We start from the raw sequence: 72,089 nt of genomic DNA on the forward strand, positions 1-72,089 counted from the left end.
CTCCATGCATTCGAAACCAGTATACTTTACCAATGTTCTGGAAAGAACATAACACTTACTCCAAGTGTAAGTATACTTCATCGCTGATTATCACATCAGTGTAAATCCAAAACACTGATGAACAGGGACCAAATCTTTTGAATCATATAATCACAATCACATTCCACTGTATTGACAATACTGTAATTGTGAATAACTATATGTTCTGGATTTAACTGATTTTGTGCATATATCAAGTATATATATTAAACCATAAACATGTAACATACATGTAATCATAAATCACTTCAAAATTCTAAATTGATAACTAATCAGATTGTAATGGGTTTTATTTAGGGCACAAAACCCAACAGCACTAGCCCGACTCGCGAGCAGCAACATAAATGATAAGGCTAATCTAATACCCATCCAATTTGTTGAAAAACCTAGTATCACTAGCACGGAGGAGATTGAAAAGATTAACACATCTCCAAGCTGGATGACGCCAATAGCAGCCTACCTCAACACTAGGGAACTCCCAAATAACAGGAACGAAGCTCGAAAAATAAGGAGAAAGGCTGTATGGTACATCATCGTAGATAGAGTCATGTATAGAAGAGGATTCTTCATGCCATTACTCAGGTGTGTTACACAAGAAGAAGCTGCACGACTTTTGTCTAAAGTACATGATGGATTATGCGGCAACGACACAGATGGGCAGAGTTTATCCAAGAAAATTCTAAGGCAAGGTTATTTTTGGCCGACCGTGATTGAAGATTCCAAGGCCTATGTTAAGAAATGTGATAAGTGCCAAAGATTTTCAAAGATACCTCGTGCACCGCCCAACGAACTAACCCAAATGTAAAGTCCTTGGCCTTTCTCCATTTTGGGAATCAACCTGATCGAACAATTACCCAAAGGCAAGGGTGGAGTACAGTACACAGTGGTTGTATTTGATTATTTCACTAAATGGACAGAAGTTGAGCCATTGGCGACCATCACATCCAAGAAAGTGCAAGACTTCGTGGTGAAAAATACAATTTATCGGTTCGGAATACCATACAAGATAGTCTCGGACAATGGCAAACAATTTGACAGTCAATCCTTCACTAATTTCTGTGTGAACCATGAGATCATAAAAAGTTTCTTCGCAGTGGTACATCCCCAAGCAAACGATCAAGTCAAAGCAGTCAACAAGACACTCAAAGATACTCTAAAGAAATGGCTTGAAGATGCTAAAGGAAACTGGGCGAAGAACTCCCTGAAGTATTATGGCCGTACCGCACAATTGAGAAAATAGCGACCAGGCACACTCCATTTGCCATGGCATATGGTTATGGAGCTATGTTGCTCGTAGAACTTGAACCTCTGTCCCACAGAAGATTGACATATGACCAAGAGGTTAATTATACACTCCTCGCAGAATCACTTGATGAAATCGAGGAAAAGGGAACTGCAGCAAACCTGAAATTGGTAGCCCATCAACAAAAGATAGCTCGGTACTTTAACAAGCAAGTGAAAGCACGGAAATTCTTTGTGGGAGATATGGTCCTCAAAAGGGTATTCTTGAACACCAAAGATAGCACGTCAGGTGTGCTCGGACCGAACTGGGAAGGACCATATCATGTGATTGAAGTTCTGGAATCAAGAGCATACAAATTGGGTAAGTACGACGAAAAAATGCAACTCGTTCTAGTACCAAGGTATTGGAACGAGGAACACTTAAGAAAATACTACCAGTGACAGTACTAGGTCGGACGACCATCTTAAGTACGAAACAAAAGAACATTTACTTTTAAGTGAATGGCCTTTTGGGTGAACCACGCCCAAAGGTTCAGATAAAATGACAAAGAACTCAGGTCGGGTGACCACTTATGAAAGTACAATTTTTATTTTTTGCAATTTGTTTTGTCATTAAGCTAAAGATTGGACTAGATCAATATAATAGCTTCTATGTAAGTTACTACGGTAACAAGTGTGTTCCCGACCAATAAATGAATAAAGATGTTTATTTAAATTCAAATTGAGTCAACTTTATTATCAAGTTATAAATTTACCATTAAATGCGTACAAAAGGTATGCTCGTATCCATAGACCCGAACAGACAAAAAGAATACTTGTGAAAAAGTCTGCTCGGTCACTTGGGGAGCACCTATACCTGTACAAATCATTTGGTAAAAACAAATAACAAGCACAAAAACAAAACAAAAACGAACATAGTTGCACAATGATCATAACAAGAAATAAAATTCATTAAGGATAACAAAGCATTTAAACCTAGGATTAAAAGCTGCCTGGTCAGGCAATTGTTCGAAAAATGAAAGATATATTCCAAGTTTAAAGACCGCTTGGCCGGTCTCTTTGTCTCAAAAGAAGGTCTAGGGGCTGAACAGACATATTAAAAAAAATATATACAAAGAGAAGGCAAACAAACAGCGGGAGTCCCAGGCTCTTGGTAAGGATCAACTGGGTCTGAAGGAGCCGGAGGATCATCGATCTAGGTGGAAGGAGCATCAATGTTCTGATCGGTAGGAAAAGTGGAAGTGGTCGCCTCAGGGTTCTCATTGGTTGCCTGAGCCATGCAGTAATCAAGATACATGTCTTTAGAAGTGCCGAGGTAGTCAAAATTCCCTTTGGGATTGGCCTTCCAAAAGTGATTAAAAATCTCGAGACCGGCTGTCTCTAAGGTATCCACATCCCTCTCAAGCTTATCCACCTTGGACTTTTGGCTCTCAACCTCCTTCTTAAGTCCTCCGACCTCTGCCTCAAGTTCCTCCTCCCTTGTCTTCTTGTCCTTGGCCTCATCCTCCAACCTGGGAAGAAGAGTCTGGAGACTCTCTCTCTCTCTCTCTCTCTCTCTCTCTCTCTCTCATCTTTAAGACTGGTAATTTCTTGAGATAAAGAAACATTGTCTGCCTCAAGCTGCACGGTCGATGGCATATCCTGCAGCTCCTTGGTCAGCTCGGCAACCTTGGTCTTAGCAGCAAGGAGTTTCTTATTTGCCTCTCCAAGTTCCTTCCTCACGACCTCGAGCTGGGCCCGCGCATCCTCAACGTCTTTCTTGGCAAAGTCCACGTCCCTTCGCATCGTGTTAGAAGTGGCAAGGTTCTTGACAGCAGTCGATTTGGCTCGAGAGTAGGCGTAGGCCATCTTCACACTAGCCTATATGGAGAATGCATTAAATTCTGAACTACCCACAGAAGAATGAAAGAAAAGTGATAGACGGAACTTACTCGAGAAATTTCCTTCAGAACTACTCCCAAGACCAGCTCCGGGGATAATTCACTGTCCGCCCTAGTCAGTTGTTCACTCACTTCAGGGAGCGACCGAGCCACGTAGTGCTGAAACATGTCTTTGCCTCTCCTGGCCTCTGCGCACAACACCAAAGTTGGGGCAGGGGCCCTAACCTGTTTGGATCCGCCCTTGACTTGCTCAGATCCAGTCTTAGGTTGCTCCGATCCGTCCGAACTCCCCCTTAGGAATTTTTGGACTTAGAGACCTTCAGGGTTGAAGGGTCCACAACAGGTTGCTCCTCAGAGAGATCAATGACCTCGTCAACCGACATCTTCTCCTTGGACAGACTCTCACTACCTCTAAACTTTTTGGCCAGAGGAGACTAACCCGAGCAATCCCCTATTCTCTTATTCAGAGCCTGAATCATCTTTTGAGACATTTCTGCATGGACAAAACAATACAGTCAGAAGAAGATATGAAAAACGAGAAGACATAAAAAATAGGAATAATAAATACTTGCTGAAGTACTCTGCACACTGGCGGGAGCATTCTCCCGAACGATTACAGATGGAGCGTCATCATCCGAAGAGTCTTCCTGCTCCTCCAGGATAGCTTTTCCTTTTCCTTCGAGAGGGATTGATGACCGAGCAGGCACACTAGGCTCCCTAATCTGGATAGTATGTTCTATGGGCACTTTCTCGGTCGGGAGAGTTTTCGTCTTCTTGCACGGCCTCTCATGCTCTGAATATTCTTGAGCCTCCTTCTCCTGCTTAGAATATTCTTAAACATACTGTTTGGCTTCGAAACCACCATTCAACTTAGCCTCACGCTTTAGTTGAATGAGCTCCTTCTCCTGCTTGACGCCCTCAGCTTGGCCTAACCTGGATTTCCTCTTGTTCTCCTTCACGAACTTGGGTATAACAAAGGTGGTAGTAATCTGTAACCCTGGGTGTGAACTGGGTCATACAAAGGTGGTAGTAATCTGTAACCCTGGGTGTGAACTGGGTCATACAAAGGTGGTAGTAATCTGTAACCCTTTTGAAGTACGGGTGCAAAGGTAGCATCGCCCCTTGTTTTGTGTGGGCACCCGACAAGGCATAGTACCCTTCCTTCGGACTAGTTGCCCAGTGATTGGGAGTAGGAAGAAAGCACTCAAGTCTGCCCAAATACCCAACCTTCTCCAAATTTTTTAGGTGGTCCTCAGTTACGATGGACGGAGGACACACCCATCTAGCCCTCATGGCACCCTGCCTCTTATGAGGGACCGCCTCGGCATACTCTTGGGTGACATAGTCTTCCCCCTCAACCAAGACATCACCAAGTTCAGACACCGGCTGTAAAGACCGCATATGATTAGTACCTTGAATTATTAAATAATTAGGGTTTATGAATGAGATTAAATTAAAATTTATGAAATGCATATTTTGGAAATATATTTAGCATCATATATGTTATTATGCTATTTAATGTAAATTATCCAATTTCTGTGTTTGTGTTCGGAAGCTGTGGAAAGCGACGTTGGGCCTTTAGAGAGTCATATATTGTATTTCTAGAATATTAGTGGGGTGTTATAGTTAAATGTTAGAGGCGTTAGAATTTTCTTGGTTTGTTATTTGACCAATTTACCCTTGGGAGTTTATAGTTAATTTATTTAGCTTGAAAGGCAAGGAGGTCTTTTGGCAAATACTTATTTTGTCTTATTTGGGGGTTATTTTAAGGCTGAGCTTAAGATTATTATTTGAAAGAAAAAAAAGAAAAGAAAAGAAAATTGGACATTTCTTAAGTTAGAAGGAAATCAAGAGAAAAGGTTCATCTCTTCTTTTCTCTCTCTCTTTCTCTTTCGATTCTCTTGGGCAGCAGCTGGGAGTTGGGATTTTGAGTTTGAATCAAGGGATAGTAGTGATTCTTGGGAGCTTTAATCCAAGGTAACTCTTCCTTCTTAATTTTCTTAAGTTTAGGTTAGGTTTTACATGTGAATTTAGGTTCTAGGTTGCTGTGTGATTTGAAATGGTTTAATTTGGTATTCTGGAAATGGTTTGGGGTTGTTTAAGCTTATTTGAATTAAATCTATAGGTTGAATGAGGTTTGAGCAAAGTTAGAGTTTAAGAACTCAAACCTAGCTCTCTAATGGTGATTTGAGAATTTGTGTGGATTGTTGAGTTTTATTGCTTGGGATTGGTTTAGTATAATGTTTACAGGTATTCTGGAAGTTTTGAGAAGATTTGGGATTGATATGAATTAAGAGGAAGAATTTTTGGGTTCCCAGCTAAGAACCGGAATTCCGGTTCCTGGGCCGGTCGACCGGTTGGTGCCAGGAACCGGACTTCCGGTTGGCAACCAGTCTGCCGGTTGAGGCTTTTTCCCGAGCCCTAGTTTTTCCCGTTTTTAAGTAATTTAGGGTATTGGCATCCTATTTATCGATAGGGTTAAGCATAGTTTGTATTTTAAATCCCCGATAAGTGTTTAGCGTGTCTTTCATCAAATTTTGAACGTTATGGTTTAGGGCCCTGTAAAGCGTCGAGCTGCGTTTCCACTCAGGCTGACCGGCACACTTGAGAACGGAACGAGTTAAGATAGCGTAAGAATATATATATATATATATATATGAATGTATATGCTTGTTTTGGTTGTTTGTACTACTAGCACTAATATGAATGGATTATTAGAGTGTTAGTATAGTGTTGCATATTAATGTATTTACGGTGTTACCAACACGAGTACCCGAGGTACGTCGTGTTCGTGGTACAACACTTAGTAATTCTCGGGAGTACAGTTAGGGCTCTACCAACACATAATTGGTACTTTAGTGCATTTGGTACAGTAGTCGTACTACCCTTAAGAACGTTCTTAACCATTTGGTGAGCTTGATTATTGAGCTCAGGGCGGTTTAATCATAAAGCCGGCATCGCATTATTTTTATATATTTCTTGCATATCTTATTGAGTCTGTTGACTCATCAGTTTGCTACCCTGTGTAGGTAAAGGAAAAGGAAAGCTGGAGGAACAGTGAGATAGAGCTCAGCAGTGATTGTACATATCGCGGCAGTGCAGCCTGGAGGGTTTCGGTCTTTTATTATTTTGGAGTCTGTATTTTGAGGTTGCATGCTAGCAAGTTTTTTTAAAAAAATTATATGTATACATTAGTATTTCTTTTTGCAAAATTGTATTTTGATACTCGGGATCCCGACCCATATGGTTATAAAGATATAATATATTAAAGTTATCTTTCGTGTTTAGTAATTATAAAATACGAGCGTTACAGTTTGGTATCAGAGCCACCAGGTTGTCCACTGAAGACCGTCAAGATATGTACAATCAAGGCCAGTGTCGAGCTCAACCCACGGTTCCGTAAGCTTTATTTCTTTTTGCAAATTGTTTTAAGATATGTTGTATATATGATTGAATAAGATGTTATAAACCCTAATTGCGGTCTTAAAAATATTTTGACCACTGTCTGACCTACGTGCCTTGTGGGTTCGCAGGCTAAGTCCTAATTAATGGACGACCAGCGAAACGTTAGAAGGCAGGGTGAGTTGGTTGAGACCGGAGGTGGTCAGGGTCGTAGAAATCCCCAAAACCCCCATGGGCGCGGTAGAGGCCGCGGTCGTGTTTCGAGAGGTGGACAGGAGAATCCACCTCAGGCCCCGGTTGATTGGGAGCAAAGGTTTTCTGAGATGCAAACTAGAATTGAGCAACAAGAAGAAGAGATCCGACGACTCAGGCAACGGGATGCTCCTGTTGAGTTTCCCCGCAACCGCCTGGTGCGGTTCCTACAGTCCCTGCGGTGCCAGCTGAGCAATATGTTGCTGGTAACCGTATGGAGCCTTTATATGAGAGATTCAGGAAGCAGGCCCCTCCCGTGTTTCTGGGAGGCCCTGATGTTTTAAAAGTTGAACAGTGGTTGACCGTTAGTGAAAGAATATTGAATTTTATGGGAGTGGTCGGAAATGACAGAGTGGCATGTGCCACGTTTCAATTTCAAGAGGATGCTCTGATTTGGTGGGAGATGGTATCCCTCACCAGGGATGTTGCCAGAATGACCTGGGAGGAATTTCGGGATTTATTCAATGCCAAATATTATAACGAAGCGGTCCGCAGTGCAAAGCGGAAGGAATTTGTTGAGTTGGTACAAGGAGAGGGAATGTCTGTAACTGAATACACAACCAGGTTTGATCGCCTGGCTAAGCTACCCTCTGGAATTGTACCAACAGACTTTAGCAAGAAGGAAAAGTATTTGGCTGGACTGAAGGAGCAGTTAAGTTTCTGCAAGAACCCGAGAGCCTCCTAGTGTTGGTGGGATCACTACTATCCCTATTTCTGGTCTTGGAAAAGAAAGTGGAGATTCCACTGTTGGAAATTATTTTACCAGGATCTTAGATCTACTCACAAGTATGTTTATTAACATCCTAAATAAGAACTTTCTAAAACGATAAATTAAACACATATAAAGTTTAAGAAACCTTACATTGGGTGCAGCGGAATAATATGACTCCTTCCGTTCAGATATCTAGCCCTTGATTCCTTTCTGTAGCAGAGCATTATCAATATCTAAACCTGGATCTCTTTCTCTGAATCTTTGATGCTGAATCTCCTTTGCTGATGATCTTTCTTCACGATCTTCCTCACTATGATTGAGGTATTGCTTGATGTGTGTAGGCACTACTCTAATCACTAAGGATTTCGAAATTCAAAGGAAGAAGAAAGAAGAAGTGGTAGCTAAAGATAGGGAGAGAGAAAGGCTCAGTTTTTCTGAATCAGAAGAAGTCAGAAGAAAAGTGTAATTTTCCTGAAGCCTTCACTATCTATTTATAGCATTCCACTAGGGTTAGAGTTGAATTATATGGCATTAAAATAATGAAAAAATCAATTTAAAATAGCTACATAGGTGGCCGGCCATACACCTAGTGGGTTGGGCCTTGTTTTTGCAATTTTGCAATTTTAACACCTTTTGTATCTGATTTTCTCAAAAATGCCAATTTCCTAATTCAACCATTTAAATGCCAATTCTAACTATTTAATAACTATAAATAATTATTAAATAATATTGTCATTTATCATATTTATTAATTGAACCATACAAAGTATCATAATTAACAAATATGCCCCTAAAACTCTTTCTTTACAATTTCGCCCTTACTTAGTGAAAAATTCACAAATAGACATAGTCTAATTTGAGAATTATAATTGATTAATCAAAACCAATTACATGAGTCTTACAAGCAATATTATCTCAACTAGTGGGGGGACCATGGGTCTATATAACCGAGCTTCCAATAAGTAGATCAAGAATTTAGCACTAAAATTCACTAACTTATTAATTCTTCGTTGAATCCACGCATAGAACTTAGAATTGCACTCTCAGTATATAGAATGCTCTATATGTTCCACCATATAGACACATCATTAGTTATCCATTGTTATAATCCTAATTTGATCAATGATCCTCTATATGAATGATCTACACTGTAAAGGGATTAGATTACCGTTACACCCTACAATGTATTTATTCCTTAAAACACTTGACCCCGTATAAATGATATTTCAGCTTATGTGAAATGAGTACTCCACCATTTATGTTCGTTTGGTCAAGCTCGAAGGAGATCATCCTTTGCTTACTATTCGCCAGATAGAAGCTATAGATTCCATGTTTATGATAGCGCTCCCACTCAATTGCACTACCGTGTTCCCAAAGAGTACGTTTCACCCTGACCTAAAAGTAGGCTTAACTAACAATTCAAGGAACACGAATAGCCTTTCAAGATTGAGCCTAATCATAACAGGATTAAGATCATTTGATCTAGGATCAACTAGGCGATATTGACTTGAATAGATTTTACAGTAAGTTTAATTAATTCTAAGTCAAAGTTCAATATCGGTCCCTTCCGATGCATACTCCATGCATCCAACCTGAGCTTTACTTTAACCAATGCTCTGGAAAGAACATAGCACTTCTCCAAATGCAAGTAAACTCTGTTGTAGATTATCATATCAGTAAAACCCTGTGTCTGATAAATCTAGGAAACTTTATTCACATAGTCATGTTTACTTTCCAATGTGTTGACGGCACAATAAACAGGATCAAGTATGTGAAAAGGGTTTTAGATGAATTTATACATTATGTACATATAATCATGAAATAAATCATGTGAACCATGCAACATTAAATGTTATTTCTGATCTATATTAATAATTAAATCTAATTATATTGAAATGAGTTTTATTTAGGGCATAAAACCCAACAAACTCCCACTTGCACTAATATAAAACAAAAAGTGCATTTCAAATAATCTCAACACCTTGATATACAAATCAAGTGTAGTAGTAGTAAACTCCTCGTAATAGAATCTGAAAGGTTGAATTAACCACAACCTTTTCTCCACTATTACTCTTCCTTTAATCACAAAATCATTGATAATGTGAAATTCCTCTCTATATGTCTACTCTCTTGGGATACTGGATTCTATATCTTTGGCAACTACTTTTGGTTAATCAGGAAATTAACACTAGTAGTTTAAGGCAATTTGGAATGATGCCAAAGATGTATAGAACTTTCCTTAGACTGAATAAGTACCTATCCTGTAACCTTAACATTCAGTCTCTCTCTGGTAGACCTAGAGACTTCAGATAGGTTTTTACACTTCTCCAAAATCACTATTCCACCCCCAGAGTAACCACCATCTTATCAGAAATATTTACTAGCACATAGGCAAATTTCGAAATCTGATATGGTGTAGTCTAAGAGTTTTAAACACACCCTTATAGACTAACATATAGTTCCTCTTCTTAATCTTAAGATTTACTTGATTGTCTTCCAATGTTCTTCTCCTGGATTAATCTAATACCTACTCATTACTCCCACTCAACAGCAGGTGTTTGGTCTAAGGCATACAAAAGCATATCTAAGACCTCTCACTGTTGATATAAGAAATTCTTTCATGGCTTTATCTTTTCTGGAATAGTTAGGACTTTTCCTTAGATAAATAAAATCTATGCCTAAGAAGTTGTGAAGCTTCTATAGATTGCCATTAGAAAGAAAATGCTTCAGCATCTTACTAAAGTAAGTTGCTTGCATTAGAGTAAGTAATTACCAGGTATACCACAAGCCATAGGTTTAGATAAACTCAAACCTATAATACTAGGAACAGGAAGTTTTGTTAAGTCCATAGAATAGACTTATAAAAGAAAATTTTCTTTTATGTCCTTGTAATAGAAAACTTTAGGTTATTCCATGTGAATGGATTAAACCATAGTTCTATTGGCTTTCTTCTTAGTTTCTTATCTTGACAATCCATTACTTGTTTAAACTCACAATGGATTTTAATCACTAGTGTCTCCCAAGTCATAAGAAGGTGAGTTCCTAGAAACTCTCCCACTACGACAAGGTACCGTGAATTATGTCGAAGAAAACTAAATGGTATTGATCTCTTCGGTTGTGACAAGACAACAGAGGCAGCGGGATCATCATATGTTATATAAGATGATAGAACACTTTTGGAATCAAGAAAAATATCTCCATTATTTGCTACTTGTTTTTCAGACTTAGTCATTTTCTTAGAAAAGTAGTATTTGTTTGAACAAACACTTTCTTATCTATTGACAATGGGATGGTCCACCCCTAATCACTTAGAATAGCCAACAAACCATGGTTAATAGTTCTAGCTTTTCTTAAGATTTTGATTAGGTCATCCATGAATCTAGTAATGATTTACATTAAGTATACAACCATTACATCATTCTGAAATCGTATTACCATAGAAGGATTTAGGCAACGACTAGTAACTAATCATCAACATGCAACTCGAAATTTCTGGGGAGGTAAGTTTGGATATAATTCAAAAATCAATTTAATGATCTTTGAACTGCATATATACTAACTATTTCTCCACCCCTATCAGTTCGCAAGATCTTTAACCACTTACCTTAATGGTTTTAACCATTGCTAGAAATTAATGAAATTTTTAAACATTTCAAATTTCTTGCTAAAAGGTATAATCTAGAGTTATTGTTTTAAGAATACAACGAAAAACTCATATCCACCCCTGAATGTACATCCATCTGCGAATGAGATGAACTACTTTCAGTGGATATAGGCATATTAACTCTTTGCAGAGATTGATCTTGTCAAATCCACTATGAACAAGATACAAATGCCATAGATTAAAAGAATGGTAGTGTCTATTGATGACATAGGTTTAGTTACATCAAAGAGTTTTTAGAATACTTCAAGTGGATCCTGGTCACAGAATACCTAACTCATATTCCATACAGTTTTAATCCAATAATAACAGATGGATATTAAACACTTGAGAAAGTGTAACTGTATTGTATTCTGGAATTAGAAATATAAGAAAATTTCTATTTGGAATCTAAAATTAAAGTCAAAGACTTAAATTTATACCAAATATAATGAGTAATTCTATCTTGGACCACCACTATTAATAGAAACTCTAAGTCAATTTGCCCATACAAGTAGGAGATTTCTAAGATTGGGGATTTATATCAATTGGGAATAGAATTTCGGGATTATAATCATATGCGTCATTTAATTTCTTAAGAGAAAATATAATGACACGAAATGATTTATAGACCATTCATCCAATGATATATTATGGAGCTAATTCGAAATGAATAAGCTAAGAGGAATTAGGATAATTTCGTTTATAAATAAGAATCCAACGATGCTTCGATTAGCGAAAGACAAAGTAATCTTATTTATGTAATCTTCTTGTTTCATATTGTAAAAATACTAGTCTAAGGTGTCATCAATTGATGAACAGCTAGATGTCGCATATACAATATTTATCTTTCGAGATCTAACACTATTATGTATGTCTAATGGTGAAAATCCACTAGGGATTTATCTCATTAGATAAACAAACATGTTGGACCAACAATGAAGATTCGAAATTAAACTACAACTTAATAACAGAAAATAACATGGTTCAATATAAATTCATACACAATTCAGAAATTATAAACATATAGCAAGTAGGAATGACTAGTGAAAATACTAAAACATACAATCCTAAATAATTTCCAAGGTTTTTCAACAAACTGATACAGTGTCCCGTTTAGGCGAGAGTCAAAGCATCATCCATTGAATAGAGTTGTCAGCTCATCTAAAATGATAACCATTCTAGCAACCTTTTATTCGATCAAGATTGGAATTCAGCGTTGTCCCGTTTAGGCGAGAGTCAAGGCAATCTATCTTATGAGCTTCCACCATTGTTTCATAATTTGCAAGTCAAGTATGGTCGCCACCATTAGGGTGATCCATACCATACAAAACACTTACAAACTACTTATCATGCGAGGTTAAACGGTACGAAATTGCTAATGAACGTTCCTCCATTAGGGAGGATTACTCACTAAAACAAACACGGTGTAAAACCCACAATGGAGATCGAATGTCTTAATAATAATCAAGCTCATTATTTAAAGTGAGGAGTTGTATTTTCATTGATTCTCTTTATTTATTTTATTTATTTTAAATATATATTTATTTAATTAAAATTTCCAATTTAGAATGAAAAATTCCAAATATAAATTTTAATTTAATATTTATAAATTTTACTTAGATGGTTATGAAAATAACATGAATTATTTCCATCTTAGTAATAATTTCCAATAAATATTTAGAAAAATATTCAATTTAAGCTGTTACAAAATTAATTTAAATTAATTTACAACTCAAATTTTATTTTCTATAAATATATATATTGCATTTCGAAAAATTAAAGTATTTAAGAATACAATTTTCGAAAAATGCATGTTAAAATAAAAAATAAATCCTGGAAAAATTATTCTAATTTAATGTTGGCCCAAAATTAATTAATAAAATTAATTTACAACAAAAAATATAATTTTCCTATTTAATTAAATATATAAGAAAAATTTCAAATATTTAAGTATGATGATGAAAATCAACTTAAATATTAATTTTCTATTTAATTAAATACACTAGAAAAATACTTCAAGCAAAAATATCATCTATCTAGATTTTTCTTTGACTAATTAATTCAATTTCTAATAATATATTTTAATTCAATTTATTTTAAATTAATCAATAAATGAAAAAATCATTGATTTAAGTTGATCCAAGAATTAATTAAAATAAATAATTAATTTACAACTTAATCTATTTTTCAAGATAAAATTCGAAATTCTAGCATTTAAGAAATGCAATTTCGAAAATTGATTAATAAAATAAAAAAAATATTTTGAAAATTATTTAAATTTAGTTGAAAAAATAAATTTCAACTAAAAATAATTTTCTATTTAATTAAATGTCATGAAAAAGAAATATTTAAGTATGATGATAAAAATCAACTTAGATATTTAATTTTCAAATTAATTAAATGTATTAAATTCAAGAAATAAATGATTAAGTGTAGAGAAGGCTTAATTATTAATTTCTAGTTTAATACAAGGAAAAATAAATTGTACCAAAATTAATTATATAAATAATTAATTTCACAATGTATAATATTTTCCTATTTAATATTAGAAATAATAAGTAGTCTAGAAATAACTATCTAGAAAAATATCTTATTTGACTAAGTATCTTTTCCACAAAATTTGAAAAATATCTAATTTAAGTTGTATTAGAAAAAAAAATCTAGAACTTAAATATTTTCAAATTTAAATTTAATTAAATATCAGAAATTAAGTTGTAACCACTTAATTTAAAAATATTTCATTTTAAGTTAATATTTGAAAAGATATTAACTTAAAAAATATCTAAAGAATCTTAATAACCAATGCCTAAAATTCCTCAACTTAATTTTGAAATTTGAAATTCAAAAGATATTCAGATTTAAGTTGGTTAGTTGTAGATAACTAAATATCAACTTAAATAAGAATATTTGATGAAAAATTTAAATTAAGTTCCAGAAAGAATCTAGATAGTTATAATTCTATATTTAATTAAATACAAGAAAATACATATAGTTTAGCTTAGAATAAAAAATTCTTTAAACTATAATTTTCTTAAATTAATTTCAAAATAAATGAAATTAATTATGTTGCTAATCAATTTTATTAGGTTAAACTAGTGTAATTAACCTAGTACAGTTGTTCAAATCAGGCAAATGGGCCTTCACAATTGGGGTGGTTTGTGTGAGGGGGTGCTGGGTTCAGTATGTCGTACCCACTTCTATGGCTCCCAACTCTCACACAAGGCCCAAAAAAGAGGAATTTAACCTTAATAAGAACAACTGTTATTAATTGAATAAGCCCAATAACTAAATGGGCCTAAATAAATTCTATCAAGAACTATGATAATTTATTTTAGCAACAACAACCTATATGCATCTATAATAAAATTAAACACATAGGCTCACACAGGCACACTTTGGATGGGTCCTATCATGTTGCTAGGTCATACACAGATGAAAGAAGATGGTAAATTATACCTGTTACAAATTATTAACTTGACCAAGGGAGCCATCAGATCATTAGATCTGGCAAAAAGTAACCATGGCTATTTGCAATTAAGTAATAATAGGTTTTGAAAACTTACACATAAGCTAAAACACATACTCTTGAAACAAGGTTAGCTGGATAGTTGGATGTAGGATTTATTTAATTTTAAATTAAATTATTAATTTCGAAATAATTAATTAAATAAATAAAATATTTATTTTTCGAAAATTTAAAAAAAATAAAAAAAAATTCGAAAATTTAAAAAAAATTTAAATTTAAAATTAAACCTACAATTTTTGAAAAATTAGGTTTCAACCAACCTAAATATCATTTCAAAAATTTGCTATCTACTTTTAAATTTTAAATGTTATTTTATAAATAAAAATTAAATAAAAAAATTAGAAAAGATAAATAAATATCTTTTCAGATTTTAAATTTAATTTAAATAAATAAAATAACAAAATTTAAAAAGTTAGCAAAATATCTTACATCAATTTAAAATTACATGATTATAAATATCTTATTTTAAATTTGAATAAGGTCAAAATATCTAGAAAGATTTAATTTAAAAAAAAATCTTAAAAGATAAGATATAATTAAAAATATCTTAAAAGATAAGATATCTTAAAAATATCTTAAAAGATTTTATAAATATCTTATAAAATCTGACCTTAAATTTAAAAAAAAAATAAGATATAATCAAATTTAAAAATAAGATAGATTTTTAAGCAAGAGGATAGATACTAATTCTATTCAAATTCAAATTACAATAATATCTTGAATTAATTTAAAAAATATATTAAATTAATTCAAAATGATAATTAGAATTGAATTAGGAATAGTGATAGTATAAATACAAAACTATACCAAAAATCGGAAGTTAATTACATGAAAAAGCATGAAAAATCGAAGAAAAACAAAAAACTTCGAAACTGTACGGACAGATTTGCGATCGCAGGAAAAAATCAGCACAGCCCCGATTTTTTCAAATCTTCAAAAAATCATAACTAATTCAAATAAAATCCAAATTAAGTTCTGTAAAAGGCTAACTTGCTTAATTTTTTCCATACTATCCAATAAAAATAATTCCAGAGATTAAATCGCAATTATTTTTCACGAAAATTTCACAAACATCAATCAATCATCAAATAACACTCAATACAACATGATACCATCCAAAGAACATACAAACTATCGTTTTAAAGTCCAAATTTCTTGCAAGTAAATCAATTACCATGGCTCTGAGGCCAGTTGTTGGAAATTATTTTACCAGGATCTTAGATCTACTCACAAGTATGTTTATTAACATCCTAAATAAGAACTTTCTAAAACGATAAATTAAACACATATAAAGTTTAAGAAACCTTACATTGGGTGCAGCGGAATAATATGACTCCTTCCGTTCAGATATCTAGCCCTTGATTCCTTTCTGTAGCAGAGCATTATCAATATCTAAACCTGGATCTCTTTCTCTGAATCTTTGATGCTGAATCTCCTTTGCTGATGATCTTTCTTCACGATCTTCCTCACTATGATTGAGGTATTGCTTGATGTGTGTGGGCACTACTCTAATCACTAAGGATTTCGAAATTCAAAGGAAGAAGAAAGAAGAAGTGGTAGCTAAAGATAGGGAGAGAGAAAGGCTCAGTTTTTCTGAATCAGAAGAAGTCAGAAGAAAAGTGTAATTTTCCTGAAGCCTTCACTATCTATTTATAGCATTCCACTAGGGTTAGATTTGAATTATATGGCATTAAAATAATGAAAAAATCAATTTAAAATAGCTACATAGGTGGTCGGCCATACACCTAGTGGGTTGGGCCTTGTTTTTGCAATTTTGCAATTTTAACACCTTTTGTATCTGATTTTCTCAAAAATGCCAATTTCCTAATTCAACCATTTAAATGCCAATTCTAACTATTTAATAACTATAAATAATTATTAAATAATATTGTCATTTATCATATTTGTTAATTAAACCATACAAAGTATCATAATTAACAAATATGCCCCTAAAACTCTTTCTTTACAATTTCGCCCTTACTTAGTGAAAAATTCACAAATAGACATAGTCTAATTTGAGAATTATAATTGATTAATCAAAACCAATTACATGAGTCTTACAAGCAATATTATCTCAACTAGTGGGGGGACCATGGGTCTATATAACCGAGCTTCCAATAAGTAGATCAAGAATTTAGCACTAAAATTCACTAACTTATTAATTCTTCGTTGAATCCACGCATAGAACTTACTATGCGCCAGATAGAAGCTATAGATTCCATGTTTATGATAGCGCTCCCACTTAATTGCACTACCGTTTTCCCAAAGAGTACGTTTCACCCTGACCTAAAAGTAGGCTTAACTAACAATTCAAGGAACACGAATAGCCTTTCAAGATTGAGCCTAATCATAACAGGATTAAGATCATTTGATCTAGGATCAACTAGGCGATATTGACTTGAATAGATTTTACGGTAAGTTTAATTAAATCTAAGTCAAAGTTCAATATCGGTCCCTTCCGATGCATACTCCATGCATCCAACCTGAGCTTTACTTTAACCAATGCTCTGGAAAGAACATAGCACTTCTCCAAATGCAAGTAAACTCTGTTGTAGATTATCATATCAGTAAAACCCTGTGTCTGATAAATCTAGGAAACTTTATTCACATAGTCATGTTTACTTTCCAATGTGTTGACGGCACAATAAACAGGATCAAGTATGTGAAAAGGGTTTCAGATGAATTTATACATTATGTACATATAATCATGAAATAAATCATGTGAACCATGCAACATTAAATGTTATTTCTGATCTATATTAATAATTAAATCTGATTATATTGAAATGAGTTTTATTTAGGGCATAAAACCCAACATCCACTTTTGAGCAAAAGAAAAGAACTTTTCCATCTTTGGGAAGTTCAGGACAAAGTAAAAGGTTTCGAGGAAACCAAAACAAAGGAGGACGCCAGACTTACTCGTATCCTGAGTGCCCGCGTTGTAAGAAGCATCACCCCGGGACTTGTAACCGAAGAGCCTGTTTTCAGTGTGGTTCAGTGGGACACCTTAAGAAAGACTGTCCTCAGTTGAAGAAAGAAGAAACGAAGCCTGAAATTAAACCTGCGCCTGCCCCTGCTCGTGTTTTTGCTATAACTCAGGCTAATGCTGCTGCCAGCCCTTCAGTAGTTGCAGGTCAGATTCTAATCAACGGTTTTGCTTATACTGTTTTATTTGATTCGGGTGCTACTCGATCTTATGTGTCATCAAGAGTTCTTGATCAACTTGATAGACCTAGTGATATTCTTGAGATGGGGTTTGGAACCCTATTGCCTAATGGAGAATTAATTATTTCAAGAAAGTGGGTTAGATCAGTGTTAATTAGAATTGAAAATAGAGAATTGAGCGCTGATCTTGTGGAGTTACCATTGGCCGAGTTCGACATTATACTTGGCATGGACTTTTTTGTCTAAATACTCTACTAGTATCGATTGTAAACGGAAAATGGTAACTTTTGAATCGGAGAACGAGGAACCTTTTGTTTTTGTTGGTTCGGTCCAAGGTTCTCGTGTTCCAAGAATCTCAGCATTGAAAGCTAGGGATTTGTTACATAGTGGATGTGTTGGATTCCTAGCAGTGGTAGTGGATTCCAGTAAACCCGTGTTGTTTGGAGCCGAAGAGGTTAAAGTGGTTAAGGAATTCCTGGATGTGTTTCCAGAGGAATTGCCTGGATTACCACCTCAGCGGGAGATAGATTTCATCATTGATTTGATTCCTGGAGCAGAACCTGTTTCGAAAGCACCCTATCGAATGGCACCTGCTGAGTTAAAGGAACTGAAGATTCAACTTCAAAGGATGTTGGATCTAGGGTTCACTCGGCCTAGTGTGTCACCTTGGGGAGCTCCGGTTCTGTTTGTGAAGAAGAAAGATGGAACTCTTCAGATGTGTATTGACTATCGGGAGCTGAATAAGTTAACCATTAAGAATAAATATCCTCTGCCTAGAATTGACGATTTATTTGATCAACTTCAGGGCAAAACAGTATTCTCTAAGATTGACTTGAGGTCTGGATATCATCAGTTGAGAATTCGAGAAGAGGATATTCTGAAGACAGCCTTCCGAACCAGGTATGGTCATTATGAGTTTCTGGTTATGTCCTTCGAATTAACAAATGCACCGGCAGCCTTTATGGATCTCATGAATAGAGTATTCAAGGATTTTCTCGATAATTTTGTAATTGTATTTATCGACGATATTCTTGTATACTCTCGGTCAGAAGCAGAACATGAGCAACATCTTCGAATGGTTCTACAGCGACTTAGAGATCATAAACTCTATGCAAAGTTCAAAAAGTGTGAGTTCTGGTTGTCGCAAGTGTCTTTTCTTGGGCATATTGTTGGAAAAGACGGGATTATGGTTGATCCAGGAAAGATTGAGGCGGTGAAGAATTGGCCTAGACCTAAAACAGTCACTGAAATTCGAAGTTTTCTTGGTTTAGCGGGTTATTATCGACGTTTTGTGGAAGGTTTTTCTAAGATTGCAATGCCGTTATTCGAGTTAACTAGGAAGAACCAGCGATTTATATGATCAGATAAGTGTGAAAAGAGTTTTCAAGAGCTGAAGCAACGGTTGATTTCAGCTCCTGTTCTTGCCCTGCCATCTGATCAAGAGAAGTTTGTGGTGTATTGTGATGCATCAAGGCAGGGTTTAGGCTGTGTGTCAATGCAAGCAGATAAAGTCATAGCCTACGCTTCTCGATAATTGAAAGATTATGAGCACCGTTACCCAACTCACGACCTGGAACTTGCAGCAGTGGTGTTCGCCTTGAAAATTTGGCGACATTACTTATATGGTGAAAGGTGTGAGATATATACTGACCATAAAAGTCTTAAGTACTTTTTCACTCAGAAGGATCTGAATATGAGACAGAGAAGGTGGTTAGAGTTGGTGAAAGACTATGACTGTGAAATCATGTATCATCCTGGAAAGGCAAATGTTGTGGCTGATGCCTTAAGTCGAAAAGGACCTAATCAGATATCCAACATGGTCATAATTTCCCCTCAGTTAGCCTCGGAGATGACTAGGGCAAACATTGAGTTGGTGACTGAGAAATTGTATAATCTATCACTTCAGTCAGACTTGTTGGAAAGAATCAGAGTGGCTCAATTAGAAGATCCTGAATTGGTTAAGATTCGAGAAGATGTTTTAGCGGGCAAAGCTAAAGGTTTTTCAATTTCTGACAGTGGAATGCTATTGTTTAAAGCACGAATGTGTGTCCCTGATATCAATGAACTTAAAAAAGAAATTCTGGAAGAAGCTCATACTACCCCTTACTCATTGCATCCGGGAACCACCAAAATGTATCAAGACTTGAAACCCTATTTTTGGTGGCATAGGATGAAGAGGGATGTGGTGGATTATGTCACTAAGTGCTTAACTTGTGAACAAATTAAAGCTGAGCATCAACGACCGGCAGGATTACTGCAGCCATTAACACTTCCAGAATGGAAGTGGGAAGACATTGCGATGGACTTTGTGGTTGGCTTGCCTAGGACCACAGGAATGTACGACTCAGTTTGGGTTGTAGTGGATCGCTTTACAAAGTCAGCACATTTCTTACCTATTAAGGTAACCTATACAGTGGATCAGTATGCTGATTTGTATGTGAAAGAAATTGTTCGTCTTCATGGGGTACCGAAATCGATCGTTTCAGATAGAGACCCTAAATTTACATCGAAGTTTTGGGTGATTTTACAAAAGGCTATGGGAACTAATTTGAAGTTTAGCACAGCCTTTCATCCTCAAACAGATGGGCAGTCTGAACGAACTATTCAAATACTTGAAGACTTGTTACGAGCTTGTGTCATGGATTTTGGAGGGTCATGGAGTAAGTATTTGCCTCTGATTGAATTCTCCTATAACAACAGTTATCAAAGTACCATAGGAATGGCTCCTTATGAGCTGCTCTATGGCAGAAAGTGTCGTTCCCCAATTCATTGGGACGAAACAGGAGAACGGAAATACTTAGGCCTTGAGTTGGTCCAGAAAACAAATGAGGCAATAGACAAGATTAAAGCTCGAATGCTTGCTTCTCAAAGCAGGCAGAAAAGTTATGCAGACCCCAAGCGACGGGATGTTACTTTCCAACCTGGTGATCATGTCTTTCTACGAGTATCCCCAATGAAAGGGATCACACGTTTTGGAAAGAAAGGCAAGTTGAGCCCTAGGTTTATTGGACCTTTTGAAATTCTGGAAAAAGTTGGACAAGTTGCTTATCGGTTGGCTTTACCTCCATCATTGTCAGCTGTGCATAATGTATTTCATGTTTCCATGCTGAGAAAGTATGTATCTGACCCAATGCACGTTCTGAGTTATGAGATGTTGGAGTTGCAACCTGACCTATCATATGATGAACTACCAGTGCAAATTCTGGATAAGAAGGAAAAGGTCCTTCGAACCAAAACCATATCATTGGTTAAAGTACTCTGTAGGAATAGTAAAGTAGAAGAAGCCACTTGGGAGTTGGAAAATGATATGAAAACTCAGCATCCAGAGTTGTTCAGGTAGATTTCGGGGACGAAATCCTTTTAACGGGGGGATAATTGTAAAGACCGCATATGATTGGTACCTTGAATTATTAAATAATTAGGGTTTATGAATGAGATTAAATTAAAATTTATGAAATGCATATTTTGGAAATATATTTAGTATCATATATGTTATTATGCTATTTAATGTAAATTATCCAATTTCTGTGTTTGTGTTCGGAAGCTGTGGAAAGCGACGTTGGGCCTTTAGAGAGTCATATATTGTATTTCTAGAATATTAGTGGGGTGTTATAGTTAAATGTTAGAGGCGTTAGAATTTTCGGGGTTTGTTATTTGACCAGTTTACCCTTGGGAGTTTATAGTTAATTTATTTAGCTTGAAGGGCAAGGAGGTCTTTTGGCAAATACATATTTTGTCTTATTTGGGGGTTATTTTAAGGCTGAGCTTAAGATTATTATTTGAAAGAAAAAAAAAAAGAAAAGAAAAGAAAAGAAAATTGGACATTTCTTAAGTTAGAAGGAAATCAAGAGAAAAGGTTCATCTCTTCTTTTCTCTCTCTCTTTCTCTTTCGATTCTCTTGGGCAGCAGCTGGGAGTTGGGATTTTGAGTTTGAATCAAGGGATTTTAGTGATTCTTGGGAGCTTTAATCCAAAGTAACTCTTCCTTCTTAATTTTCTTAAGTTTAGGTTAGGTTTTAAATGTGAATTTAGGTTCTAGGTTGCTGTGTGATTTGAAATGGTTTAATTTGGTATTCTAAAAATGGTTTGGGGTTGTTTAAGCTTATTTGAATTAAATCTATAGGTTGAATTGAGGTTTGAGCAAAGTTAGAGTTTAAGAACTCAAACCTAGCTCTCTAATGGTGATTTGAGAATTTGTGTGGATTGTTGAGTTTTATTGCTTGGGATTGGTTTAGTATAATGTTTACAGGTATTCTGGAAGTTTTGAGAAGATATGGGATTGATTTGAATTAAGGTGAAGAATTTTTGGGTTCCCAGCTCAGAACCGGAATTCCGGTTCCTGGGGGCCTGTTACAACCGGTCGACCGGTTGGTGCCAGGAACCGGACTTCCGGTTGGCAACCGGTCTGCCAGTTGAGGCTTTTTCCTGAGCCCTAGTTTTTCCCGTTTTTAAGTAATTTAGGGTATTGGCATCCTATTTATCGATAGGGTTAAGCTTAGTTTGTATTTTAAATCCCCGATAAGTGTTTAGCGTGTCTTTCATCGAATTTTGAACGTTATGGTTTAGGGCCCTGTAAAGCGTCGAGCTGCGTTTCCACTCAGGCTGACCGACACACTTGAGCACGGAACGAGGTAAGATAGCGTAAGAATATATATATATATGTGAATGTATATGCTTGTTTTGGTTGTTTGTACTACTAGCACTAATATGAATGGATTATTAGAGTGTTAGTATAGTGTTGCATATTAATGTGGTTACGGTGTTACCAACACGAGTACCCGAGGTACGTCGTGTTCGTGGTACAACACTTAGTAATTCCCGGGAGTACAGTTAGGGCTCTACCAACACGAGTACAGAATTGGTACTTTAGTGCATTTCGTACAGTAGTCATACTACCCTTAAGAACGTTCTTAACCATTTGGTGAGCTTGATTATTGAGCTCAGGGCAGTTTAATCATAAAGCCGGCATCGCATTATTTTTATACATTTCTTGCATATCTTACTGAGTCTGTTGACTCATCAGTTTGCTACCCTGTGTAGGTAAAGGAAAAGCAAAGCTAGAGGAACAGTGAGATAGAGCTCGGCAGTGATTGCACATATCGCGGCAGTGCAGCCTGGAGGGTTTCGGTCTTTTATTATTTTGGAGTCTGTATTTTGAGGTTGCATGCTAGCAAGTTTTTTTAAAAAAAATTATGTATACATTAGTATTTCTTTTTTGCAAAATTGTATTTTGATACTCGGGATACCGACCCATATGGTTATAAAGATATAATATATTAAAGTTATCTTTCGTGTTTAGTAATTATAAAATACAGGCGTTACACCGGCTCCTCAGACTCATTTTATCCTCCGAAACGCAAAGGCCAAGCCACTCCCTCCTCCTCAGCCTCGGATGGGCTATCAAGACGGTCGCCATCCTGGTCCTCTATCTCTTGGACCTCAACATCCCCCTCATATTCCTCCTACTCTGTAGTGGACAGGTCCTGTTCGATGCATGGCAGCGTGGCATGCAGGGCCATGTGAGGGTCAGTTGCATTAATTCTCTGCACCATCTATTTCGTGCGGGCCATCATCCTCCTCCTAGATAGGTATTTGTGTGTGTGCCATGCAATGGTCACGATAGGAGCAACAATTGGAATACCGAAGGCACCAGAACTCGGACGGCCTACAAGCATAGTGTCACCAACACCGGGCCAGACGATATATGTCCAGTTGGATGGGAGATAACGTCTCCACCCCTTCCTAAGCTCCCAAACAAATCGTCCGTAGCCTTCTTCTGCGATCTGCTCGGAGTAAAAGTGATGTTGCACCTCGGGTTTGGAGTAGGGGAACTTTCACTACTCACCTCCCAATCTTCAAAACTTGAGTTAGAAAGTCCGTCACTCGAAGAGGACGGACTGGCGCAAAGACGAGGTTGGTCCTCGTATAAAAGTTAAAGAAGATTCTGGTCGATATAGTGTTCACCTCCTCAAAACTCACCAGGGTTCATCTACAAAAGACAATACACGAGATGAGTATTTGGCTGGGATATTGAATAGAAACAAGAGAATATACCGACCAAGTCTACTCGACAGATTAAAAAGATGAAAAATGTTGTAAAGGTTAAGTTCGTAACCCAATGTTTGAAAATTTTGAATTAAGGGTTAATCTTCATTGAACCTCAAATGGGCAAAGTGAAGATCGAACATTGTGAGGTTAAAGTCAAAATGTCACAAACCACGAAGTCATATGATCTATTACAGTTAAAATTACAAAGTCTTGAGTCTAGATTTTCTATATTTTTTAAAATAAGTCAAGAACGATTGAATTTTCTACAATGGAAACCCAAAAAATTGAAGATACGAAATTAAAGGAGAGAAAGATAAGAAACTTACTCACTATTCGAAGCTTTGATGTTGTTCGGATGAAGCTAATCAGATCTTTCTGCTAAAATTCAACGACAGAGTTGAGAGAAAAAGCTACTTTTGCTCTGAAATTACTTAGCAAGAAAAATGGTAAAAGTGGTTTATGAGGATTTTCTACCCTATTTATAAGCAAATTAGTAAAATGGTGTAATCAATTAAAAACATAAATGCTTCAATTTCCCCCCGAAAAGTAAATATTGAGAAATTAAAAACAATCAAGTACTAGAGAAGAGTAACCGTCAAAAGTGTGCGAGTGAAAGACGCGTCTCGAGGTACAAATTGATCAGAGCATTAATTAGCCAAAAACTGAAGGGACTCCTAGTCAAAGTCACACTGATCACAAACAGACGCATCCAACACGTGTCACCCATTCAGATGTAAGGTCGACTCGAGTGAAGTCTACACGTAACTTCGGAAGTCCCGTGCAGACTTAAGGGTAAATGTTATCCCATTTTTTGCATTATGACGTGGTAGCACATGCTGGTGACACGTGGATCTCATTCCCCATATCTGGCTGAAAGAGATGTTCCGAACACGGCACAACATACACCTGCGCGAATAATGTCTCCCCAACCAAGCAGTGGACAATCCGAACAGCGCATCAAGACTTAGCAATTTCAAAACTTGCATCGTGAAGCATAAAAGCAATTCCTATAAATCTGGGATCGTATCACAAAGATATGGCAAGCTATCCAAATCCCACAATCAGTGTATTCTAAATATGTAATATATGTTCTTACCAACTATAGACATTGTAAGTAAAAGGGAAATCTTTCCTCAAGCATTTAGCCTTATATAGTGATCCATTCTCACTTGTAAAGGGGTCAAAATAATTACTTTAGAGAAATCTAAGAGAGCATACTCAGAGATTTCATTGTGAGAGCTTCAAGAGAGGAAACACTGTGTTCTTTGTTCTTGAGTTAATACAAATCAACGGGAGTAGGCTATTACCGAACTAAACGGAGCCGAACCTTTTTAAAAACCTTGTGTTCTTTATTATTTATTCGCTTATACTTTACGTTAATCATATTTCTTATCACTTATTATTAGACTCATTGTCGTTAGCTAAAAGCGAGGTCAACATATGCAATACTAAAAAAATTATATAACTTAATTTAGTTATTATATGTATATTTTTTAAAAATAATATGTAGTAAATATATTTTAAAGTTTTATGAGCTAATTTATTATATTTGACTATTTTGCTAATTTTTTTAAAAAATAAACATTTACTAACTTAATTTTTAAATTTATGGTTATTTTACATTTCAGCTCTAATAGCAATCTCAAAGACCACTAAAATGTAAATTGAGACTTATACACAATTCTTAAAATGGTTGTCAACTAAGGTCCTCTAAGAAAAAAAAATGTATACTTGTTGATGAAGGGTAAAAGTCACAACTCACAAGCTCCAATGTTATAATTTCTTGTAATAGAATTTTTATAAATATAAGAATTAAGAATATAGTTTACTTTTTTATAAAATAAATAAATAATATAAAAAAAATATGAGATTAAAAATAATTAAAGTTTAAAATATAGAAAAAAAATAATAAATAAATTTAATAAAATTTGTAATAATAAGTTTTGTCGGAAAAGTTAGTGTCGCCGAAAAAGTCATCATCGCTAAAAAAGTCACCAGAAAAGTCACTAAAAAAGTCACCTGATGTAGATGTCTCAGATATAACTAAAAATAGAACCGGTTTTACAACATAATGAATAAAAATAAATAACTTAAACCGGTTATGATTGAAATATAACCAGTTTTGTAACATAATTAATAAAAATAAATAACACAAAATAACTCAAACAAATTATAACTAAAATAGAACCGGTTCTATAACAGTGTTATAATGAATAAAAATAAATGACACGAAATAACTCAAACCGGTTATAACTAAAATATAATCGGTTATATAACATAATGAATACAAACAAGTAACACGCGATAACTCAAACCGATTACAATTAAAAAACACAAAGAGGAAATCAGTTCTTAAAACACTGAAACATAAATTAAAAACAAAACTAGTTCCACAACAAAATACCTCATAACACATAATATCTCATAAAATCGATTGTAATTTTCTTTTTTGAAAAAAATGAGGATCAATTCCAAAAAATATTGAGGCGTAAATATGAAAAGAATCGGTTCCATAACAAAATAAATAAACACAAAGAATAACACGCAATAACTCAAATATAATATAAAAAAACCAGTTATATTTATCAACTATTTAAAAATTTGAGAAAAAAAACTGGTTCCGTAAAGTAACTAAGATAAACTCACACACAAAAACTAGTTAAATAAAATAACTCAAACAGAAACATCCATTCAAATTGCTCTAACCTACCAAATAATTACACACATACCATATTTACCCCAAGAATACTCATTCATTATGTTATATAACCAGTTCTATTTTAATTATGACCGGTTTGAGTTATTTCATGTTATTATTCATTATAATACTATTATAGAACCGGTTCTATTTTAATTATAACTGGTTTGAGTTATTTATTTTTATTCATTATGTTACATAATTAGTTATATTTCAATTATAACCGGTTTGAGTTATTTTGTGTTATTTGTTTTTAGGCTAATTAGGATTTTTTTTTCCCTGAACTTTGACATGTACCAAATCACACCCCCTGAATTTTTTTGGCCATTAAAAATTCCCCCTGAATTATTGAGATTGTTAGATTTAAGGACTTTTATCTAATTTTAGTAAAAAAATTCTAACATAGATGAAAATTTAGGGAACATGATTTAGTACATATTAAAGTTTGAGGGGTATGATTTGGTAGATATCAAAGTCTGGGGAGCATAGTTTAGTACATAAACAATCACTAAAAATAGTAAAATTGAATGAAATTAGTCAAAAGTCCTGAAATCTAACAATCTCAATAGTTCAGGGGGAATTTTAACAGCCAAAAAAATTCAGGGGACATGACTTGGTACATGTTAAAGTTTGGGGGGAAAAAATCCTAATTATCCTTGTTTTTATTCATTATGTAATAGAAGCGGTTCTATTTTTGTTTATATCTGAGGCATTTACTTCTGGTAATTTTTCTAGTGACTTTTTTCCGGCGACGATGTATTTTCCAGCGACAGTGACTTTTTTGGCGACTTTCCGATGTCACTAACTTTTCCGGTACCAATGACTTTTTCAGCAAAACTTATTATTAGTTTATAAATATGAGATTTCTATATTTTTTTTAATAAAAATATAGTATAAAAAGTCTCATATAAATGTAAAATAAAAAAATTCATAACCCCATAGCATTATTTATTGATATCATAAAAAAGTAAAATCTTATAATTTTCTCATATATTGTGTAATTTCTACTATTGTTTAGAGAAAAAAAGAGAATTTACACAAAATATTAACCTTGTTTTTTTTCCAAACTTTATATTTATATTATGATAATGAATTTTTTTTACATTTTTATTATTTTTTATTTTTTTACTGTTTTTTATTAATTGAAGATTTATAAAGCGTTTTTTTTTCTCTTTCTTTGTTTTTTTTGACATGAACTTGAAGCTTCATTGATAGAAAATGCAGTACAAAGCAAACAAGTCCTTACAAGGAAGGTAAAGAACCATTCCATAATAACTGCCTGTCTAATCCTAAACCCAGTTTAGCTAAATTATGAGCATGAGTATTATCATCTCTTCTAATGAACACAACTTTAGGCCTAGGATTAAAGGACAAAGAGTTGTAAACATCAATTAAAACATCATCACAAACACTATTATTCCAATTACATTTATTAATCTTATCAACCACAACCTTACAATCCAAAAACAGAACATGAACAGGTAGATTAATCATTTTAGTCCAAGCCACTGCAAGAGAAACAGCTTTAGCTTCAGCTATAACTGGAGCAATTAATCCAGCAACTGGTTTCACCAACCCAGCAATCACTTGATCTGTATCATTCTTCACCACCACACTTAAGCTAAAAACCTGCTTCCCAGTGTCAATGGCTGCATCTGTGAATACCTGATACTTGCCTGGAGGACACCAATCCATGACCGAAGGACTCTGATCACCCTGAGAAGAGGGAATAAATCTTTTCAGTCCCGCATCCAAATACTGCAAAAGAAAACTTTGACAGCAAGCAAACATATCCTTTGGATCAAGAGTGAACCGATTAAAGAACTGATTATTCCTTTGATTCCAAATGGTCCACATAAAACACATCAATAAATCTGCAGAACCTTTATCTAAACTTGAGAACACATTAGAAAGAAAATGTATAATATCCAAATGGTTATTTTGTAAATAAAAATGAGCAAAATCAGAAGCCTTCCAAGCTTCCCGAGCTCTAGAGCACTCTAGCAAAGCATGCATAACTGTTTTTGGGGAATTTTTACACAGAGGACAAAAAGGAGAAGGTATGATATGTCGTTGGGAAAGTAAAACAGCAACCGACACTGAATTAGAAACAATTATCCACACAAAATGTTTAACTTTAGGAGGAATGTGTGCATGCCAAATTCTAGCCCAGAAAGATTTCATATCAAGTAAAGAGGAAGTAGAAGGGATATCTCGAGATTCAAGAGCTAAGTGATAAGCAGATTTAACAGAGAAAAGCCCTGAACTCTCCCTCCCCCAATTTGCTCATCTTTACCCTCAAGTCCAAAAAAGGAACATTTAAGATATCATTAATAGTAGGTTCATCAAAGCAAGATCGAAGTCTATCCATATTCCAAGACCCCAAAGGATCAATAAAGTAAGATAGTTTCGACTGCTGATGGTCCAGATCACAAAAGGTCTGCTTATATCTAGAATTAGGAATCCAATGATCTTTTAAGGTGTCAATAGTCTCCCCATTACCCACTTTCCATACCAGACCAGATACCAACAAATCCCTACCCCAAAGGATACTTCTCCAAGAAAAGGAAGGGTTATGACCAACTTTAGCATCAAGAATAGAAGAGTTTGGGAAATACCTAGCCTTAAGAGTTAAGCTCAATAAAGAATCAGCCTTAAGAGTTTTTTTCTCTTTCTTTGTCTTCTTCTTCTTCTTATAGCGAGCTGACTTTTTTTTTTTTCTCTTTTTCTCCTTTTCATTTTTTTTCCTCTTTTCTCTTTTAACTTTTTTTTCTCACACTATTTTTTCTTATATATATATATATATATAATAAGTGTAATTTTCATATCTCTTTTTTTTATTTTTTATTTAAACGCATTTTCACTCTATTTTTTTTTTGTTTTATTATTATATTTTAGAAAATACAAATAGTTATTCCATACATTTTCTTATCACTCAAACTACTTTATACTATTTATTTTTAATTACTCACATTTTATAAAAGAATCTTAATTAATTTTTTTAACATTTACTTTCACACTTTTTCTCACATTTTTTTAACACTCTTTCTCTTTTTCTCTCTCTTATAAAAAAATTAGTAGCATTCCTCCTATATATACCTCTCTCTTACGTGATTAATAAACGTAGTATTTTTTAAGATGTTAAATAATTTGCATATTTCAACGAGGTTGATATCTTGTTATTTTTCTTTTGAATTTATAACTATCTTTTTAAAACTTTATTGTTATTTTATAGTTATTTTTTATTGTTTTTAGGTGTTTTTTTATTGTACAGTTGTTATTTATTCTATGTATATTTTTTTAATAGTGTATATTTTTAGTTTATTTTAGACAATTTTTTTTGTTATATATGTGCGTTTATTTTGTTATTTTATGCTATTTTAAGTAGTTTTTAGAACATTTTTTTGCAAAATATTTATTTTTTAGTTATTTTTTTTATTCATGTGTATTTTTTATGGTATAAATTTTTTTAGTTTATTTTTGATAATTTTTTGTTATTGTATGTGTGTTGCTTTGTCTATGTAGATATATGTATATACGAGTGCACTTTTAATGGAAATTACCATGAATAGGTAATATTAGAACAATTTGAATTTTTACGATTAATTTTTTTATTTAATTAGAATTAATTTTTATTTTTATATTATATGGACTAGATTAATTCATCAACTGAAAAAAAAAATATTTTGTTTATATCAAAAAAAAAAAAAATTGCAATGATACTAATTTTTTTGTTTTCGTTAAAGGGTCAATGATACAAAATTTAATGCAATTAATTTCTTTCTCTCAATAACATGTCCATTATTAGATTACATTTTATTTTTGTTGTTCAAGGAAACTACTAAACAAATTAAGATATAACGTTTCAATATTTGATATATATTTTTTAAAATAAAATAAAGAAAGCATCTTAATAAATAAAGTAAGAGAGAAAAAACTTGTCCTTTTTGGAGTTTTTATTATTATTTTTTGGTTACATTTTTCTGAAACTATTTTTATAATTATAACTTCACTCTCTTTCTCTCTCTTCAAGATGGCTTTGCAAGTCCTCCCATAATTGGCTCTTTTACACATTTTCTCTCGCTTTCTCTCTCACTTTCTCTCTCTACCCGGAAAATTGAGCGTCCTTGTTTTCTCTATCTAGATATGTTTGAGTTTAACACTTTGTGCTGTCTTTAAAGCTTTTACTGAGATCTACTCCTACTAGTACTACTCCTGCCTCTGTAAGGACAACTGAGATAGAGATTGGCAGAGACGAAAATTAAGATTAAAAAGGAAACAACTTTACAAGGTAGGCTAAACATTTTTTATTTTTTATTTTTTATTTTTTTCATTTAATTTTCTTTTCCGAAAACCCTAACTCACGAGTGGGTTCTTCTGTACGGAGGCAATACCCTGTTTCTTGTTTTTCTGGTAGTAATTGATTTGATTGAACTGTCAACATATTTTGGAAGTTGTGCTAATGGGTTTTTTGGGGTTTATACTCTTCTTGAGGTTGCGCCAGATGAGATCCATGGAAGCTGGATTTTTGAGATTTTGTATTCTGGTTTTGGATTACACCCTTTTTTGGGTTTGAGTTTTTTTATCTTCTTATGCAATTTTAAATCTTGGTTATTCTGCTTTTTTTTCTTTGAAACATTTGTCATCTTGTTTTCTGCTATTTGTTGAGTTTGTTTGAAGATCTGATGTGGGATCAGTTTGGTTTAAATTCAATATGCTGCATATTAGATCACTGTTATGATAGATGTGAGGGATATTTGTGCTAGGTTTGCTGTTCAAGTATATTGTTTCATTTCAGCTAGATAAGAATACTTGAAGTTTCCGAAATTCTGCCTGGTTAATTGGCTAAAGGTTTTTTTTGTTAAACTCACGAATTGATGTTCTTGGTGAAGCTCATGAGTAGTCAACATTTTTATAGTTATTGATTGATAACAATACGTTCATCATGCTGCTTCGTTTCCTTATTATTTTTTTTTAATAGACTTTGGCTTTACTTCTATGAAGTTTGACTTTGTGATGTTTCTTCAATATTAAATGGTTTTAAGACCTAACCTGTGTGTCTTTGCCTTATTAAACACTAATTAACTTCTACGTTTTTTTGGTTTACTTTGTTTGTTTTTGGTATGTAACTGATGGAATGTATTGAATCAGGATTGGCAATAAAGCTGGGACAAATCGTGTCCTTTAATTGTGGTTGTTTCTGTGGAATAGATTCAGTAAAAGAGCAGAGTTTCGGCTGTTCTCTGCAATTCAAGTTGTTGACATATAGTAATTATGTTGAGGAGATGAATAAAAAGTCAGTTGGTGCTTCAAAGTTACTGTACAACTGCATTGAAGTGGGATTGATTGAGATTATCAGATTGGTATCTGATGATCACAGCTAGTGTCTACAGTTGTTGTGGTGACTGTTATGAAGAAAATCTAGTAGGTTTGGTCCGAGCAGCTGTGTTGCAACAGCCTGTGTAATCGCTCTGTTTGGTCATTGCTGGTATGCTGGTATGCTTGTTATTTTCTCCAAGGGAAATGGACTAGCACCTTTTTCTTAACTGATTTATTTCAATTGGTCATAATAGTCACTGGTGCTGTGTTCGTTGGAAGCACGTTTAAAAGACTTATGAGACTTAGCTTCTTACTAAGGAGGGTCCTTTTTGAAAGTGCGAGTCAAGTATTATATTGTACGGGTTGTTTTGTGTTGGTTTAAGTGTCAGTAAATATGGAAACTTTTGTTCATCGCTTAGCTCCTTTTGCTGTACCTGCTCTTCTGATTTCTATTGGATATGTTGATCCTGGAAAGTGGGCTGCAACCATTGAAGGTGGCGCTCGTTTTGGGTACGATCTGTTAGCATTGATGCTTGTTTTTAATTTGGCTGCTATTTTATGTCAGTACCTGTCAGCTCGAATTGGTGTGGTTACTGGAAGGGATCTTGCTCAGGTATTGTTTATGTCTACTGAATCTTTATTAAAGATATAACTATCAGGTGTATTAGATTGGGGAGGATAAATTGACCAGCTGATTTTGCTATTATTGTGAAGATTGTACAATAATGGGTTGTCTATTGTGAAGCTTAAGCTTATCTATCTTATTTAGTTTCATTTGTTTAATTGGTCCACTATACAGTGGACTGGTTGAGGAGTCGGTGAGCACTCTCTCTGTATCAACTGGATAAATATGCTTGGACAGTTTTTAACCTTATTATGTCAACAGATATGCAGTGTTGAATACGACAAGTGGACATGCTTATTCTTAGGAGTACAAACAGAGCTGTCTATGATATTGTTGGACCTCACCATGGTAATTATGTCCTTGATAACTAATGTATTGATGATGTGCTCTATCATTGTCTCACTCTCTTTTCACCTTTAAATTATGGTAGAATTCTAATAGCATCTGTAATTTGTAGTACTTATGTAATTACTCATTTACTTTTAATCTTTGATGTATGATTGTTCTACTTTTACTAGGTCTTGGGCATTGCACATGGACTCAATCATCTGTTTGAGTGGGACTTGTTCACTTGTGTCTTTTTGACTGCCATTGATGCTGTTTTATTTCCTCTTTTTTCTACCCTGCTGGTAAGGATATTTATGGTCAGTGCACATTTATGTTATAATAACATTTTTCGCTATTGTCTACAAATTTTTTCTGTTTCCTTCCATTTTCAGGAGAATTGCAAGGTAAAATTCTTGTGCATATATGTAGCAGGCCTCATATTGCTTTCGTCAGCTTTTGGAGTACTTGTCAATCATCCGGAAATGACTCTTTCAATGAGTGTGCCCATAAAATTAAGTGGGGAAAGTGCATTTGCTTTAATGAGTCTTCTTGGAGCAAGTATAATGCCTCACAATTTCTACCTTCATTCTTCTATTGTACAGGTATTTATCTGTGTCGGACACAAGTGGATAATATTCTGCAAAATAAGCTTTGCTATGCACATGTAGATGCCTTTTATGTATGTCAATTGTTGTTAGGGTTGATAACTTCTTGTCGGTGACTCAGTGTCCACGTCTCTTGTACTTCGTGTCGTTATTAGGTTCAGTTTCAGAATCTTTTCAATGAAAGGATGTTTGACCTGATTTTCTCTTTTCTTTTGCATGTGTTATTGTGCATCATAATGTGGAATTTACTTTGGGTGTATAAATTACTAGCTTATGTTTTATTTTCACCCTTGTTTGGGTCTTTATACATGTAAATTTCACCCTTTCTTGGAGCTTTGATTGTTTCTTGCCAATGATGCAATGCATGATATCATCATAGGAGAGGAGTTGTTTTTGAAGGTGGAAGCTATTGGTGGGAAAATTCATAGCCTCTAAAATTTTATGTTGATTATCATGTCAAGTTATACCTGCCTTTCACCTTATTCACACCGTTTCTTTATGTACAGAGCTTTCTATTATTAAAAATGAGTAATGATGTGTACACTCACACAAACTCGACACACTTTCGTGACAATTGACTTTTAACAAGTGGGACCCATTTTAAATGAATACAATTGGTTAATTTTTCTTCACATAAGAATGTGTGAAGTTTGTGTGTACATGTGTGATTCCTTGATCCACAAAAATTTAACCTTGAAAAAATATAAAAAAAATGTGATTGAGTTATGATAATATGTTTTGAATTTGTCTCGACATATTAGATCTGAGTTACAGAAATTTGTTCTTTTTGCCCCACAATTTATGTTGGATACATGAAAATTATTATGCTCACTCGCCTTATTTTCACAGCACCATCAAGGACCGTCAAATGTTTCTAAGGATGCCTTGTGTCACAACCATTTTTTTGCCATCCTATGTATCTTCAGTGGCATTTATGTGGTGAATTATGTGCTGATGAACTCAGCTGCACGTGGTTTCTACAGCTCAGGCCTCGATTTGCTTACCTTCAACGAAGCATTGTCGCTAGTTGAGCAGGTCTGGATTTTTTTCCATCAGGATCTTTTCATGTTAAAACTTGACAATTTTAATGAACTCCTTTAAAAATCTTTCTAACTCAATACAGGTTTTTAAAGGTCCAATAGCACCAATTGCTTTTCTATTGGTTCTGTTTGTATCAAATCAAATCACAGCATTGACTTGGAGCGTGGGTGGTCAAGCTGTGTTGCATGAATTCTTGAAGCTAGAGATTCCGGGCTGGCTGCATTGTGCTACAATCAGAATTGTTGCTGTAATCCCAGCTCTTTATTGTGTTTGGAGCTCAGGGGCTGAAGGGATGTATCAATTGCTTATATTCACTCAGGTTTTAGTAGCTTTGCTGCTTCCATCTTCTGTGATACCCCTATTCAGGATTGCAACATCAAGCCCGATAATGGGGGTCCACAAAATTTCTCAGATGTTTGAGTTTCTATCCCTTGTAACATTTATTGGGATGCTTGGCTTGAAGATTGTTTTTGTCGTGGAAATGGTGTTTGGGAATAGCGATTGGGTAGTTAGTTTGTGGAATGTGGGATGTAGTATGTCAGCTTCCTATGCAGTTCTCCTGTTCATTGCTTGTGCAACATTTTGTTTGATGCTCTGGCTGGCTGCTACACCATTGAAATCTGCTACTGATTTTGGTGCTCCGGTGTTGAACTGGGATTTAATGAAGGTTAAACCTGATTCATTTACAAACAAAGAGGATATTGACATAACCAAGAGCAGATATCATGGAGAGGCACATGTTGAGAAACAAGAGCCCTCACCAGTCTTAGGGAAGGCTTTGGATAGTCGATCTGATAGAACTGGTGAGAGTTTTGATTTTAATTTACCTGAGAATATCATGGAGCCTGATCAGGATATTCAATTGAGCACTGTAGAGGATAATAGTTCTATTAATGCGTATTCTAGCTCTTCAGTGTTCGATATAAAGGAGTCTTCACCAGTAGCAGAGACAGTTGCTGTCTCGACTGTAGTGAGTGAAGTTTCAAATATCACAGTAATTAAGAACAATGAATTAAGATCAGGTACAAAGGACCCTGTTGAAAAGATTGTTGGAGTTGAAGTAGATGTACAAGCTGATAAAGATGATGACGAGGGAGACACTTGGGAGACCGAAGAATTATCCAAAGGGGTTCCTGGGACACCATCTACGCAATCTGAGGGTCCAGGATCATTTAGGAGTCTCAGTGGAAAGAGTGATGATGGGGGAAATGGTGCTGGAAGTCTTTCAAGACTTGCAGGACTGGGTCGTGCTGCAAGGCGTCAGCTAGCCGCAGTACTTGACGAGTTTTGGGGACAACTATATGATTATCATGGGCAAGCAACACAAGAAGCTAGGGCGAAAAAGCTGGATGTGTTATTTGGGATGGATAATACAAAGGCTGCCTCTTCCTCCTTGAATGTGGATACCACTACAAAAGACATTTCTGGATACTTTCCATTGGTTAGAGGATCTGATCCTATAACTAACTCGAGTTTGTATGACTCTCCCAAACAGCAGAGGGTGCAAAGCAATTTAGATTCACAATATGGGGGGGCGCAGAGGGGACAGTTCCCATCAGGGACCAACCACATGCAAATGCTGGATAACTATGTGCAAAATAGCCGTAATGCTCTTGATTCTAGTGAGAGACGATTTTTAAGCGTGCGCAACCTACCATCGTCTGAGAGTTGGGGAGATTATCAACCAGCTACAGTGCATGGTTATCAGTTTGCATCTTATGTCAATCGATTGGGAAAGGAAAGAAGTTCTGATCACTTGAATGGTCAATTGCAGTCACCAGCCTTTAAATCCTCTGCAATTGGTTCTGGAAACCACAGAGATTCATTTTCATTTGCTATGGGGCAGAAATTACAAAATGGGTTAAGTACCAGTCAGGCCTCCAATTTGCAGAATCTACTAGCATCTCGAAATAGTTCACTGCAGACTGAACGCCCATACTATTCTCCTGGACTTACTGGTACTGCTGAGAATGTGGTAAACTCAGCCAATACGAAGAAATATCATAGTTTGCCTGACATTCATCGGGATCTGCATGCCTCTGATAAGATTCCTCAGTGGCAGCAAAGTCTCAGTGGGTTTGGATCATCACTTGGCAGAACGGGTTATGAACAATCCCAGTTTGCAAACACTGGAGTGAGGACAGGAGCTCCTTTAGCATTTGATGAACTGTCTCCATCAAATGTCTACGGGGGTGCTCTGTCATCACCACTAAATACTAGTTATGATACTGGGTCCCTCTGGTCTAGGCAGCCTTTTGAACAATTTGGCGTAGCTGATACCAATCGTATTGTTGATAATGGAGCTGGAAGTAGAATGGGTACTGTAAATCAAGATGCTGCTTCCTTTGCAAATGCAGAGGCTAAGCTTCTTCAGTCTTTCAGACATTGCATTGTAAAGCTTCTGAAACTGGAAGGTTCTGACTGGTTGTTTAGACAGAATGATGGGGTTGATGAGGATCTTATTGTTCGTGTGGCTGCAAGAGAGAAATTTCTTTACGATGCTGAGACCAAAGATACGAATTTTGGGACTCACATGGGTGAGAATCAGTACTCATTTCCTGAGAGGAAATATTCTTCTCTCAAGAACATGGATTCAAGTTATCCCCATTCCACATTATCCTCTGTCCCACATTGTGGGGAAGACTGTGTTTGGAAATCTGATTTGGTAGTAAGCTTTGGGGTCTGGTGCATCCATCGAGTTCTCGATCTCTCCCTTATGGAAAGCCGGCCAGAGCTATGGGGGAAATACACTTATGTACTCAATCGCCTTCAGGTAAATATTGAATCCCGTACTTTATACAATGTAAATTCGCAATACCATGAACTCTACGATTTATTGGTGATAATTTCTCTACCATGAAAGTAGTTATTGTTTTTCACAATACATTTCCAATTCCACAATGAATAGTTAAATATCATTCTTCCGTTTATGCTGAAAGATTTCCTGTTGCATTTCTGACCTATTTATGTACTAGTTTTTATTATCTTTGAAATGTGGATAATGCATTCTTAGCAATCTGAACTTACATTTTTCATCAACAGGGGATCATTGATGTGGCTTTTTCGAAGCCTCGAACGCCAATGACCCCTTGCTTCTGCCTCCACATACCAGCATCAGCACAACAGAGGTTTAGCCCTCCTGTCACGAATGGAATGTTGCCACCAGCTGCAAAACCTGCAAAGGGAAAATGCACCACCGCAGTTGTGCTTCTAGACACAATCAAGGATGTTGAATTTGCAATCTCTTATCGAAAAGGCCGAACAGGGACAGCAGCCGGTGATGTGGCTTTCCCAAGGGGAAAAGAAAATCTGGCATCTGTTCTCAAACGGTACAGACGAAGACTGTCAAACAAAGTGATCTGTGCTCCTGAGGGGTCTGGTTCGCGCAAGATGTCAACTTCTGCTGCACCTTATGTTTCTTAACTTTGAACTGTTCTGTTCACCTCTCGACTGTGGTCAAATATTGAGCTATATGATTTTGGGAAATAGCTCATGTTGGAATCTTCAACTCTGGAATTGAATATAGAGTGGTCGGTCGGTGGTGATTGTATTCGGAATCTTCCTCTCATTATGTATCAAAAGTCAACAACAGCTGCAAAAGTTTTATTTGCATGTAATGTTAATGTATACATAGGATAAGAATCACTGGACATGTAATTTGCAGCAGAATTAAAAGAAATGGGTTAGAAAATGGTGGTGGAAAAAGGAAAGAAGAGAATAGTTGATAATGCCAATTTATTAGTGTTGGTTGCTTATGTGACTGTTCTTTACACTAACATAACGGCATATATAAAAGAAAAGAAAAGAAAACAAAAAAAAAAAAAATACCCAGCTTTGGCTTTCTTGTGTTTCAAGTTTCAACACCTACATTTGTCTCTGTTTTCTTTTGTCCCCAATTTTCTGTAGTTTCACATAATTTTATATATTACCTCGAATAGTTTGACGCCATTGCTTTAAGTGAAGGATTTATATTCAATGTTTGTGTTTTACTTAAAGTTCTCACTTTACGTAAATTGGATAACATAATGTAGTTTTAGCTAACTTGCGAAAGAAAAGAAAAGAAGCATTGGTGGTTGTGTTCACTATTTCAGATTCAGACTATTTTGTATCAACTTCTTTATGCACTGAAATTAAACGAAGGACATGCAAAAAACTGAAATTAGAATACTAGTATTATATATTTCCTTTGGCGGTTATTACCTTGATTTCATTCTTCTTTACATTTTGTCCATTTCAAAACTATTTAGTAATTAAATCAGACATCCATAAGCTTATACATAATAATACTAGGTATAGTGATTTGTATTGATTATTAAGAGGTGATTGCAGAGGGGTTCTTTTTTTATGCATCGTCGTTGCAATTGTACATAGGACCGACCGGTGGGAACTGGGAATGAGTCCTTCAAAATGGCGACCATTAGGCACAGTTTGTTTTAAGTTGTTAGGTGACCTAGGAAAGAGTGAGAAAAGTTTATATGTAGGAGAATCTAAACCTCAACTTTTCAAATGGGTTAACATAACCATTTAATATTCATTAGGACCCAAAATATAAATAAATACATTCCTGCCAAAAATTTAAGGGAAATTATAGTAAATGGCCCCAAATCATAGGAGTATGTTAGTTTATATCCTTATTTCAAAAAAATATAGCAAATGTCCCTAAATCATAAGACTATGTTAATAAATGTCCTCATTTCATTTTTTTTTTTTTTAGAATTAGAAGCAAATTATTTAAATATTATGATATATCTATATTAGTTTTGTTAAAATCTTTTTTATTTTAAAGTTATGTCAATTTTTTTAATTTTTTATGAGTTGTTTTGGGTTGGTATATAGATTTTGTTGTACGGTATATTTCTATTTTTTGTATGATATATTATTATTCTTAGCTGATATTTATTTTTTATTATGATATGTATAATAATGGTGTAATTTTATTAGCATAATAAAAATATTTTAATGTATGTATATAATTTTATTGCCATGCTACATATATTTAATTATTATTTTTATAATTTTTTGATTGTATGATTATTTATTTGAAATAATATTTAATTAGTTTTTATTTTATTATATACAATGGTCATGGTATATATATTTTAATTGTGGTATATAATTTAGTTACTATAGTATACATATATATATTAGTAATCGCTATTTTTTTTATTATTATTTTTTGTATATATGTTTTGGTGTATGGTATATGTATTTTTTGTTATACGGTATATAATTTTTTTTAAATAATATTTAAGTTTTATTTTCTATTGTACTTTTATTGACAGGATATATAATTTTATTAGCATCCTATATATTTTTACTTTTATTTGTTGTTATTATTATATATATTTTTATTGTAAGGTATATATTTTATGTTATATGGTATATAAGTTTTATTGTATAGTATATCATTTTATTTTAGATAATACATGTTTAGTTTTTATTTTAGTATACATAAAGGTGATATATAATTTTGTTAATATGATATATATAATTTTTTTTTAATAATATTATATTATTTTGTTTTATTTTTTATTGTAGGTATATACGTTTTATTGTATGGTATATGATTTTTGTTGTCTATAATATATTATTGGAAAATTCTACAATGCACACCCTTAAAATGGATATATTGATGCACCCCTATCTGTTTTAGCATCTGAAATAATTTTTTAGTCAAATTTTTTCTCATGGTCATGTACATTATAGTTATTTAAGACATCCTGCAAAATTTTAAGAAATTTGAAAAAGTTTAACATGCCGAAAATTATGTTCAAACAGTGTGTTGTACGCGTGACTATTTTATTTTATACGCGTGTAAAATAGACTGTTTGAACATTGTTTTCTATATTGTAAATTATTCCGAATTTTTCAAAATTTTGTAGGACATCTTAAATAGTTATAACGTACATGAATATTAAAAAAAATTAGACTAAAATTTTTTTCTGGATGTCGAAACAAGTTAAGGGTGCACCAGTACATCTCTTTTAAGGGGGTGCATTATATTATTTATTCAATATGATATTTAGTTTCTATTTAAATATATATAAATTTTTTGGTATGTATTCATATTTTAATAGTGGTATATATAATTTTGTTAGCATGATATATATATTTTTTGAGCATTAATTTAGTATTATTATAATTTCTTTGTGGTAGATAATTTTATTACTACGGTATATTAATTTTCTGTACTACGATATATCTAATACTGCTGTATATATTTAAATGATCTAATATATTTATTTATTTTTGTTACAATATTATAATATGCAATACTAAAAAAAAATTATGTAACTTAATTTTGTTATCATATATATTTTTTAAAAAATAATATGTGATAAATCTATTTTTATAATTTTTATTATCTAATTTATTAGATTTGGCTATTTTCTTAATTTTTTTGAAAAGTGGACATTTACTAACTTAGTTACCAAATTGAGGGCCATTTTGCATCTTAATTTAAATCAACCAAGGGTATACTACACATTCACTCACATTCGATTCTCACATGCTAAAACCAAAGAGAAACTTACAAAAATACTGGAATTTGGGTTAACTTTTACAAAAATACTGTCACACGGAATTTTTTTTAAAAATACTGTGTTTTTATAAGTAAATCACAAAGCAGAACAACTCAAAACCACAGTAGAACAACTACAAAACACCAGTAGAACACAAGTGAAAACATAACACAGTATACTGCAGTATGAAACTTATAAAAAAATACAGTAAAAAAGTAAAAAAATACCACCTAACAGTATTTTTGTAAAAAAAATGGCAAAAGTTAGTATACCATGTAAATTTCTTAAACCAAACGCCCCCCTCAGACTCGGAGCAGAGCTCGCTTACAACGGGAGAAGTTGAAAAATACCTTTTTCTTTTTTTATATTCATTAATCAAAAATACCCTCATACTATATTTTATTAAAATATACACATTTTTTTTTGAGTGGGTTGCCCAATATATCCTCACTTTCTACTTAAGTCTAGCATATAATTTACACTAACCTAAGGGATCTAATGGAGACATCATTTATAAAAGTGGCTATATATTAAAGAATATAAAATAAAAATAAAAATTAAAACAAGTAAAATAAAGTGGGTATACAATGTAATTTCCCCAGTTACAACCTTAGCTTTGTAACCAAATCACTATGGACCTTGGGACCCTTTTTCTACATCACAAACTCAACGACACATCTAGTTATGGAATGACTCTAAATTTGAAAAATAAGTTAGTAAATATTCTTTTTTTTAAAAAAAAAACCTTAAAAAAATGGTCAAATATAATAAATTAACTAATAAAAGTTATAAGAATATATTTATTACATATTATTTTTTTTTAAAAAAAATTATATAATAATTAAATTAAATTATATAATTTTTTTAATATTGCATATTATTATATTATAACAAAATTGAATAAATATATTAGATTATTAAATATATACAACAGTATTTGATATATCCTATCACTAAACATTAAGATACCGTAATAATAAAATTATATACCACAAAAAATTATAACAATGCTAAATTAATACTCAATATATACAGTAGAACCTCTATTTAAGAATACTATTCAAGAATAACCTCTAATTTGTTATAAAAAAAAATCAAGTCCCAATTTGGGCCAGTTATAAATAAGAATAACTTCTAAATTGTAATTAGTTATACATTTTCTAAGTCCCGTATTAACAAAGTATACCTCTATATAAGAATAATTACATCTTAATAAAATATATACATGTATTTTGTAAATTTATTTATGTAAAATTAATAATTTTATTTTAAATTATAATACATGTATGAAATTACATTTACTCTAAAATATTTCTATTATGATATAGTATTAATGATTATTTATTGTTATTATTGTTACATTGATAATTTTTAGTTTTTTAATTTTTTTTGCTAGTGTAACTCTATTTAGTTATAACCTTCCAATTAGAATATAATTTACTTGGTCCCAAGTGTATTCTTGGAATGTATATATATAATGCTAACAAAATTATATATACCACTATTAAAAGATGTATACATACAAAAAACATTTATATATAATAAAAAAAAAATTAAATATCATCTTAAATAAATAATATACTATAAAAAATAAAAACCATATACCATACAACAAAATATATATACCTACAATAAAAAATAAAATAAAATAATATCTTTAAAAAAAATTGTATATACCATATTAACAAAATTATATACCACGTTTATATATAATAAAATAAAAACTAAACATGTATGATCTAAAATAAAATAATATAGTATACAATAAAACTTATATACCACATAACAAAAAATATATATATATCTTACAATAGAAATATATATATAATAATAATAAATAAAAATAAAAATATATAGGATGCTAATAAAATTATATCATGTCAACAAAAGTATAATAGAAAATTGAACTTAAATATTATTTAAAAAAATGATATACCGTATAACAAAAAATACATATATTATTGGGGAATTACCCCAAATACTATTTTTTTAACTTTAATTTTTTTTTTAAAATTTACGGTTTGGGTTTCTAAAGTGGTTGCAGCGCTAGTTGCAATAGGGATTTTTATTTTTTGTTGCAATTTAGGTTACAACGCTAGTTGCAATAAGGGTTTCTATGTAAAATTCCGTAAAAATGCAAAAAACAAAAAAAAAAAATGTATTGAAGTGTAAAAATAAAAAAACCCCTATATTATTTACCGAAATATATATACTAACAATAATAATATAAAAAATATATATTACTAATATATAAATGTATACTATACTAACCAAATTATATACCACAATTAAAATATATATACCATGACAACAAAATTATATAACAATATTGTATATAATAATATAGAAATTAATTAAATATTATTTAAAATAAATAATATATCATACCGAAGACCAACTCCATCTTGATTATTTTTTTGAGCATCATCTTGAGGAATTTTTTCATGGGCAGCCACCTTTGATTTCTTCTTTGGAGGAGCTCGCCCACGTTTCGACAATGGAGGAGCAAAATCAGAGTCATCCTCCTCAACAATAGGTCATTTACCCTTGTTCCTATTAGCTAAAGATTTCAACTCCATTTTAAAATTTTTTGTTTGAATAGGGGAAGGAGTTGATGAAGAACGAGTTACAGCCATATTTATATATAGATTAAGAGAAAAATTAAAAAAGGAAAAACGATTATGAGATTCTGTTAATGGGAGTTGAAAAAAAAAATTGAAGAACAAAAACAAGAGGAAAAATAGAGTTGGGATCATGGAGAGGGAAGTATTCAGCTATGGAGGTTACTATTTTAAAAAAAATTGAAAAGAAATGGAAAAAAAAAAGAAAAAAAGAGAGAGAAATGATGGATGGTTGATTGATAGGGGTCATAGGTCAGCACGTGTACCGATGCATGGAATGAGTGTTCATGTGGTAAAATAGTAATAAAATAAGGAAGAAGAGTAAAAACGTTGATATAGCCGTGTAGTGATATTAGTGTGATAAAGATTGCATTTTGTATTTATGATGTAAAAATTTCTAATCTTTAAGTAATTTGCTTCTAATTTTAAACAAAATATGAAAAAAAGTATTAATTTTTTTATGTGGTAAAAGACAATATAAAATAAATAGTCTAAAAGGGTCATTTCTCTACAAATTTTGAAATGAGAACATTTACTAATATAGTCATATAATTTGGAGCTGTTTGCTATAATTTCCGTATGAAAAATTTACACAAAATTTATTTTCAGCAAAATTTTAACATTTTTAAGATCAAATTATTATTATTATTATTATTTTACATCTTTATAATTTGTTTTTTCAATTTTACAAGTTTTATTATTTTTTTAATTACAATTATGTAGTATCTTATAAAAACAACGTGAAAATATCAGAAAAATAATATCAAAACAACATAAAAAATAACATACAAACAACAAGATAATAGCAAAATATTAACTAGATTACAAAAAAAAAAAACATCAATAGTCTCTATCGTTTGTTGATGAGCCCATATTAACCTTATAAATATGATCAATTTATGTATTAATATTCTCAAATTGATTCTTTAAATTATTGATTAGTGTAATTTTAATTTTTTAGGATATTTTAAAGACTAATCATGCATTTAGAGTCATTTGGAGGGATGTTAGCATATTTTGGTGGAAAATAGTGGAAGCAGCGAGCTCGATTTTATAAGGCAGAACTTAATTGTAAATTTTGACAACATTAGAAGCAGAACTGGACTTGGAGCTCAGCATAAAAGTTTTAGATTTTGTTCTTAGCTTTTCGAAACATCTTGAATTGTCTAATTCCGAGTAATATCGAGAGAGTTATGGCCAAAATACTATCAGTCGTCACAGTAGGAAATTTTTGAAAAAAAAGAAGATAAAAAGATAGCGAAAAAAAAGATAGCTTTTCAAGTAGAGTTGCGATTTTTTTTTTATCTTTTTTATAAAGATGAATTATCTTTTCTTTTAGTGAGATATTTCCTAATACTATAAATATAATCCTAATTCTAAGGGGATTCTGTTGACGCGATTTTTCGTCAACGGATCTAAGAAGATCGTAAAACGAGCAAGATGAACACAAACAATAGTTAATCAAAGTAAACCAGTTTGCAAAAGTAAATTCACCAAAAATGAGAAATGCTTAACAGAAAACTGGAAATAACAATAAGACAGAGGATTATATTGGTTCAGTCAGATCACGGTCTGCTTAGTCCACTGTAGCAAGAGTTTCGTAGGTCTCATTTCACGGTGGATCACCCCTTTATATACAAAGCAGGTGTCCAATTAGTTATACAAGGATTGCATTCATTGTCAATCCGGTTTTTACACATTGAATTACAATAACTAAAGTAAACAACGTTAACATCAATAAATGAATAACAGTTGCTAAATTCAGCAACGTATGCACCCTTTTAACATGCGAGTTGACTGTTCATATTCTAATGTTAAACTCGCAGGCCTAACACTTAATTACGTTTAGGATGTCTGCGTTCTTAGATAGTCGCCTTTGTGGACATCGCATGATGAGCTGACAGAACCTAGACATGTGAGTCTATATCGGTTTATCAAGGTTGTAGGGTCATTGGGACCAACTCGCATTATAGAGAGTCGGTCTCTATGTTTATGCAAGTTACATGCGAGTTACTCTCTTGTCTCGCATAATATGAGTTACAATCATGCGATTAGACTTTGGTCGTGCTCGCTATATCTCCCCGACTCTATCTTGAGCGAGGTTTAAAACTTCGAGGAGTCTCTTGCAGACGACTCAGCTTTCATTGGAAAACTGAGTACACGTGTCCTCTAAACAAGAGTATGGTCTCGAGTTTCTAGGTGAGAGAAATCTCACTATAACACTTAATTATGCCTTAAGCTCATAATTCATAATCTCAATATATACATTTATCCAACATGGCACAGTATTTATACAACATATATCACTAGGGTAATAACCCTAGGCTATTAAACCGCTCATGTTAGGGTAATAACCCTAATCCCAATTACTAAACTTTCATGCATATCATTCACAATATAAGCGCCACTGCGCATACTCTACGTGCTAATCACTGTCTTACCTGTTGTCCAGCAAATAGAAAGAGATTCTGAATCCCAAGGTGCTCCTGATCAGGTGCCGGTAATCCTAGTCACACAAATCCGGGATAATTCACACTTAGGGTTAACCCCTGACTTTCAACTCAACAAAATTCAAGCATGGCATTTACAATTCTATTAATCATACAGAGCTTGGAACGGGCTTTCCAACGATATAAAGAACTCCCAAATCGGAGTTCGGAATCAAAAGTTACGAACTTTTGAAAATCAACTCAAAACTGCCCAAAAACACGAGGGCGGGCCGCAGCAAGCCCAGACCATGCAGAACCCAGAAAACCAGCAGCAAACCTTCGAATTTCAGCAAAACAACACATCCAATTCATCCCAATTCACATCCAAACTCACAAAGCAATACCACACATTACCAAGCTCAAAAATAGGGTATTAAAGTTCATACAACATGCATTAATACCCACAATTCCAGCTGCAAACCCAACCAAATAATCACATAATTTCTGACCTAGCAAGTACTTAATGAACTCAACCAAATAAACACGTATAAGCTCACAACAATATCTTGAAATTCACAATTAAAACCACAAGATCAAGCCAAATTCCTCCTATCATGCACATCCAAGATCAACATCCCTTTTCATGTTTATCAACAACTAAAAACCAACAAGAATCTCAATTAAATTCAAAGAAGGAGAGTTACCTCAAGCCTTAAGCAAGAATTAAGCAAAAACACACCAAAATCCAAGTTCAATCTTCAAGCAATTCCTCTAAATCAAGAAATTGAACCAAAGAGGGAAAGAGAGGAAGAGGGTTCAGGTGAGGGCATGAAACAACCAGAATAATACATTGATTTTCTTAATAAAATCCAATTTTCCAAGTATAATAGAAAAAAGGTCAAATGACCAAAATGCCCTTAGGGCCAATTAATCAAGCATACACATCTTCAAGGGCAAAAATGCCATTCCACATTCATTTATTTCCAAATAAATTTTAGATTATCACACATCAAATAAAATGCCAATTAAATCAATCCACTTTGCATTTCGGGCTCGAACCCGGTTCGGCCCGAAATTCCCGGGTGTGACTATACCGCGCCAACCTGTCAGAACACACCTGAAAAGACAACACAAGCATACTATATAATAATATAGTTCTATTAAGCACGTAATTAAATTAATCTCAACAATTTACCCTTCTTGGGTCATAATTACCAAAATGCCCCTGGCTCACCAATGGGGTCTTTAACATGTTAAATTTCACATAATTTCACATATATTGAATTATATAATAATATAATTCCTCAATTAATTTATAATTATCTAATTAGGATTTTGCTAATCCTTTTATTAATTCCGGGTATTACAGATTTCCTTTCCAACTTGTGAAAACAATTTAGCCTTCTACAAATTTAACTTTTACCAAATCGTATCCTTTATTGGCCTGGACATAATTTTCTTATTTCTCCCCACATCATTGGTATACCCAAAATATGTTTCAATTTTATCTGTCCTTCTCATTTCAAGATTAGCCATATACATCAACTGAATATTCGCAGGTATATTAGGAGTGAAAAAAAGAATGGTTTTATTGAAATTGATTACCTGCCTAACACACATAAATATAAGATAAAACCATTATTTAAATTTTGCGTTAAAATGATAGACTAACTATGCAAATAATAATATAATTTTGCATACCTGTCCTGATAAATTCCGAATAAAGGGAAAAAATTCTTTGTATAGGGACCAAAGATCTCTCTAATGCTCTTACAATTATCATGCTATCATCAGTAAAAAAGAGATGTGTAATAGGAGCAAAATTGGCCACATTTAAGCCTAGTATGTCTCTTCGACTCTCAGCTTGTCATAGAAGTGCTAAAAGCCTTCTGCAGAAATCAAAAACACATATGGTGGTGAATCACCCTTTCTTAAACCTCTTGATGGAGTCACTTCTCTATATTTCTGACCAGTAATTTGGAATGAATAATGAACAGAGGTGACACATCTCATTAACTTACATACCTAGGGTTATTTAAAATCTAACTTAAGTAGCATTCTTTCAATGAACACCCACCCAACTAGATTCAGGCAAATTTCACTTATTTCATGATTATATTCAATTAGTTGGTTAAGTATGATTATAACAAATATGAACAAAGAATAAGGCAACTTATGGCAGGTGATCTCATTTTAATTCTTCTCTAAATATACACAATGATATATAAATAGAGATGTGTTGATCATAATTAGGTTCCAAATAAAACAAATATTTTATCCATTTTTGTTGAATTGACTATTAACGACGATTATTTTGGATTGGCAATAGAATCGAAAACAAGAGAATAAGATGACAATCGATCTTTTAAACGTAAAATTGTTAGTAGAATTCCTTAATCTTAAATTAAAAAAATTGGGATATTTTGTAGAAAACTTTTCATAAAATAATTGTAATAGAAAAGTGTTTTTTTTTTTTATTATTTTTTTATTTTTGAAACAAAATTGTATAGAAAAGTTTTATCAATACTTTTGGGCACAACAATATCTTTTGTTTTTTAGAATATTTTAATTATGCTCTCTAAATACTTTTTAGCTGAAATAGAGAGTAAGACTTAAAAAATGAGTTCCAACCATAAAAAAAATAGGGCTCTATTATAAATTATGGATAGAGAATTTTTTTTATTGTTTTTGCTTATTTTTTTTTAATAGTATCTTAATCAAAAATATTATTGTTTTTTTTTTGATCAAGAAGGAACAATCTTCATTAATCACAAACAAATACAATCCAAACAAACCAAAAGCCAGGTAGCAAACCTGCTTTTTATATAAAAATTCTCTCTCTCTCTCTGTCTCTCTCTCTCTCTCTCTCTCTCTCTCTCTCTATGTATCTCTTCTCATGAGCTTTTAGGCTTCTTTGTTTAGCTATTTGTAATCTACAATACACTATTTTCTTAATTTCATGTGTAACTTTTGTTTCTTTACTCGAGTAATTGTTGAAGAGGTAGTTGTTTCTATTGCTCCAAATGCTGTAAATCATGACAGCCATTATCGAAATAAGAATTTGTTGTTTCTTATCTCTACTATTCTACAGCAGCCACTGCTGCCAACACTGGAAACCAGTCGACCATCTCCTAATTCCCAGCCAAACACTCACTTGCTCCACCACCTGCTGTTAGTAAAAAAATAGATGTGAATTGCTCTCAGCTGCTGCATCACACACTGGGCAGCTGGTGCTGTCAAGAGTGATCTGAAATTGCACAATCTTGTCTCGAGTTAGAAGTTGAGAGTTGATAGCTTGCCAAAATATGAATACGTGTTTCTGCATGTTTAGGGAGCTCCAAATACATTTGTTGAACTCAAACTGAGTTTCAGGTAAGCAACTGTTATATAACAGAGAAGATTTAAACCTGTTCACACCAGCCCTTGCCTTCTCAATTGCTTTTTGAGTGAACTTGTAAAGACCGCTTAGTTTAATTTGGAAATTAGCAGATAATCACGTTTAATTATGAAATTATTTATAGCTATTTAAATAATTTATTATACTGTTATTATTGAATTCAGAGATGCATTTCTATGTCCTGTAGTAGTTTTCATAATTTTGCATTCCGGTGCCCGGTATTTTGGAACTCGGTGTTTGGCTCAGTAAAATCACAACTTAGTATGTTAGTAGTTTGGGACGGTTTATTAGACATTGGGAATGTCAGGAATGGCAGGGAATTTGGAATTTCCCAAAAATACCCCTTTAGTGTGATTTATGTGATTTTAGTGTGAAGGGGCAAAATGGTCATTTTGCCCCATTATTAGTTTGTCTTTTTGTGGGTTAATGAATGAGAAATATGTGTTGTATTTGATGATATATTGGCTGAAATAAGTGAGTAGGTGGCATTTCTCTTATTTTTCAAACTTAGACAAAAATAGAAAAAAAAAATTCAAAGGAAGCTCTCTCTCTCTTTCCCTCTCCATTTCGGCCTCTTTGTGCAGCAAGGAAAAGGGGATTTTTTCTTGTGAATCTAGTAATTTTCAGCAAGTATTGTGTAATCCTTGAAGAGGTATTTCTTTGTCTAGTTTTCTTACTTTGTTTTCTTGAAATTTTTGATGAAAAAGATGAGTAATGCATGATGATTTTGATGATGTTGCTGCTGTTAATTGTTGTTGTTGTTTCCATGATTAAAATGTTGATTTAAGTAGGTTTAATTAGGTTGAATTGCATGCTAGTATTTCTTGCTCTAGTTGGATAGAATTCTTGTTAAAAAGCTTGAATTTTCAAAGAAAAATTGAGGTTTTGGTGGCTGTAGTGTTTGCATGAGTTAGGTTTTAGTTTCTGCAGTTGTTATATGCTTGATTATGAGTTTGAATCATGGATTGGATGCATGTTAGTTGTTATTAACCAAGTTTGAGTTTTGGAACTCAAAGCTTGGGCTTTAATGGTGTTTTTCGTTTCTGTGCGTTCTGGGTGAATTTAAAGCTTTAGAAATTTATTTGGGTTATATGGACTAGGTCTGGAAGTTTTGGTATGGTTTGGAGATGATTTGAGCAAAGTGTGAAATTTTGAATTTCTGCCTGCGAGGAACCAGAATTCCGGTTGTACATCCAGAATTCCGGATGGGGTACTGAAATTTCCCAGAACCGGAATTCCGGTTGGGCAACCGGTCTACCGGTTGGGGAAAATTCAAGAACCCTAGTTTTCCTTGATTTTATGTTTTTTGGGGTATTGCCATGCTTTTTATCGATAAGGAAACTTTTAGTTCCTAGTTTATGTCCCCGGAAAGTGATTTAGCGTATCACTTATAGTGTTGTGATTTTTATGGTTTAGGAGCCTGTAATCCGCCGCGTAGATACTTCCAGTCAGGTTGACCGGCACACCTGAATTCGGAATCTAGGTAAGATTAGTATAACAGTATGCATATGTAGATTACATGTTTAGCGTGCATGTAGGAAGCCTGTTAGATTACATTAGTTATGTATGTTGGCTTCGAACCATCCAACTGTGTCACGTCGGTACAGGCTGGAGTATGACCAGCAGCCGGAGTATGACCGGTTCGACCGATTAGGCTGACACCTAGGTTGGTGGTTCCGTACTATTTGACGTATCACGTCGGTACAGGCTGGAGTATGACCAGCAGCCGGAGTATGACCGGTTCGACCGATCAGCCGATACCGTAACACGTCGGTACAGGCTGGAGTATGACCAGCAGCCGGAGTATGACCGTTCGACCGATCAGGCTGTTACTTGTCAATAGTACCGTCCCTATAAATGTTCAGAACTCAGTACCGTGTTGGACACGGCAGTTAGGGGGACTCAGTATCGTGTTGGACACGACAGTTAGGGTTATGATCAGGGGTATGGGCGTCTGATCCTGACCGGGGTTTATGTATGAATATTATTATGCTTTTCTTACTGAGTCTGTCGACTCACAGTGCTATGTTTATGTGTAGGTAAAGGCAAGGCTAGAGCTGATGGACCGTGAGCGAGTCGGTGAAGATTGTACATGTCGGGCAGTTAGGCCTGGAGCGTACGATCATCGGGACAGCGAGGCTATTTTTGTAACTAGTCGCTAGGCGACATTTATTTTGTATAAACAGTTAACTTTTGTAAATGGTTTTGTAATCAGGATCCCGAGTCTTTTATATAAATATTTTACAAGTTTAATTAAAAAGCAAAAATTTTAATTAATCACGTTTTCCATAAACCTCGTTGATTAGCAACGAGCTGCACAGTATATTTAAAAATCACGTAATACGCCTATGCTAGTTAGGGTGTTACAATTTGGTATCAGAGCCGCCAGGTTGTCTTCCGAAGATTGTCACGACATGTACAATCATCATCAGCAGTTAGCTCGTTCCACGGTTCAGTAAGCCTTTATTGCTTTAGTAGTTTATTTATTTATTTTATGAATAAGAAAAGCCTGATAGGAAGCATGTTAGTAGCCTGATAGTAGAATAGGCGCATGTTTCGTTTTTATTTTCCAAATTAAGCGGCATTAGTAAGCTCTCCTTGATTACGATCTGATATGCCAACTCTTGGTTTCGCAGGCGGTTCTGACTAGATGGACGCCAGGCGGACTACCAGGAGTCAGGGCAATTCAGTGCGGTCGAATCAAGGCCAGGGAGCTCAGTTTCCCCCGCCAGCTAGGGGCCGAGGTAGAGGTCCCCGGGGCAGGGCTCGTGGTCGGGGTGATGAGAACCCGCGACAGGCTGCCCAGACTCCCCAAGTCGATCAGGGAGCCCAGAATTGGGAGGTTAGGTTTGCGGAAATGCAAGCCAGAATAGATGAGCAAGACCTCGAGATTCAGAGGTTGAGACAGCAGGGTGCTCCTGCAGTTCCTGTGCCAGTAGTTCCAGTGGCACCTGCCCCTGCTGCTCAGGCCGAATTAGTTGTGGCGGCCAGCAGATTGGAACCTTTGTATGAACGGTTCTGGAAGCAAGTACCTCCGGTCTTTCTGGGAGGTACATATGTAATGAAGGCCGAGCAGTGGCTAACGGTGATTACCAAGATCCTGAACTTCATGGGTGTCACCGGTAATGACAGAGTGGTGTGTGCCACTTTCCAGTTCCAGGAGGACGCTCTGGTCTGGTGGGACATGGTGTCTCAGATTCACGACGTCACCACCATGACCTGGGAAAGGTTTCAGGAACTCTTCAACGCCAAATATTATAATGAGGCGGTCAGAAGCGCCAAGAGGAAAGAGTTCGCTCACCTGACCCAGCGTGAGAATATGAGCGTGACCGAGTATACTACTCAGTTCGACCGGTTGGCGGGGTTAGCCTCGGGAATTGTGCCAACCGACTTCAGCAAGAGAGAGAAGTTCCTGGATGGGTTAAATGCGAAGATTAAACATGATTTGATGATCACCACTGACGACAAGACCACCTATGCTGAGATGGTGGAGAAGGCACTGCGAGCTGAGGGTGCAGTTGGGTGTATGTCGGAGTAGGCAAGTACTCCGGTGAGTGGCAGGGCTCCTACCCCTCCTGCATCAGGCTTTAGCAGGGGGGGTAGTGGTTCGGCCATGGACCAGAAGAGAAGAGCATCCACTGCATCCGGAGGCTCGAGTCAGAACAAGAGGTTCCGGGGGAACCAGAATAGAGGTAGTCGTCCTGGTGGTGCAGAGATGGTTCTCCTATCCCGAGTGCCCCAGCTGCAAAAGGCACCATCGGGGTGAATGCAAGGGTCAGGGATGCTTTCACTGTGGCATGCCCGGACACTTTAAGAGGGACTGTCCCCAGCTCCGCTCAGAGGCCCCGAGAGCTCCGGCGATACCCACTACAGCCAGGGTGTTCGCCATCACTCAGGCTGATGCAGATGCCAGCCCATCAGTTGTAACAGGTCAGCTTTCTGTTAATAACTCGCTTTACTCAGTACTGTTTGATTCTGGGGCTACACATTCTTATGTGGCAGCCAGAGTCTTTAGTAAATTGGATAGACCGTACGATAGTTATGAATCAGGGTTTGGAACCCTATTACCTGGCGGAGAGTTGGTTATCTCCAACAGGTGGATTAGGTCTATGCCGATCAGGATAGATGGTAGAGAGTTAAGTGCTGACTTGATTGAGATGAGTTTAGTAGAGTTCGATATTATTTTAGGAATGGATTTCTTATCTAAATATTCGGCGAGTATTGATTGCAAAAGGAAGATGGTGATCTTCCAACCGGAAAGTGAAGAACCATTTGTGTTTGTTGGTTCAGTTCGGGGATCTCGGATCCCGGTGATTTCGGCCATGTCAGCTAGAGAATTATTGCATGGTGGATGCTTAGGGTTTCTGGCCGTGGTGGTGGACACCACTCGGCCAGATACCATTCGGCCAGAGGACATCAAGGTGGTTCGAGAATGTTTGGATGTTTTTCCCGAAGAACTTCCAGGGTTACCACCTCAGCGGGAGATTGACTTCGTGATAGATTTGGCACCAGGGGTGGAACCGGTTTCCAAAGCCCCGTATAGAATGGCTCCAGCTGAACTTAAAGAGTTAAAGATTCAGCTCCAGGGGTTGCTTGAAATCGGATTTATTCGACCTAGTGTGTCACCCTGGGGAGCCCCGGTTTTATTCGTCAAGAAGAAAGATGGAACTATGAGGATGTGCATCGACTACAGAGAATTGAACAAGTTGACAGTGAAGAATAAATATCCATTACCTAGGATCGATGATTTGTTCGATCAGCTTCAGGGGAAGACGGTCTTTTCTAAGATTGATCTCCGTTCGGGTTATCATCAGTTGAGAATCCGAGAGGAGGACATTCCGAAGACGGCTTTTCGCACTAGGTATGGACATTATGAATTTCTGGTTATGTCGTTCGGACTAACCAATGCTCCTGCGGCATTCATGGACTTGATGAATAGAGTATTCAAGGATTTCCTCGATATCTGTGTGATTGTGTTTATCGACGACATCCTCGTGTACTCTCAATCAGAAGAGGAGCATGAGTTACATCTTCAGATGGCACTGCAACGGCTTCGGGAACACAAGCTTTATGCCAAGTTCAAGAAATGCGAATTTTGGCTATCTCAGGTGTCCTTTTTAGGGCATATCGTCAGCAAAGATGGGATCAAGGTGGATCCCAGGAAGATCGAATCCGTCAGGGATTGGCCGACACCGAAGACTATGACAGAGATCAGAAGCTTCTTGGGTTTAGCTGGGTACTACCGTAGGTTCGTGGAAGGGTTCTCTAAAATTTCAATGCCCCTAACCGAACTTACAAAGAAAAATCAGCGATTTGTCTGGTCAGACAAGTGCGAAGCTAGTTTTTAGGAGCTGAAGCAAAGGTTGATTACCGCTCCAGTGCTAGCTCTGCCTTAAGACAATGAAAAGTTTGTAGTTTACTGTGATGCATCCAGACAGGGTCTGGGGTGTGTGTTGATGCAAGCCGATCGAGTTATCACTTATGCTTCCCGTCAGTTAAAGGATTATGAACAGCGATACCCGACTCATGATCTAGAGTTGGCCGCAGTGGTTTTTGTATTGAAGATTTGGCGGCATTACCTTTACGGAGAAAGGTGTGAAATCTATACCGACCATAAAAGTCTCAATTATTTCTTTACTCAGAAAGATTTGAACATGAGACAGAGACATTGGTTGGAGTTAGTGAAAGATTACGACTGTGAGATCCTTTATCACCCTGGAAAGGCCAATGTAGTGGCCGATGCCCTGAGCAGAAAGGGTCCCGGGCAAGTAACTAGCATGGTTCAGATCTCACCTCAGCTAGCTGAGGATATGGTTAGATCCAGCATTGAGTTTGTGGTGGGTCAGCTTCACAACTTAGCGCTGCAATCTGATCTGTTAGAAAGAATAAAAGTCGCTCAGATGACGGATCCAGAGTTAGTGAAGATCAGAGACGAGGTTTTGGCTGGTCAAGCCAAGGAATTTTCAGTGTCAGACAACGGGATGCTTCTGTATAAAGCTAGGGTTTGTGTTCTGAATAGTGTGGAACTCAGGAATGAGATCTTTGAGGAGGCTCATTCTACCCCGTATTCTCTGCATCCCGGCACCACTAAGATGTACCAAGATCTTAAACCGTACTTCTGGTGGAGCGGTATGAAGAAGAATTTGGTAGAATTCGTATCGAGATGCCTCATTTGTCAGCAGATTAAGGCTGAACATCAGAGACCAGCAGGGTTTTTGCAGCCTTTAACCCTACCAGAATGGAAGTGGGAAGATATCACGATGGATTTTGTGCCGGTTAGAACAACATTTACAGTGGATCAGTTGGCAGAGTTGTATGTCAGAGAGATCCTAAGACTTCACGGGGTACCGAAGTCTATAGTTTCGGACAGGGATCCGAAGTTCACCTCCAAATTTTGGCAGAGTTTGCAGCGAGCAATGGGTACAAAGCTGAAATTCAGTACAACATTCCATCCTCAGACAGACGGTCAATCTGAAAGGACAATTCAGATATTGGAGGATATGTTGAGAGCCTGTGTTATGGATTTTGAAGGCTCATGGAATAAATATCTACCGCTGATAGAATTTTCTTACAACAACAGTTATCAGAGTACGATAGGGATGGCTCCCTATGAACTGTTATACGGTAGGAAGTGTAGGTCTCCCATCCACTGGGATGAGACAGGGGAGAGGAAATACCTAGGTCCAGATTCAGTGCAGCGGACCAATGAGGCAATAGAGAAGATAAAAGCTAGAATGCTTGCCTCACAGAGTAGACAGAAGAGTTACGCAGATCCGAAACGCAGAGATGTTGAGTTCCAAGTAGGGGACCATGTGTTTTTACGGGTATCTCCGATGAAGGGGATTAAACGTTTCGGGAAAAGAGGCAAGTTATGCCCTAGATTTACAGGACCTTTCGAGATTCTCGAGAAGATAGGTCAAGTGGCATACCGGTTAGCGTTGCCTCCAGCTTTATCAACAGTTCACAACGTATTTCATGTCTCGATGTTGAGAAAATACGTTTCAGATCCCTCTCATATTCTTAGTTATGAGAGCCTAGAACTGCAGCCAGATATGACTTATGAAGAACAGCCAGTGCAGATCCTGGATAGAAAGGATAAAGTCCTTCGGAATAAGACCATAGCATTGGTCAAAGTTCTCTGGAGAAACAGCGAGGTGGAGGAAGCCACCTGGGAGCTAGAGTCAGATATGAGAGCTCAATATCCAGAGTTATTCAGGTTAGATTTCGGGGACGAAATCCTTTTAAGGGGGGAATAATTGTAAAGACCGCTTAGTTTAATTTGGAAATTAGCAGATAATCATGTTTAATTATGAAATTATTTATAGCTATTTAAATAATTTATTATACTGTTATTATTGAATTCAGAGATGCATTTCTATGTCATGTAGTAGTTTTCATAATTTTGCATTCCGGTGCCCGGTATTTTGGAACTCGGTGTTTGGCTCAGTAAAATCACAACTTAGTATGTTAGTAGTTTGGGACGGTTTATTAGACATTGGGAATGTTGGGAATGGCCGGAAATTTGGAATTTCTCAAAAATACCCCTTTAGTGTGATTTATGTGATTTTAGTGTGAAGGGGCAAAATGATCATTTTGCCCCATTATTAGTTTGGCTTTTTGTGGCTTAATGAATGAGAAATATGTGTTGTATTTGATGATATATTGGCTGAAATAAGTGAGTAGGTGGCATTTCTCTTATTTTTCAAACTTAGACAAAAATAAAAAAAAAAAATTCAAAGGAAGCTCTCTCTCTCTTTCCCTCTCCATTTCGGCGTCTTTGTGCAGCAAGGAAAAGGGGATTTTTTCTTGTGAATCTAGTAATTTTCAACAAGTATTGTGTAATCCTTGAAGAGGTATTTCTTTGTCTAGTTTTCTTACTTTGTTTTCTTGAAATTTTTGATGAAAAAGATGAGTAATGCATGATGATTTTGATGATGTTGCTGCTGTTAATTGTTGTTGTTGTTTCCATGATTAAAATGTTGATTTAAGTAGGTTTAATTAGGTTGAATTGCATGCTAGTATTTCTTGCTCTAGTTGGATAGAATTCTTGTTAAAAAGCTTGAATTTTCAAAGAAAAATTGAGGTTTTGGTGGCTGTAGTGTTTGCATGAGTTAGGTTTTAGTTTCTGCAGTTGTTATATGCTTGATTATGAGTTTGAATCATGGATTGGATGCATGTTAGTTGTTATTAACCAAGTTTGAGTTTTGGAACTCAAAGCTTGGGCTTTAATGGTGTTTTTCGTTTCTGTGCGTTCTGGGTGAATTTAATGCTTTAGAAATGTTATTTGGGTTATATGGACTAGGTCTGGAAGTATTGGTATGGTTTGGAGTTGATTTGAGCAAAGTGTGAAATTTTGAATTTTTGCCTGCGAGGAACCGGAATTCCGGTTGTACATCCGGAATTCCGGATGGGGTTCTGAAATTTCCCAGAAACGGAATTCCGGTTGGGCAACCGGTCTACCGGTTGGGGAAAATTCAGGAACCCTAGTTTTCCTTGATTTTATGTTTTTTGGGGTATTGCCATGCTTTTTATCGATAGGGAAACTTTTAGTTCCTAGTTTAAGTCCCCGGAAAGTGATTTAGCGTATCACTTATAGTGTTGTGATTTTTATGGTTTAGGAGCCTGTAATCCGCCGCGCAGATAGTTCCAGTCAGGTTGACCGGCACACCTGAATTCGGAATCCAGGTAAGATTAGTATAACAGTATGCATATGTAGATTACATGTTTAGCGTGCATGTAGGAAGCCTGTTAGATTACATTAGTTATGTATGTTGGCTTCGAACCATCCAATTGTGTCACGTCGGTACAGGGTGGAGTATGACCAGCAGCCGGAGTATGACCGGTTCGACCGATTAGGCTGACACCTAGGTTGGTGGTTCCGTACTATTTGACGTATCACGTTGGTACAGGCTGGAGTATGACCAGCAGCCGGAGTATGACCGGTTCGACCGATCAGGCTGATACTGTAACACGTCGGTACAGGCTGGAGTATGACCAGCAGCCGGAGTATGACCGGTTCGACCGATCAGGCTGTTACTTGTCAATAGTACCGTCCCTATGAACGTTCAGAACTCAGTACCGTGTTGGACACGGCAGTTAGGGGGACTCAGTATCGTGTTGGACACGGCAGTTAGGGTTATGATCAGGGGTATGGGCGTCTGATGCTGACCGGGGTTTAGGTATGAATATTATTATGCTTTTCTTACTGAGTCTGTCGACTCACAGTGCTATGTTTATGTGTAGGTAAAGGCAAGGCTAGAGCTGATGGACCGTGAGCGAGCCGGTGAAGATTGTACATGTCGGGGCGGTTAGGCCTGGAGCGTACGATCATCGGGACAGCGAGGCTATTTTTGTAACTAGTCGCTAGGCGACATTTATTTTGTATAAACAGCTAACTTTTGTAAATGGTTTTGTAATCGGGATCCCGAGTCTTTTGTATAAATATTTTACAAGTTGAATTAAAAAGCAAAAATTTTAATTAATCACGTTTTCCATAAACCTCGTTGATTAGCAACGAGCTGCACAGTATGTTTAAAAATCACGTAATACGCCTATGCTAGTTAGGGTGTTACAGAACTTGTCCCTTAGATGACATAATTTCCTCCAATACCAACTAGTATCACTCTTAAGCTCATAGTTCCACAAAGACTTGTTCTTGAGATAAATATTATTGATCCATTTCACCCAAAGGATGACCCTTTTAGAGGAGATGGCCCAAATATATTTAGCAAGAATGGCTTGATTCCATTTGACTCCATCTTTGAAGCCTAAGCCACCATAAGCTTTTGGGAGGCACACGTTTTCCCATGATGCCACATCGAGTTTACTACTATTCCCATTCCAGCCCCATAAGAAACCTTTACAAAGTTTTTCAACCTCCTTTGTAACACTATGAGGTAATATAAAAATGCTCATCCAATAGTTTCTAAGCGCAAGTAAAACATACTGAATAAGTTGAGCCCTACCCGCAAACGAGAGATGCCTAGTAGTCCAAGTATGGAGTCTTTGCTTGATTTTCTTGATTATCACGCCACAATCTTCAACTTTCCATTTTGTTGGTCTTAGAGGAACCTCCAGGTACTTAAGAGGATAAGTTCCTTTGAAGAGACAATTCTATCATCATTGCCTATTTATCTTCCTCTTTCACCCCTAAAGTAAAGATGAGATTTGTTGGTGTTGATTGCAAGGCCTGAAGTTGCATTAAATTCATCCAAAACCTCCTTTATCTCCCGAATAGAGCTTAAGTTTCCTTTACAAAATAACATCACGTCATCCGCAAAACACAAATTTATTATCTTAAGATTCTTTCATAAAGGATGATACCTGATCTTGGATTGATTGGCTGCTAGCAGTAATCTCCTGGTCAAGTACTCCATTATCATGAAAAATTAGAAAGGAGACAAGGGATTACCCTATCGTAACCCCTTCTTGCCTTTGAAGCTCCCTTGCACTCTTCCGTTCATCAAAACCGAGTAAAAGGTAGCTTTCAAACAAGTCATAATCCACGAGACAAATCTGGCAGGCAGTTTAAAGTCATTCAGAAGCGTTTCCAAGAACTCCCAACTAATTGTGTCATACGCTTTACTAATGTCCACCTTGAGAGTACATCTTGGACATATGTTTTTCCTTTTATAATTCTTTAAAAGGTCTTGAAGAATCATGACATTATGAGCTATCGATCTCCCTTGTACAAATGCTCCTTGATTCTGATTAATCAACACACGAAGCACTTGAGAGAGTCTGGAACACAACAATTTAGAGATCCATTTATACACAGTTGAGCAGCAGGCTATAGGTCTAAAATCCACAGCCTTGGTAGGGTTTTCTGTCTTAGGAATGAGCGTTATCATAGTTGCATGAAATTCTTGAGGCATTGAACCTGTCATGAAAAATTTCTCCACAGCTTTGGTGAATTCAGCTCCAAGTTGAGGCCACATCGTCTTGAAAAAACTAGCTCCATATTCATCCGGCGTAGGGGATTTTGAATCTGGAGTACTGAAGAATGCCTTCTTTATTTCCTTGCTTGTGAACGGTTTCATCAAACTCAGTTGTTGCTCCAAATTGAGTCTGCTCCCCAGCTCCATACAGTCAAATCTCAGGTTCTGAGTAGGATTTGAACTAGTTCCCATGTAGCCCTGGAAGTGCACTATAAAGTGCCTTACCACTTTATTAAAGTCATCTACGATCTCTCCTTGATCATTTGTATAAGTAACTATGCTATTTTCTATCCTTCTTTTTTTTTTCTTCAGAAAAGCATGGAAATAAGCATTGTTCTCATATCCTTTACACAACCAAGTAACTTTCTCCTCTGTCTTAAGAAACTATGATACATCTTCTCTTGGGCATTAAAGTTCATGGCAACCTCTTTCTCAATTTGGTGGTAAGACAAATTAGTATGCTCTTGAGCTTGCATTCTGGTTTCCAAATAATGATCCTTGACTTCTTGATACATCTTCCCAACATCCCCTATTCTATCTATATTAAATCTCTTGATGGTGTGTTTCAATCGCATGAGCTTTAAGCATAAAGCTGTCATTCCCTCTCTTTTCATCGGTCTATACCAGTCTTCAAGGACCACTTCTTTAAAGTCTGGATGCTCAGCCCGGAAATTATAGTACCTAAGAGGTTTGAACCCTATTTTCTCATTGGTGGCCATCTAAACAACACATAAACAGTGGTCAGAAACAGTCTCCCAGCTGTAGTGAGCTTTAGCCGAAGGAAAACTATCTGTCCAATCTTCATTCACAAATGTGTGATCAATCTTTGAGTAAATTCTCTTTTCCCCATCTTGATTATTTTTCCAAGTATATCCTGATCCTATCTTAAGGAGTCTTTCCATGTGGCTTTGAGCTAGCGAATTAGTTGCATCCCTGAGATCATCCAAAGTTACTTCTTTGCCACCCTTCCTATCTTCCAATTCAGAAAGAGAGTTGAAATCCCCTGTTACTAGCCAAGGTTTAGCAGAGAAATTAAGATTGAGTAATCAATCCCACATCCCTTTTCTTTCCTCTATTGTGTTAAAACCATACACAAAAGTGATGCTCATAGCATTTGAATGGCCAGCCATTTTCACATAACAATGAAACAACTGAGGGTCCTCTCTAACAACAATCATCCGAGTAAAACTTTTCCTCTAAATAATCAGAATACGGTTCTCAACAATAACAGAACTTGTTTAAAATTCCCAATTAGTGAGTTTCCTATCCATCATCTCTCTAATTCTACTACTCTTTAACTTGGTCTCCAATAACCCACAAGCCCCTATTTTATTCAAACAACACAAATCAAACACTGTGTTCTGCTTCTCCATTTTATTCAACCCCCTCACATTCCAACACCCTATATTATTGTTCTCCTTAGGCAGCTACAGAAATAACAAAACCAGTATGCTCAGTAGCTACCTGAGATGCTACCCCATCCTCCTTTTGTTCCTGCAACACAGTGAAGGAACTGTTGGTGTTTTCTGCATTCTCTTTTGACATTCCAGGTTGTGTTGTTGTCGCAGAACTATAGTTTTCTTTGGTATCTCTCACTCCTTCTGTTGTTGAATATTTCTTGCTGTATTGTCCTTTGTTCCCTTCTTTTCCTTCTGCTTACTTTTATCTTGATGTTGTTGCTGTTTTTCTGTCTTCATTTTCACAATTTCATCATGTCTGCAGGTTGCTTTGGTGTGGCCATACTTGGAGCAGTGAGCACACTTAGCAGGTAACCATTCACACTCCACAATCTGATCTTGGAGTTGCCCAAACTCATTAAAATAAGGAATGAATCAGGGTGGAGCGTTTGTGACTTCCATTTCTACCAGAATTCTGGCGTATTGCAGACGAGTTCGATCCTTGGTGTGTTGGTCCACCATGACAGGCTTTCCAATTGTGCTAACCAGAGCACTTAGACTTTTGGTACCCCAATATTGAAGCCCTAGGTCATGTAATTTGGTCCACAATGGAACAGTGCGAACCAGATTCATTGTGTTTAAATTCGCAGACCAAGGACGGACTATAACCGGTTTTCGATCGAATTTAACCACTCCTGCCTCCACTACCTGATCTCGAGTTGCTTCATCATTAAACCGCACCATGATTAATCCCATTTACAGTTTACTAACCTGAATAACTCAAAGATGGCCCCAGACCCTTTTAACAAAGCCTTCGAATATAGTCATGGGTAGATTAGCTCCCTATACCTTGCATATAATTGCTAATATCCAGCAATTTTCCTCTTCTCGGACCTCCTCTAGATCTACCTGAGCAATTTTTATTCCATCTCTAATCATTGGTTCTGTGAAAAGAAGCCGCTGATCTCGATTATTAGTTTTTTCCTTCGTAAACGTCTCCCAGATCCTCCCAGCTGATTTCGGTGACTGTTGAGCATTTGAATTCATCATCTTTTCATCTTCCACCTCCTCTGCCCAACTCTGAGATCGACTTTTGACAGATGGGTTCAACTCCTTTGCTTCGATTAGATCCTGAGCTTTGACTATCTCAGCAATCAAATTCAATCCCTCAGTCGAATGAGCATCGTTGACTTCTTCCGTCTCCCCTGCAATTCCTACAAGTGCATATTCGATTGGAATTCGAGTGACTGGTTTCCGTCCCACTTTTTTCTTCCTCGCCATGGAAGGAGAAAGCAGAGAAATGAAAAACTTTTGTTTGTTTGTTTTACTAAAATTTACATAGATAAATTTAAATTATAAATATTATTAAAATAATTAAATATTAATTATAATAGAGAATATAATTGAAGCAATAATAATTAAAATAACTCTTTATTTTAATTTTGTAAGTTATTTTAGTTAAAAGAAAATAAAGAATAGCATTAAAATGCTCAAATTAGTTGAGCCACAGTTTACATCTCATAGTGCCTTTGATTTTTTTTTTCTTCTTTTCTCTAAATCGTCACGATGATGCTTGGTAACCAATCCATATATTAAAAAAAATGAAAATGTAACTCGAAAGATAAGATTGACAAATAAATGAAAATGTGTGCCAAATTGTTTCTCTTTTAAGTCAAAGTACGTACGTAAATAAATATTAATGGTATACAAAAGAATGTCAAAGACAATTTTTATACCATCTCCATCTACATTTTTCTTTTTCTTTTTTTTTTATTATATAAATTTTATCTTTCTTTTTGTGAAGAAAAAAAGTGTTTTCGACATTGTATATTATGAAGATGATAATTATAGATATAATCAAATCTTATCATTTTCACTATGTGTGGCTCATGTTACTATTCATTCCAGCTCAAAATAAAGAATTTTTTTTTTTATTATTATTTGAATGTACTGAAGATACTATATATGTGCAATCTCTTACATATTCATGAATTATTACAAAGTTAATTAATTTCTATATTCAAAGCTTTCACTTTTTATAGTAATATAACTTTTCTAATTTATATAACGTTTTTTTCGATAAGATTGTCTTACTTGGTTTTATTGAAGTGTTCTTTAACTTTTTAAAGTATAACTAAAATAATAAGAATAAATTAAATATCATACAAAAGTATCATCACTATCCTTACAAAGAAAAAAAAGCATTAGTATTTGGGTTATCATTAGAAACTTCTATAAGAACTATAAATATAATGGCATATATCTGCAGTCATATTATATTATGAGAATAAATAATGAAAATAATAAATAAAAATAAGAGTAAGAATGATAAAATTAATATATATTTATTTAATTTTATAAAAAGAAGGATGAGATTATTGTGGTTGGTGTGAGCTGAGTGATGCTTGGCTTCTACCACCAACCCCTCCACTACTCGTTTTTCTTTGGTGGTAGATAGATATGCAGATCAGAGTATATGAGCACTCAAAAAACATTATAATAAAGTTATATATATATTTAAGTTGCAACCAATATCCAATATCACCCTCCCTCACCCACCCAAGACGTATATTAATTTTTCTACTTTTTAAATTTTGCTGAAGTATCTTTTTTCTGATAATAATTAGATAGTAAATTATAGTGTTAGCTTTTAGCATCTTATAAGTTACAATAATTACGCTGATGATTTAAAATTTATATATATATGGAGGGAGCCAGTGAGATTACCTTTTTGTCATGACATAATTTCACTGTATTTGCGATTGATTGATATTTATTTTAATACCAACAATTTTTTTTTTTAACTATTTTTCTTTATAAAATTTAAAATGTATAAATTGAATTTGACAATAGACATGTACCAATTACAAAACTGATAGGAAGGAGGAAACTCTTTTTATTATATGGCTGCTATTAGATCACGGCAGAAATGCCAAAAAATAATCTTAAGTTTTTGGGAAATTATAGTAAATGGCTCCAAATCATAGGAGTACGTTAGTTTATGTCCTCTTTTCAAAAAAATATAGCAAATGACCCTAAATCATAAGACTATGTTAGTAAATGTCCTTATTTCAATTTTTTTTTTTTTTTTTTTTTTTTTTTTTTTTTAGAATTAGAAGCAAATTATTTAAACATTATGGTATATCTATATTAGTTTTGTTAAAATCTTTTTTATTTTAAAGTTTTGTCAATTTTTTTAATTTTTGATGAGTTGTTTTGGGTTGTTGGTATATAGATTTTGTTGTACGGTATATTTCTATTTTATTGTATGGCATATTATTATTCTTAGATGATATTTATTTTTTATTATGATATGTATAATATTAGTATATAATTTTATTAGCATAATAAAAATATTTTAATGTATGTATATAATTTTATTGCCATGCTACATATATTTAATTATTATTTTTATATTTTTTTATTGTATGATTATTTATTTTAAATAATATTTAATTAGTTTTTATTTTATTATATACAATGGTCATGGTATATATATTTTAATTGTGGTATATAATTTGGTTAGTATAGTATATATATATATATATGTATTAGTAATCTATATTTTTATTATTATTATTTTTTGTATATATATTTTGGTGTATGGTATATGTATTCTTTGTTATACGGTATATAATTTTTTTTTAAATAATATCTAAGTTTTATTTTCTATTGTACTTTTGTTGACATGATATATAATTATATTAGCATCCTATATTTTTTTATTTTTATTTGTTGTTATTATTATATATATATTTTATTGTAAGGTATATATTTTATGTTATATGGTATATAAGTTTTATTGTATAGTATATTATTTTATTTTAGATAATGCATGTTTAGTTTTTATTTTAGTATACATAAAGGTGATATATGATTTTGTTAATATGATATATAATTTTTTTTTAATAATATTACATTATTTTGTTTTATTTTTTATTGTAGGTATATACGTTTTATTGTATGGTATATGATTTTTGTTGTCTATAATATAATATTTATTTAATATGATATTTAGTTTCTATTTTATTATATATAAATTTTTTGGTATGTATTCATATTTTAATGGTGGTATATATAATTTTGTTAGCATGGTATATATATTTTTTGAGTATTAATTTAGTATTGTTATAGTTTCTTTGTGGTATATAATTTTATTACTACGGTATATTAATATTCTGTACAATGATATATCTAATACTGTTGTATATATTTAAATGATCTAATATATTTATTTATTTTTGTTACAATATCATAATATGCAATACTAAAAAAAATGTAACTTAATTTTGTTATTATATATATTTTTTTAAAAATAATATGTGATAAATCTATTTTTATAATTTTTATTATCTAATTTATTAGATTTGGCCATTTTCTTAATTTTTTTAAAAAGTGGACATTTACTAACTTAGTTACCAAATTGAGGGCCATTTTACATCTCAACCCTAAGTTTTTACATTATGAGTATATATAGGGCAAGAAAGATAACAGCCCAATAAACAAAGTGGGCCGAAAATATAGTCGGCCAGTATCATTAATGTGGGCCAGCTAATTTTTAATAGGGTTAATTTCACAAATGCACAAAAACAACAAAAAAACAACAAAAATACGGTTTTACGGAATTTTAAACATTTTTTACAATTTTTTTTATTTTATTTACATAAAATACGGTCTTTTTATGTTGAAATTTTGTTCATTTATTGTTAAGTTTTTGTTATATGTATGTTATTTTTTGTTATTATTTTGATGTTATTTTGATGTTACTTTTATGTTGTTTTCTTGTTGATTTTATGTTGTTTTCGTGTTATTTTTTAGAAAACCGTAAAAATGTAAAAAAAATATTCTTTGAACGTAAAAATGTAAATATTTTACAAAAAATGGTGCCTTATATAATTATTCCATTTTAATACCCTCCTCTCAAGATGAACTATATATGTTTTTTAAGTTCATCTTAGTTACAATAGTGTAAAAATAGTTTGGAAAAAGAGGCTTGGTAAGGATGTCAACAATGTTGTTTTTGGTGGTGACATGAATTAGCTTTAGTGTGTCTTCTTGGATCTTCTCTTAGACAACATGGCAGTCGATGTCGATGTGCTTTGTGCGTTCATGGAATACGAGATTTTCGGAGATGTGAATGGCAGCAATGTTGTCACAATAAAGGATGGCGGGATCTTTGTGCTGGATGCCAAAGTCACGAAGGAGTGCCAACAACCAAGTGATCTCACAAGTGGCATGAGCCATAGCCCGGTATTCTGCTTCAGTGGAAGAACGAGAAACGGTGGACTGCTTTTTTGATTTCCAAGAGATAAGAGATCTGCCAAGAAAGACACAGTAACCCGAAACAAACCTTCTAGTGTCACTGTAAGAGGCCCAATTAGCATCTGAATTTTTTTTAAGATGAAAGTCTATGTTTGACATATCAGTTTTAACATAAGCAGATAAGTTAGTGGAAGATGCTGAGTAAAAGAATAGTCCTTGGCCAGAGGTACCCTTAAGATATTGTAATATTCTATGAGTAGCAGTGAGGTGGGGAACCCTCGGATTGGATAGAAATTGACTTAGTTTGTTTACGGTAAAAGAGATACCAGGCCGTGTAATAGTTAAGTAAAGAAGTTTACCAATGAGGCTGCATTAAATTTTTGGATTGTCTAATGGTTTTCCAACATCGGATGAGAGCCGAATGCCGGATTCCATTGGGGTGGGAGCAGTAGAAGCTCCTAAAAAACCCGTGTGAGTTAAAAGTTGAAGGGTAAAAGGTTGTTGGGAGACAGAAATCTCAGAGGAAGAATGACCAATCCCTAATCCCAAGAAAAAACGTAAAGGACTCAGGTCTTTAAGTTGAAACACAGAGTTAAGTTGCTGTTTAAAATCTGTAACAACATCATCATTATTAGAGGTAATCACAATGTCATCAACATATATTAATAGGGCAAGAAAAATGCCTTTATCATTTTTGATGAACAGTGTGTGGTCTAAAAGAGACTGGGTGAAACCAGTGGATAGAAGATAATTGTTGAGTTTTGTGTACCATTGCCTAGAGGCTTGTTTCAAGCCATAAAGACTTTTGGTTAACTTACAAACATCATTTGGAGGAATTTGTCCCTTGGGTTTATACCCTTTTGGGAGTGTCATACAGACAGTTTCATTTAAATCGCCATGAAGAAAGGCATTGTTAACATCAAGTTGGTACAGAGACCAATTGTTAATGGGCGCAATGGCGAGCATAAGTTTTAAGGTATTAAATTTTACAATAGGGGCAAAAGTATGAAGGTAATCAATACCTTGTTTTTGGTTGAAAACTTTGGCAACCAATTGTGCTTTACATTGATCAACGGAGCCATCAACATTGTATTTAATTCTGTATACCCATTTCCAGCCAATAGCATGGTGACCATCAGGAAGAGTGACAACAATCCAAGTGTCATTGGCTTCAAGAGAATTAGTTTCAGTATCCATGGCTTTTTGCCATATGGGATCCTTTGCTACCATTTTATAGCTGGTAGGTTCTACAAAGGTATGGGCAGCGAGAGCTGCTGCTCGAAAGTGCTGTGTTAACCTATGATAAGATAAATATTTATTAATAGGGTGAGCAGTAGAAGAAGTAGCAGTGGTATTGTAAATGTAATCAGAAAGACGTTTGGGTTTAGATAAAAGTTTTCCCGTTGTTGAAGTGATAGGAGAAGTAGTTGATATGTTCCTGGGTGTGGATGGTACTTCATCAGGAGTAATGTTGGTGACAGGAAAACTATTAGAGGATGAAATTCCATTAGATTTGGGAACATGTGAGATGTCCTTAGAGGGAGTATGTGAATGTCCTGTAGAAAGAATTAAAGAAAGTGAGAATAATTCATTTATAGATGTGGGAGATGTAGTTTCGGAACGTGGAAAAATATCTTCATGAAAGTAAACATCTCTAGATTGAATGATTTCTTGAGTTTCAATATTTAAAAGATTATAAGCTTTCATACTAGGGGTAACCTATAAAAATGTAAGGTCGAGATCTCGGGGAGAACTTGTGTCGTTTAGTTTCTAATGTCGAAGCAAAAGCAAGACAACCAAAGACTTTGAGGTGATCATAGTTGGGAGCTTTGTTACAAAGTATCTCAAAGGAAGTTTTCTTGTTAAGTAATTTAGATTGAGTACGATTTATAAGATGAACTGCAGTATTAATGACATGACTCCAATAAGGTAAGGATAAATGAGATTGAAATAATAATGCTCTATCAACACTTAATTGTTGGGTTTTGTGCCCTAAATAAAACTCATTACAATCTGATTAGTTATCAATTTAGAATTTTGAAGTGATTTATGTTAACATGTATTTTTCATGTTTATGGTTTAATATATATGCACAAAATCAGTTAAGTAAAGAACATATATTTATTCACAATTACAGTATTGTCAACACAGTGGAATGTGATTGTGATTATATGATTGAAAAGACTAAGTCCCTGTTCATCAGTGTTTTGGATTTACACTGATGTGATAATCAGCGATGAAGTATACTTACACTTGGAGTAAGTGTTATGTTCTTTCCAGGACATTGGTAAAGTATACTAGTTTCGAATGTATGGAGTATACATTGGACTGGACCGATATTGAACTTGGTCAAAGATATTATAAACTTACCGTTTTATCTTTCCAAGTCAATGTCAGTAGTTGATCTTAGATTAAAAGAATCTAAATCCTGATATGCTCAGGCTCAATCTCAGAAGTGCTATTCATGTTCTTTAATTTATTAGTTAAGCCTACTTTTGGGTCAGGGTGATACGTATATTTTGGGAACATGATAGCATAACTGAGTGGGAGCGCTGAACATAAATATGGAATCTATAGCTTCTACAAGTGTATATAAGTCAAGTGATGATTCCCTTCGAGCTTAGTTAAATAGAAGTAAATGGATGAGCTCTTGTTTCAGTGACGATATATTAGATCACTAAAACATCATTTACAGGTAGCTAAGTGTTTTAAGGGGCAAAATACATTGAGGGGTGGAAACGGTAAATTTATCCCATCTCGATGTAAATCATCTATATAGAGGATCTTTGATCACATTAAGATTATAACAATGGTTAAATGAGATAGCATATGTAACGTCCCCGCTTCAAGCCTCCATTGGGCCCTTACACCCACGGACTGAATGGCTCTTATACACTAGTACGTCACTATGGCTGCTTCATGGACTGTTGACTGACCCTACAGACCAACACGAGTGTTTCTAGCATGCTTTGTCCTCACTCGCACGCTTCCTGGGAAAACTTCCCAGGAGGTCACCCATCCTTAAATTACTCCAGGCCAAGCACGCTTAACTGTGGAGTTCTTTCGCGATGGGCTACCGAAAAACAAGATGCACCTTGTTGATATAGGTAGTACCAATCAATCTATTTAAGCTCTCTTCAACTGTGTAGTCCCATACCTACACAGTCTCAAAATCATCCCACTTGACCTTCCCCAGGCGGTGTGGGATTGCACAGCTTACCCGGTATTTCCCCTTATGGATCACGGGACTACTGACTGTCACAATCACCCCCCTTACGGGGTCCGACGTCCTCGTCGACCACACTTCCGGCTGGGTCAAGGCTCTGATACCATTTGTAACATCCCTGCTTCAAGCCTCCATTGGGTCCTTACACCCACGGACTAATGGCTCTTATACACGAGTACGTCACTCTGGCTGCTTCATGGACTGATGACTGGCCCTACAGACCAACACGAGTGTTTCCAGCGTGCTTTGTCCTCACTCGCACGCTTCCTGGGAAAACTTCCCAGGAGGTCACCCATCCTGAAATTGCTCCCAAGTCAAGCTTGCTAAGTATGAAAGATGATATTATGAAGTATGAATTAGATGACCAATTTGTTTGCAAGTCAAGGAACAGTAAGTTTCTATGATTCTATCTGGGTACGTGGAACAAATGTACAAAGTCAGTACAGTTTTCTTTGTTTGAGCAGGATATGATTAAAATGGATTCATGTGCTAAGTTATTTGTTGAGGAAATAGGTTAACCCTGCGATACTTCAATGGTAAATATCTCGGATTGAGATTTAAAGTTTACATCTAAATTCTGAGGAAGTCTGTGATAAGTATGTGGGATATATTTTGAGAATTCTTGGATTAAACACCATCTGCTGAATGAGTCTTCGTATAATGACAGTTATTAGAGTACTGTTAATGTGACACTGATGCGATTTAAAGATTTAGATTCGTATGTTGCTTTATTTAAAGGATGAAAAAAAAATAGAAGCTATACTAAATGTAGAGACATTAAATTTCAAGTAGGGAATTTTATGCTTCTTTAGGTGGTCCCAATGAAGGGAAATGGAAAATTGAGAAGAAAGGGAAGTAAGTCCCAAGTTAATCGGTTCGTGTGAATTTCTAGAAAGGGTAGGTTGGGTAGCTTATCAGCTAGCCATACTCCATGTTTTATCTGATGTTTACAACATATACTTCGATGTTACCTTAGTGATCCATATACAGAGTTGTGAAAATATTGAATTTCAAATAGATTTGTCATACAAGGAACAATCGGTATAGATTTTCTGAATTTAAAAGAGAAAGTGTTGCGGAACCAAGACTATATGACTAGTTATAATGTTGTGAAAGAACAATAATAGTGAAAAGCGATGTAGAAGTTAAAGTCACAATGGCAGGAGCTATATTCCGAGTTATTTGAGTAAATTTCGAGGACGAAATTTCTATAAGGAGGGGATAGTTGTAATATCCCGAAAATTTTATTGATATTTAGTTGGCCATATTTTATTAAATATGTAGTTATGTGGATATTAGAGTAAGATTATAATCTTACTTAAGCTAATTACGAGTTAATTAGTGGAATTTGAGTAAATGAATAAATAAAGCGTAATTTATTAATTACGGAGATTGTATTGAAATATATGGGTATCGTAGATACCATAATTCGAGTAAAATATTTTATCGGGCCCGGCTACTGTGGAAATTTAGCATTATGGTGAGAAATGTCACGACATTAATGGAAGAATTATTTTGAGGGTATTCCGGACTAGGTTAGAATTTTTAGAATGTCGGTTTAATGGATTAGTAAAATTACCAAAATGCCCCTAGGTTATTTTTTTAGAATTCAAGTTTCTTTTGAGGGTAAATTAGTCATTTTGTTAAATGGGAATTTTGACTTTTAATTTTATGGGCTGATTGTATATTTTTTTTTTTTTAAAAAAAAAAAGAAGAAAGAAAAGAAAAACATTACTATATATTACTTAGAAACCAAGTAACCATCAAAACACGACA

General features: G+C 34.7%; 2 protein-coding genes across 4 annotated transcripts; one reads left to right on the top strand and one right to left on the bottom strand.

The window, feature by feature from the left end:
* Positions 1–27,848: 27,848 nt before the first annotated feature.
* On the bottom strand, positions 27,849–28,977 carry LOC115710564 (uncharacterized). Its single transcript, XM_030638925.1, has 2 exons — positions 28,857–28,977; positions 27,849–28,705 (listed from the first exon to the last, which is right to left on the bottom strand). Exons 1-2 carry the CDS (start codon positions 28,975–28,977, stop codon positions 27,849–27,851), a joined length of 978 nt encoding a protein of 325 aa, XP_030494785.1.
* Positions 28,978–30,572: 1,595 nt separating this feature from the next.
* LOC115709621 (ethylene-insensitive protein 2.1) lies at positions 30,573–38,471 on the top strand. 3 transcript variants are annotated; one of them, XM_030637759.2, is made up of 8 exons: positions 30,573–30,897; positions 31,758–32,538; positions 32,812–32,898; positions 33,069–33,179; positions 33,270–33,479; positions 34,332–34,517; positions 34,606–37,296; positions 37,566–38,471. In XM_030637759.2, exons 2-8 carry the CDS (start codon positions 32,320–32,322, stop codon positions 37,944–37,946), a joined length of 3,885 nt encoding a protein of 1,294 aa, XP_030493619.1. In that variant the 5' UTR covers positions 30,573–30,897; positions 31,758–32,319; the 3' UTR covers positions 37,947–38,471. The 3 variants fall into 3 exon arrangements, with proteins under 3 accessions (XP_030493619.1, XP_030493622.1, XP_030493620.1); XM_030637762.2 differs by having other exon boundaries at positions 30,583–30,897; positions 31,758–32,435; XM_030637760.2 differs by lacking the exon at positions 30,573–30,897 and adding an exon at positions 30,910–31,019.
* Positions 38,472–72,089: the final 33,618 nt, after the last annotated feature.

Source organism: Cannabis sativa, chromosome 3 (genome assembly GCF_029168945.1).
Source record: "Cannabis sativa cultivar Pink pepper isolate KNU-18-1 chromosome 3, ASM2916894v1, whole genome shotgun sequence".
In the NCBI taxonomy this organism is placed as follows: domain Eukaryota; kingdom Viridiplantae; phylum Streptophyta; class Magnoliopsida; order Rosales; family Cannabaceae; genus Cannabis; species Cannabis sativa.

What these genes read in the sequence shown, in the direction of transcription:
- LOC115710564 (XM_030638925.1), bottom strand. Translation starts at nt 28,977, where the DNA reads ATGGATAGACTTCGATCTTGCTTTGATGAACCTACTATTAATGATATC. An exon ending in AGAGTTCAGGGCTTTTCTCT is followed by an intron (nt 28,706 to 28,856) that starts GTTAAATCTGCT and finishes TTTCTAATTCAG; the next exon opens with TGTCGGTTGCTGTTTTACTT.
- LOC115709621 (XM_030637759.2), top strand. Translation starts at nt 32,320, where the DNA reads ATGGAAACTTTTGTTCATCGCTTAGCTCCTTTTGCTGTACCTGCTCTT. An exon ending in TATTGTTGGACCTCACCATG is followed by an intron (nt 32,899 to 33,068) that starts GTAATTATGTCC and finishes TACTTTTACTAG; the next exon opens with GTCTTGGGCATTGCACATGG. An exon ending in TTCATTCTTCTATTGTACAG is followed by an intron (nt 33,480 to 34,331) that starts GTATTTATCTGT and finishes TTATTTTCACAG; the next exon opens with CACCATCAAGGACCGTCAAA.